This window comes from Lepus europaeus, chromosome X (genome assembly GCF_033115175.1).
Source record: "Lepus europaeus isolate LE1 chromosome X, mLepTim1.pri, whole genome shotgun sequence".
Lineage (NCBI taxonomy): Eukaryota > Metazoa > Chordata > Mammalia > Lagomorpha > Leporidae > Lepus > Lepus europaeus.
Genome location: NC_084850.1, coordinates 7,794,168 through 7,866,256, shown reverse-complemented (window position 1 = coordinate 7,866,256; position 72,089 = coordinate 7,794,168). Strand labels below are relative to the sequence as shown.

General features: G+C 38.4%; 1 pseudogene; it reads left to right on the top strand.

Moving 5' to 3' along the window:
• The first annotated feature begins 40,081 nt into the window (after positions 1 to 40,081).
• On the top strand, positions 40,082 to 49,145 carry LOC133753701 (mitochondrial outer membrane protein SLC25A46-like; annotated as a pseudogene).
• Positions 49,146 to 72,089: the final 22,944 nt, after the last annotated feature.

The window sequence follows — 72,089 nt, the reverse complement described above, 5'->3', positions numbered from 1 at the left end:
GCTTTGTTTTGTTGTTGCTATTGCTTTATTCTGTTCCCCCTTGGACATCCACGATGAGAATTAGATGACAAATGGATTGAAAGTGCAAGGTGTCCGGTTCATACCAAATCTTCCCAGCCAGATGAATCAATTTACAGGCTTTTATTGGGATTCCGTTCCCAGGCAAGGTTCCATGGTCCCAACAGGGCGGGAGGGCAGGGGGGAGTCAAGCGTCAGAGGTTGGGAGGGCTCCTTTTATAGATATAGGGCATGGGGGTTAAGGGTTGAGGCATGTCTGATCCTCATTAGTTGAGCTTTAGGCTACCATGGGTACCTTGGGTAGGACTTTTCATTCCCAGAAGTGCGGGTAGGGGCTCTCCATTCCCAGAAGTGTGGGTCTTCTCTCCTCTGGATCCCAAAACTACGAGAAAGTTCTTAATATGCTTCATAAATAAAAAAAAATTAATAACTTTTGTTTAACCTAACTTTTCTCAAGCCAATTTAACCACGCAGTCTTTTATATTAGTTTATTTAATTTCAAAACATGTATTAACATCATTTTGGGAAAACTAAGTTTCTTTTTTTTTCATTTATTAGACTTTTATTTAATGAATATAAATTTCCAAAGTACAGCTTATGGGTTACAATGGCTTCCCCCCTCCCAAAACTTCCCTCCCACCCACAACCCTCCCCTTTCCTGCTCCCTCTTCACTTCCATTCATATCAAGATTCATTTTCAATTCTCTTTATATACAGAAGATCAGTTCAGTATATATTAAGTAAAGATTTCAACAGTTTGCCCCGATATAGCAACACAAAGTGAAAAAAATACTGTTGGAGTACTAGTTATAGCATTAAATAAGAGTGCACAGCACATTAAAGACAGAGATACTACATAATATTTTTTTAAAAATTAATTAATTTTCTATGCCATTTCCAATTTAACACCAGGTTTTTTTTTTCATTTCCAATTATCTTTATATACAGAAGATCGATTCAATATATAATCAGTAAAGATCTCATCAGTTTGTACTCACGCAGAAACACAAAGTGTAAAAATACTGTTTCAGTACTAGTTATAGCATCACTGCACAACACATTAAGGACAGATCCCACATGGGATGTAAGTACACAGTGACTCCTGTTGCTGACTTAACAATTTGACACTCCTGTTCATGGCATCAGTAATCTCCCTAGGCTCTAGTCATGAGTTGCCAAGGCTATGGAAGCCTTTAGAGTTCGCTGACTTTGATCTTATTCCAATAGGGTCATAGTCAAAGTGGAAGTTCTCTCCTCCCTTCATAGAAAGCTACCTCCTTCTTTGATGGCCCTGTTCTTTCCACTGGGATCTCACTAGCAGAGATCTTTCATTTAGGTCTTCTTTTTTTTTTTCTTTTCCATGGTATCTTGGCTTTCCATGCTTACAATACTCTCATGGGCTCTTCAGCCAGATCTGAATGCCTTAAGTGCTGATTCTGAGGCCAGAGTGTTGTTTAGGACATCTGCCATTCTATGAGTCTGCTGTGTATCCCATTTCCCATGTTGGATCTTTCTCTCCCTTTTTGATTCTATCAGTTAGAATTAGCAGATACTTGTCTTTTTGTGTGATCCCTTTGACTCTTAGACCTATCAGAGCCATCAATTGTGAACTGAAATTGATCACTTGGACTAGTGAGATGGCATTGGTACATGCCACCTTGATGGGATTGTATTGGAATCCCCTGGTACATTTCTAAATCCACCATTTGGGGCAAGTCCGATTGAGCATGTCCCCAATTGTACATCTCCTCCCTCTCTTTTTCCATTCTTAAATTTAACAGGGATCACCTTTCAGTTAAAATTTAAACACCTAAGAATAATTGTGTGTTAATTACAGAGTTCAACATCTAGTACTAGAACAACAACAACAACAACAAATACTAAAAAGGATAAAGTATTATATTGTACATCTAGAGTCAGGACAAGAGCTGATCAGGTCATTGTTTCTTATAGTGTCCATTTCACTTCAACAGGTTTCCCCTTTGGTGCTCAGTTGTCGCCAATCAGGGAAAACAAATGATATTTGTCTCTTTGGGACTGGCTGAATTCACTCAGCATGATGTTTTCCAGATTCCTCCATCTTGTTGCAAATGACTGGGTTTCTTACTGCTGTATAGTATTCTATGGAGTACATGTCCCATAATTTCTTTATCCAGTCTACTGTTGATGGGCATTTGGGTTGGTTCCAGGTCTTAGCTATTATGAATTGAGCTGCAATAAACATTAATGTGCAGATGGCTTTTTTATTTGCCAAATTAATTTCCTTTGGGTAAATTCCAAGGAGTGGGATGGCTGGGTTGTATGGTAGGGTTATGTTCAGGTTTCTGAGGAATCTCCAGACTGACTTCCATAGTGGCTTAACCAGTTTGCATTCCCACCAACAGTGGGTTAGTGTCCCTTTTTCCCCACATCCTCTCCAGCATCTGTTGTTGGTAGATTTCTGAATGTGAGACATTCTCACAGGGGTGAGGTGAAACCTCATTGTGGTTTTGATTTGCATTTCTCTGATTGCTAGTGATCCAGAACATTTTTTCATGTGTCTGTTGGCCATTTGGATTTCCTCTTTCGAAAAATGTCTATTGAGGTCCTTGACCCATATCTTAAGTGGGTTGTTTGTTTTGTTGTTGTGGATTTTCTTGATTTCTTTGTAGATTCTGGTTATCAACCCTTTATCTGTAGTATTGTTTGAAAATATTTTTTCCCATTCTGTCGGTTGCCTCTTCACTTACCTGACTGTTTCTTTTGAAGTACAGAAACTTCTCAATTTGATGCAATCTCAAATGTTAATTTTGGTTTTGACTGCCTGTGCTCCTGCGGTCTTTTCCAAGAAGTCTTTGCCTGTACCTATATCTTGAAGGGTTTCTCCCATGCTCTCTAATAAATTGATGGTTTTGGGTCATAGATTTAAGTCTTTAATCCATGTTGAGTGAATTTTTGTGTAAGGTGAAAGGTATGGGTCTTGCTTCAAGCTTCTGCACGTGGAAATCCAATTTTCCCAGCACCATTTATTGAATAGGCTGTCCTTATTCCAGGGATTAGTTTTGGATCTTTGATCAAATATAAGGTGGCTGTAGATGTTTGGATTGATTTCTGGTGTTTCTATTCTGTTCCATTGGTCTATCCATCTGTTTCTGTACCAGTACCATGCTGTTTTATGAACTACTGCACTGTAGTATATCCTGAAATCTGGTATTGTGATGCCTCCGGCTTTGTTTTTGTTGTACAAGATTGCTTTGGCTATTCGAGGTCTTCTGTGTCTCCATATGAATTTCAGCATCATTTTTTCCAGATCTGAGAAGAATATCTTTGGTATCTTGATTGGTATTGCATTGAATATACAAATTGCTTTTGGGAGAATGGATATTTTGATGATATTGATTCTTCCAATCCATGAGCATGGAAGATTTCTCCAATTTTTGGTATCCTCTTCTATTTCTTTCTTTAAGGTTTTGTAGGTTTCATCGTTGAAATCTTTAACAACCTTGGTTAAGTTTATTCCAAGGTATTTGATTGTTTTTGTAGCTATTGTGAATGGGATTGATCTTAGAAGTTCTTCCTCAGCCGTGGCATTGCCTGTGTATACAAAGGCTGTTGATTTTTGTGCATTGATTGTATATCCTGCTACTTTGCCAAACTCTTCGATGAGTTCCAGTAGTCTCTTAGTAGAGTTCTTTGGGTCCCCTAAATAAAGAATCATATCATCTGCAAAGAGGGATAGTTTGAGTTCTTCCTTCCCAATTTGTATCCCTTTAATTTCTTTTTCTTGCCTAATAGCTCTGGCTAAAACTTCCAGAACTATATTGAGTAGCAGTGGTGAGAGTGGGCATCCCTGTCTGGTACCAGATCTCAGCGGAAATGCTTCCAACTTTTCCCCATTCAATAGGATGTTGGCCGTGGGTTTTTCATATATTGCTTTGATTGTATTGAGGAATGTTCCTTCCATACCCAGTTTGCTTAGATTTTTCATCATGAAAGTGTGTTGTATTTTATCAAATGCTTTCTCTGCATCTATTGAGAGAATCATGTGGTTTTTCTTCTGCAGTCTGTTAATGTAGTGTATTACGTTGATTGTTTTGCGAACGTTGAACCATCCCTGCATACCAGGGATAAATCCCACTTGGTCTGGGTGAATTATGTTTCTGATGTATTGTTGCAGTCTATTGGCCAGAATTTTATTGTGGATTTTTGCATCTATGTTCATCAGGGATATTGGTCTGTAATTCTCTTTCAATGTTGCATCTTTTTCCGGCTTAGGAATTAAGTGATGCTGGCTTCATAGAAAGAATTTGGGAGGATTCCCTCTTTTTCAATTGTTTTGAATAGTTTGAGAAGAATTGGAGTTAGTTCTTCTCTAAATGTCTGGTAGAACTCAGCAGTGGATCCATCTGATCCTGGGCTTTTCTTTGTTTGGGTGCCTTTATTAATGTTTCAATTTCTGTGTCAGTTATGGGTCTGTTTATGTTTTCTATGTCTTCCTGGCTGAATTTAGGTAGGTTGTATGTGTCCAAGAATCTGTGCATTTCTGATAGATTTCCCTGTTTGCTGGCATACAAGTCCTTGTAGTAATTTCTGATGATTCTTTTTTATTTCTGCGGCGTCTTTTGTTACGTTTCCCTTTTCATCTCTGATCCTATTGATTTGGGTCTTTTCTCTTCTTTTTTTAGTTAGTTGGGCCAATAGGGTGTCAATTTTGTTTATTTTTTCAAAGAACCAGCGCCTTTTTTGGCTGATTTTTTGTAATTTTTTTTTGGATTTAATCCTGTTGATTTCTTCTCTGATTTTAATTATTTCTCTTCTCCTACTGGGTTTGGGTTTGGTTTGCTGCAGATTTTCTAGATCCTTGAGATGACTTGAAAGCTCATCTATTTGGTGCCTCTCTAATTTCTTGATGTAGGCACCTATTGATATAAAGTTTCCTCTTAACACTGCTTTTGTTGTATACCGTAGGTTTTGGTATGATGTGCTTTTATCCTCATTTACTTCCATAAAATTTTTGATTTCTCTTTTAATTTCTTCTATGACCCATTGTTCATTCAGGAGCATGTTGTTCAATCTCCATGTGTTGCATATGCTCTAGGGGTTCCCGAGTTGCTAATTTCCAATTTCATTCCTTTGTGGTCTGAGAAGCTGCATGGTATGATTCTAATTCTTTTGAATTTGTTGATACTTGCTTTATGGCCTAGTATGTGGCCTAGAGAAGTTTCCATGTACTGCTGAGAAGAATGTAAATTATTTAGATGTAGGATGAAATGTTCTGTAGATATCTGTTAGATCCATTTGGGCTATAGTGTCATTTAAATCTACTGTCTCCTTGTTGATGGCTATATCTCGCCATTCTCTCCTAGCTTGTAGGGTTTCTGATGAGAAGTCAGCTGTGAGTCTAATTGGAGATCCTCTGAGAGTAATCTGGCATTTCTCTCTTGCACATTTTAGGATCTTTTCTTTATGTTTCACTGTGGTGAGTTTGATTATGACGTGTCGTGGTGAGGATCTCTTTTGGTCATGATTATTAGGGGTTCTATAAGCTTCCTGTACTAGGATGCCTCTGTCCTTCTCCAAACCTGGGAAATTTTCTGCTAGTATCTCACTAAGAAGGCCTTCTAATCCTTTCTCCCTCTCCATGCCTTCAGGAACTCCTAGAACCCGAATGTTGGGTTTTTTAATAGTATCCTGTAGATTCCTGACAGTATTTTTTAGATTTCTGATTTCTTCTTCTTTTCTTTGATTTGACTGTTTCCTTTCCTGTTCTCTGTCTTCTAATTCCGATATTCTCTCTTTTGCTTCACCCATTCTGTTTTTAAGGCTATCTAATGTGTTTGTCATTTGATCTATTGAGTTCTTCATTTCATTGTGGTTTTTTGTCACTATCACAGTTTCATGTTCTACTAGTTATTTCATTTCATTTTGATTCCTCCTTAATATTTCATTTTCATGAGAGAGATTTTTTATCCTGTCCATTAAGGATTTCTGTAGTTCAAGAATTTGTTTTTGAGAACTTCTTAATGTTCTTATCAATTTTTTGAGATCCGCTTCTTGCATTTCCTCTATCTCTTCATCTTCATAATCTTGCATTGGGGTGTCTTGTTCATTTGGGGGCATCATAGTGTCTTCCTTGCTCTTGTTACCTCGGTTTCTACGTTTGTTGCTTGGCATGTTGGAGATAATTTATGTGTTTTTTTTTTTTTTTTTGCTGTGTTGATTTTTTCTCATTATACTATGCCTCTAAGTGGGCTGTCTGCTTAGATGGATCCTTAGGGGCTGTGATGGGTGTGGCCAGAGAGCTCTGCTTGTTTCTTCAGGTTTAAGGCTGTGCAAAAAGTGACTCACCCTGATTGTTTTCTCCCTTGCTCCTTGCTGGATCTCTCTCTCTCTCTCTCTCTCTCTCTCTCTCTCTCTCTTCCTCTCTCTCTCTCTTTTTTTTTTTTTGACTCAGTTGGGAAATAATTCCGCACAGGTGAGTGGAATTGAGGGTAGTTGAAATCTGGCCTCTGTGAGTATTCGTTTGATCTACCCCTGGTACCACAGAAAGAGTTTATGCAGCCCTCAATGTGTTCCAAAATTTCACCATAGACCCAAAGTTACTGAGTTTGTGCACTGGTTGGTGGCGCTTTACATATGTAAAATGGCGCCTGCTCTTTGTTTTGCTCGGTGAGTGAAGAGAGAGGCCTCTGCTTCCCCCCCCCCCCTCAATGTCTCAGTTTTCTGACGCCTTTGTCTTACCTTCCATTCATTCCCGCGCTGGCGAGATTCTGCGGCTCGTCTCCCGCGGTTGGGTTTCCACGCGGTGGGCTCCCTGTAGGTCCTCTGTGTCACATCCACTAGATCCAGAAGCGTTTCCTCTGCAGTTTTTTTCTTGAATCTTTTCCTGAGGCTACAGTAATTCCACTTTTATGAAACTTTATTTTCCCAAACTGTCGGCGCACGTCCTCACTGTCCGCCATCTTGGCTCTGCCGAAAACTAAGTTTCTTGAAACAGATCCATCCCTAGCCCTCAGAAAAGTGCCTAAAATATTATGAATTATTACTGAGTATTTTATGATCAAATATATACATATACATGGAGTAAGTGCTTTATAGAATTGTGGTCATCCTTATATTATAAGGTTAAAATCTCCATGAGTATCCCTACATTTCTATACAAGTTATTGGCAAAATTATATGGAAGATGTCATTGCTATATTAAATCTCTTTCCCATGCTGGGTTATTCTGTCCATTCTCAATCTTCAAGACTACAAAAAGACTTGTGATTATTCTGGCTAGTCTCTGATATATCCTAAAAAATTACTCAAAATAGGTTGTAAACCAAGGAGCTTAAAAACATGTGAGGCACATTTTACCAATTGCTACACTTATTTTGACTAAAAGGAGTATACTAAATATGAGTCTGGTGAACATGTCAAATGTTTATCAAGAAAAATATGATCAAGTCGTTCATAAGAGCAAAAATTCCCCAAAGAGTAGATTCCTGTGAGATGGAGGAGTCGGAAAAGGGGGGATGGTCTATAGAACAGAAAAGAAAATGAGAGTGAACTGAAGAAATCCTAGTAGCAAAGATCAAACCATGTTTATGTCTGAATTCCCTTGCATTCATGAGGACACATGCATAATGAATCGTTTAAGTGCACCAGCGTGGGATATGGGATGAGTTTAAGATCTTGGACACAGTAACAGATCAGATTATAATCACATCTTTTGGAAAAGGTTTTCAACAACATGTAACACATGGTACCTCATTTCCAAAACATATATACGTGGCAGCATGAAATCAAAGTCATTTTAAAATACAACTCTATATTATTTTAAGGAAATCTTATAACAAGGAAGAGTCATGAGCTTTGAAAATTGCTTTTTAATTTTTTTTATTTTTTTGACAGGCAGAGTGGACAGTGAGAGAGAGAGAGAGAAAGGTCTTCCTTTTGCTGTTGGTTCACCCTCCAATGGCCGCTGCAGTTGGCGTGCTGCGGCTGGCGCACTGCGCTGATCCGATGGCAGGAGCCAGGTGCTTCTCCTGGTCTCCCATCGGGTGCAGGGCCCAAGCACTTGGGCCATCCTCCACTGCACTCCCTGGCCACAGCAGAGAGCTGGCCTGGAAGAGGGGCAACCGGGACAGAATCTGGTGCCCCGTCCGGGACTAGAACCCGGTGTGCCCGCGCCGCAAGGCAGAGGATTAGCCTAGTGAGCCGTGGCACCGGCGCGAAAATTACCTTTTTAAGATGGTAGCCCAACTACAATAAAAACAAACCTCTGATTAGGAATTAGGAACCAAAAGTCCCGCCTAACAAGTTTCTTTCCTGGCCACAGTAGAAGCTGAGAACATCAGCAATTAAGTCACTTATCAGTGACAGAAAGAAAGTTGCACCATTACAAAATATAACAAGGACAAAGTATATCACTTGGCTTCTGGTTTACAAAAGTACAAGAGAAAACAAATAAATAAAAACATCTAAATGCAATTAAGTCCAGTTCTGAGAAGAAAAAGCAGAGGTAGGTCCCTTCAAGTCACTGTGTAAATTAATAATGTTTGTTAGGCAAGGGAGAAAGAAGCTCTTCTTAATTTTTGCTGTACATCAAAGAGAAACAATTTTCTGGTGTGTGTTTGTCAGAGCCTCAAAACATGACCAGAAATGAGGAGCTTTTCCCTTATTATTTTCTTCACTAACTGGAAGTCAGTTGTACCTCAAGCTACTAGAGATGAGATGCCTTCAGACAATTTACATCTTATCTCCTTGAGAAAGTACTTCTAATGGTAATCAATGGATGTGTTCAATAGACCCTGTCCTTATTGCACTTTCCAACCATGACAGAGACAGCTTGTAATCATTTACTGAGCACCTACTGTATTACTTAAACTATTTGGGAGTAACTTAAGGTATTATTTAACAAAGAATCCATCACCTTTCTGGGATATCTACACAGGTTGGTTGTTTCCTTTCCAGAAAATTACTTAAGAAATTCCTTTGAGTAAGGCAGCTGATAATAATGCTCATTGGAACCTTTCTCTCAAATACCATCTAAGATAGTTAATCATTGATATACAGAATTCCCCTTTGGTATCATTATGTTGAGAGCAAGGCAGTGCAGGTATTATAAGATCTTTTGATTTGTCCACTTAGAGCTCAACTCTTATAATAATAACAACAAAGTTAATATGCATCCATTATACCTTAATTTCCTTGTTTGCTGAGGTAGTAAAAATGTGCTGAAAGTTAACTAATGTATTCTAGAAACATTCCTTTGACTAACAATGAAGTTTATAAGGAAACAAAAACTTCATTTTCATTAATGACAAAATTATTTTATATTGAATTCTCCCATTCAGCAAAGTAGCTCAATGACATTCCATTACCTCTTAAAGATAGCACAGCAAGCATTCAGTAGGACATATGCAAGACATTGTCATGCTAATACAAACCTCGGTTTGTTTCAGAAAAAGAGTATGGAAGACATTTTTAGAAACTCTAGGAGTTATATGGGTGAATCACTCATACATAATGTTGACCAAAATAAAATCAAGCTGCAGAAGCACACAATCAATTGAATATGTTTTACATGAAGCTTTAAAACATAGCAAACAATGTGATATATTGTTGATATAGATATAGATATAGATATATAGACAGTAAAGTTGGAAGTGTGATAAAGAAGTGATCTAACCAAAATCAGTACAGTAGTCATTTTTTACAGGGTGAAGGGAAATTAACTGATTTCTTTTTCCCGTACTGCTTTTAGATACACAGGTATTTGTTATATGCATAACTATGTTTCATTAAACTATTATATTTTTCCAAATATACACAAAAGTAGTGATTCTAGTAAAATGAACTCCTTTATACTCAACATTTATGAAAATGTTGCTGTGTTTGGTTCATCTATCTTTTTTATTATTTTTAATGCTAAAGCAAAATCCAAACAATGTGACATTCATTTATAAAGGCTACATACATATTGGAAAATATGTGTTGGATTTTTATAAAACATAACAATACCATCATAACTATTAATAAAATAATAGTAATTCCTTGATATATGTACAAAAGTCTGTAAAAACTCTCCCTAATTTTCTAGAAAGTCTTTTTTTTTTAAAGTTGCTTTGTTCAAATCAGTATCTAAAGTCCAGACATGATATTTAGCTGTTAAATCTCAAGTCTCTTTTAATCTAGTGTTCCTTCATCCCTCTTTTCTTTTTATGCTGTTGACTTGTTGGAGTAACTGGGTCAGTTCCTGTATGCAGTTTATTCTTCATTCTTTTCTGTATGTCTCAGATATTGCACACTTTCTAAAATATTAAAGACACTATTATGTTGAAAAGGTTAAGGTATGGCATTCACACAGCTGTTGGCCTTTTGAAGCATGGTGAGATGATAGAAATGGAGAAAAGTCAATTGTCTGGCACTTTGCACTGTGTCTGTTTTGGAAATTGTGCTTGGAGTTGTGACCAAGGAAAGCACTTTGTGGTATGTGGCAATATGTTTCAATATATGAAAGGTACATTACCTAGAAGCACAAGAAATGATATTTTGTCAATATTCTTTTTCTTTTTACCTTCTTTCTAGTGATAATCTTTTGATATTGGCAGCAGATTAACATGTATCTTATATAAATTTGGCAAATATAACTTAACTAATATATGCAATTATTATATACTGAACTCTAGTAGGATAATTATTTATTAGTAATAGTAGCTGAAATTTGTATGAAAAATTAACAATATCCATCATAATTTAATCTAATTCTTAAAATAACTCTGAGGCAGCATTGCAATCCCCATTATAAACAATGCTTAGATAGATTAACCAATCTACTTAGAGTCTCATATTTATTAAACTGTTTAAAAGGGATTGTAGCTGAGATTCATTTAGTTTGAACTTGGTCTTTCTTATTAAAAAGCAGGAACTATGGTGCTATACTGGCTCTAATATCAGTGTGATACTTGACTTGTTTCCAGTTATTAACTGTTTTGAATAAATCTAACATGAACATTTGTATTTAAGGCTGTTTATGGACATAAATTTCATATCTCTTAGATAAATAGCAGTGGAATTGCTGGTTCATTAGCATGTATGTGCAGCCTGCTTTAAAAATGGCAGATTTTTTTAGAGTGGTTAGACTATTTTACACTCCCACCAGTAAAATATAATTTCTTCACTGTATCTTCATCAGTATCCAGTGCAGAAAATGTTTTCAATTTTAGTTGCATTTTCTTACTGACAAATGATGTTAATCATATTTTATATGCTTGCTGGATATTCATATATATTATTTTATAAAGTATATATTTGTTTTATTTTTCTTAATTTGTTCATTTGAGAGGCATAGAGACAAACAGAAAAAGAGGAAGTCTCCACTCTCTGGCTCACTTCCCAATACCCAACACAATTGGAGCTGGGCCAGGCTGAAACCAAGCACCCACTGCTCTATGTGGATCTCCCATGTGGGTGTCAGGGACCCAAGTATTACAGCCATCACTACCACCTCTTTGGATCTGCAGTAAGAGGAAGCTGGAGTAAGGAGCAGAGCAGATATTCAAACCCAAGCACTGTGACATAGGACACAGGCTTTCCAACTCAGTGAATGTTTTGCAAATGCTTTGCCATGACAAATGGGAGGTAAGATATGAAAGATATTTTTATTCATGCAGTTATTATGTGGGATTTGTGTGTATATATGTATGCATGTGTGTATTGTATGTACATATACACACATACAATAGAGAGAGAGAGAAAGAAATATCTATTATTTAAAAGAGTACAGTTGAAAAAGTTGCTGAAAGGCCAATCCTGTAGAATTTGTACCAGGTAACAAAAGGCCCATGGAAAATCCATTGAAATGTTGAACATTTAAGATTAGTTACTCTTTGACAGTGAAACAAATCATTATGCCTCTGGCCAATCTGTATTTCTATGTGTGACACTGAGTTAAGTTTTTCTGTGCTTTGTCCTTCAGAAAGAAATCATCTTACCTTGCTTATGAATTCTTGAATAAACACTAAAATGAAAGAAAATCCTATTATGTTAGCCTAATATATTCTTTTACATATTTTGATTACATTTCTTTGTGGATAGATCACTAGTATTTCTCAGAGTTTTGGTTTAAGTATCCAGTTATGTGTCTATTTTCTCTCCGACCTGCTCCCTCCAGTGACAAATAAGCCAAGAAAAGTGCAATTTGTATTTTTTATGGTTCAAGCCCTGTCAGGATTTGCCACAGTATCCTATTAGATACTAGTGGTGCAGTGACAGGAAAGACAAAGAGGTTCTGCTCTGCGCTTTGAATGCTGAGCTTTTTTTATTAAGAATGTGACAGTTCGATGGACTTCTGAAACCTGAAAAGCTGCTTCTAAATTCCCTGGCTGACCCATCCACACTGATATGCGCTATGTGTGTAATGTTTTGGGCTCTGAGCCAAAAGACTTAGAACTGTACCACAGAGTAAAGTTAAATTTCCATAACCCATCACCATTTGACATGTATTCATGTAAACTTTTAAGTGAGGCTTCTATGACCATATGGATCCTGTCATTCTTTTGAACTTATTCCTGAATAGTGGGGTTTTACACAGCAGATGGAGCTCGTGACCATAGCTGTTGATGTGAAGACCAAGGCTAAAAAAGTGACTCTTATTTGAATTTGGTCATTGACAAGACAGAGTGCTTGCAGGGACCATCATAGCGTACCAGGCCTGTGTACTGTTAGGTGGGGAACTAGAAAGGTAACTGGGGACATTCACTATGAAGACTTCTGGATTGCATGGTAACAGTCTTTACAAACTTTATGTACTTCTACAAGAAAGAATTATTTGGAAATAAAGGTATTAAATTTCAGGTAAAGTTAGGAAAGTTTTTTTAAAAGAATTAGAGTTGTGGAAAGAGTTATCTCATGAATAGTGAATTAAAATATTAGAATGTTGGGATTCAATGTCAGGTGCAGACTTGGTATTATATCTCAGTCCTATCACTTACTAACTTAGTGACTTTAGACACATTCCTTAGAATTTCTGGGTGTCATATTCCTTGTCTTTAAAATGGTCTAACTCCTACAATGATACTGTGACAACTATAGGATATGGTACCTGTGAGCATTTAGCACAGTGCTCAGCCGATGGGACATTCTTTCCTCTCTGTCACTGAAGGATTACCAGCTGAGTTGAATGACCATGTGAGTGACTGAGGCACCATGGCTTTCCCAGACCCCATAGGAGATAGAACTCAAAGACCTCTGATGTCTCTTCCAACTCTACAATTGTAACTATTGTATTTAAATTTGTAATTGATTACTTTTGCTTGAAATAAGACATTGTAAGATAATACAGTATATATTTCTTTGCAGAAGTACTCAACTAATCAAATATTTAATAATTATTGAATGGGTAAAAATGATCAAGAAAATCATAAAAATCTGTCCCCAAATTCCAATAATGAACAATAGTCAAATTTCAACACATTTCTTATGTATATCTGTATATCTGTTTTAAAAACTGATGCTTATTAGAGGAGCTAAGAAAGGTGCTGTCTAAGCTACAATTAAGTTTTCTGATTGAGAGGCAAATAGAACCTGATAGAAGGGGCTTGATAATAATCTGTTGGGCTTTAGGCCTTGTAAGTTAAGAGGCCCAGACCTATCTATCTCTTCACATGGGGTACATTCTAAGGGAGGTGTGAACCTACTAGGGGAAGGCACTCTGTTGACTTTCATTACTTAGCTGGCCTGTAACCCATGTTCTAGACCCTGTCTAGCACACTTGGACTTCATTCCTTTGTAATCATAACCTCTAGTGTACCACCAATGGCTCTACTCCCAACCTGTGTGTACTGATGGTCCTCTTCCCCACTTAATGCTGTATAATTGTTCAGACCTGGTGAATGCCACTCTTAGGATCCTTGGTTACTATCCTCACCCTGTCTTTTATGACCTGGTCTAAATATGATCAGAGTCAGCAAACTTGGAAGGCTTCCATAGCCTTGGCAACTCATGACGAGAGCCTAGGGTGGTTACTGGCGCCATAAACTAGAGTGTCAATTTGTTGGGTCAACAACAGGAGTCACTGTGCACTTGCTCCTCATGTGGGATCTCTGTCCTTAATGTGCTGTCCATTGTGATTTAATGCTATAACTAGTACTCAAATAGTATTTCACTTTGTGTTTCTATGTGGGTGCAAACTGTTGAAATCTTTACTTAATATATACTAAATTGATCATCTGTATATAAAGAGAATTGAAATTGAATCTTGATGTGAATGGAAGGGGAAAGGGAGCAGGATATGGGAGGGTTGCGGGTGGGGGGGAAGTTATGGGAGGGGGAAGCCATTGTAATCCATAAGCTGTACATTGGAAATTTATATTCATTAAATAAAAGTTAAAAAAAAAACTAATGCTTGACTTAAAAGTTTGGGATGAATATCATATTCCCTATGTATTCCGTATTGCAGCCAATTTCCAGCTTCATGAAGTCATAAAGTATGAGGCATACAGTAAGAGGTCAAACCATTTGTTCATTGGATTCTTCTGATAGCAGAAAAGGATTTAGCCTGTGAAGAAAACACAAGTTACTCTCCTAAGGTTAGGAACTGACTTTGAGTTTCCTTATTCAGCTATTTTGCATCTTACATCAATGAATTCATCTAAACCTTTGCTCAACCTCTTTTTACATTTGTAGCCTCTAAAACATTTTCATGATTGATGCTTCCAGTACAAAATAGCACTTTCTTTTTTGCCTAAAATATGTCCTGCTTTCAGAATATTCTGGTCCTAGTATTAGATCAATATGTCGATTTTAGTGCAAAAGACTTTTCTACTTTTTTTTCTATCTAAATCAGTGACTGCTTTATAGATTTCTGTCTGAGTTTTAAGAGTGAAGATTCCAAACCACTTCTATTCAGGCTGTGATTTCTATATCTTCATGCAATATATCTATGGGCTTTCCATGATTAAATACATTTTTCTTATTTTAGCCTCTCTGTGTTGCCTGGCACTCGTCAGTATTTTTGTAGATTGATTCTTTGCCTTGCCTATTCCAATGTACTGAACATTTCTACTGGAATGTCGTATGGGAACCTCTAATATCAAATTCAGCCTGTCCAAATTAAAATCACTGCAATCTCCCCAAACTGGACCACTCCTCCTGTATTCTCTTTCCATTCATCCTCATGACAATAATGTCGGAGTCATCTTAGACTACTTTATACATTTACCCACATAGTTATCACTTCTGATATCTTCATTTCTTTCTATGTGTTTACGTTACCATCCACTGCCTTTTCATATTTTACTTATTTTTCAAGTGGATGGAAGATGTCTTTCTCTATCTCTCCCTCTCTGTCATGATGCCTTTGAAATAAAGCAAACAAATCTTTAAAAAAAACTTTCTAACTCTCATTAATTACAATGATCTTGTGCCAACTATCACTGAATATCACTGGTAAGGATATTGGATTAAGATAAGCTTTGATTAAGTGGTATTCATTTATAGAACAGGTGTTACATCCCTAAAGTGAATTGCTGCTTCTTAATGGTGTGCATGTGTATTGGGGAGGAATGGAATGGACTTTGTTGATCCCAAACATAATGTTTAAAAATGTCTTTTTGAAGGAATATGTTGTTGGTTCTGACTCAAGTGTCAGTAAATATAGCTAGTGACAGAGTTTTGAAATTCTTCTTGAGTTAATTTTGGTAGTTTTTAATTCCTTGGGAAGAGATACATTTATTCTGATTTTATTAAATGTGTTGACAACATGCCATTCATTCACATCATTCTTTTCCTCCATCTTGTTTTGGAGTCTATTCTGTTATTGGTTTTGTTTTCTGTGGTTTTTTAAAAGAATATGTTTGGAAAGCCAAGCAACAGAAAGAAAGAGAAAGAGACAGAAAGAGAAAGAGAGAGCTTGAGAATATCTTTCATCTGATAGCTCACTCCTCAGACACAAAAGCCAACCTGAACCATGTTAAAACCAGAAGTCAAAAAAAAAAAAAACAAAAAAAACAAAAAAAAAAACCCAGAAGTCAAGAACTCCATCATAGTCTCCCAAATGGGTGACAGATGCCCAAACACTTGGCCATCTTTGTTGCCTTTCCAGGAGCTTTAGCAGGAAGCTGGATCTGAAGCAGAACATCTGAGACTTGAATAGGCAATCAAATATGAGATTCTGGCATCAAAAGTGGCAGCTTAATCTGATGTGCTACAATATTGGCCCTTATTCTCTTGTTCTTTAGCTGAATATTTAGCTCTATTTAAAAATTATTTAGAGGCCAGAATTGTGGCACAATGGGTTAAACCACTACTTGTAATGCCAGCATCCTATATGGGTACCTGTTGAAGTCTTAGCTTCTTCACCTCTGATCCAGCTTCCTGCCAGTGCACCTGGGAAAGTAGCAGAAAATGATCCAAGTGCTTGGGCCCCTGCCACAGACATGGGAGACCCAGATGGAGTTCTAGGCTCCTGGCTTTGGCCTGTCCCAACCCCAGACATTGCAGCCATTTGGGAAATGAACCAACAGATAGAATCCTCACTCTCTCTCTCTCTCTCTCTCTCTCTCTCCCCCCTGAATTTCAAATAAATAAATAATATTTAAAATTGATCTACAAGTTAATTTATTTAAGGCTATGTGTTTCCACCCAAGCTCCATTTAGTTACATCCCACACGTTTTGCTCTGTTTTACTGTTTCCCCTCAATTTAACACTGGACACATACCTGTTTTTCTCTGTATCCTTTATTCTCATTATGTTTTTCTCTCAATCTGTGCCCTTTTCCTTACGTCTTGGTGCCCTGTGTGAGGAGACACTAATCTGCCCTGTGTTTTTCAGTGTCAAATACAAGAGTTTTTCTTGAATTTATATGATAATTTTTAAATTCAAATTAGTTAGAGAATTGGTTCTATATGATAAAAATTTCAAATTTAAAGTTTGATAAGTCTTCCTTTTTGACCTAGAAATGCATAGTTAAAATTTCTATGTTTTTCATTTTACTTTGAAAATAATTTCTGAGGCCAGCACTGTGGTGCAGGGGGTTAAAGCCCTCACTTGAAGTGCGGCATACCATATGGGCACTGGTTCTAGTCCCGGCTGCTCCTCTTCCAATCCAGCTCTCTCCTATGGCCTGGGAAAGCAGTAGAAGATGGACCAAATGCTTAGGACCCTGCACCCACATGGGAGACCTGGAAGAAGCTGCTGGCTCCAGGCTTCGGATCGGCACAGCTCCAGCTGTTGCAGCCATCTGGGGAATGAACCAGTGGATGGAAGACCTCTCTGTCTGTCTGTACCTCTCTCTGTAATTCTTTCAAATAAATGAAAGAAATCTTTAAAAAATAATGAAAAAAATCCTTTGTTTTAAAAAAAGAAAATAATCTCTGTTTTGTATTTGATAAAGTCTACATTAAATATATATAATAACTTTTATAATATAATTATATTTATCAGCAGGATACTCATGAGTTCATTTAAAAATTTATTTGTATTTAGGTTTATTCTGTTCATATCTGACCTTTATATTTTTTTCTGCCTTGCTTGGGAATGAAAACATCTTCATATTTCCTTCATATTCACCCTTGGTGGTGAAAACTTATAGATTTTTTTTTCTTTTTTGGCCACCTTGAAGATGTTAGCATAAATACTTAAAATTATAATTTTTAACCCCACTGCAAGTTTCTCCCCAAAGGCTGCCTTTAGCAAAACGAAAGTACCTGTCCCACTCCTTGAGCTTCCAATTTTATTATGAGAATAGCAAGGAAGTGGGGATTCCACCTTTCTGAGCTCCCAGTTTAGTGTGAAAACAAGTTACCTGTACTACCCTTCTGATGGCTCCTTTGTCTTATCTAGAGAAAGTCAGACAGGGCAAATAACTTTATAAAACAGGTCTTTTGATGGGTTTGAAGTAGGCAGGCATACAGGTTGAAATCAATTAGCTTTGTGAGCTGAAAGACCACACCTTCGCCACACCCCTGTGTGACCTCCTTCCCTACCTGATACCTACACCATGCCCCTGTGTGACCTCATCCCCCTACTTGGCCACGCCTGGGTGCCCACCAGCCAATCACACCAGCCAATCAGGTTAATCAACCACTCCCCTTTGAGAGTGGATTAAAAGCCCACCCTTTTCTTCTTCCCTGGCCTCTTGCCAGGAGGGGGCTGGCTGTAGCCCTGAGCCTCCAGGGTGCCTGGCCACCCACCCTGGGCTTCCTGGCCTAGATGCTCCTCCACGTGGTGCTTGGTATGAACCCAGATTTACCTCTCTCTCTTAGATAAAGCTCTCACTCTCCTATGCATCTTTCTCACTAAATAAAAACCTAAAATGCTGCCTCATTTATTTATGCCAGTATTTAGAATTCTTCTCTAAATATTAGGCAAGAACCCTCTTGGGCTTATTAATATTGGGGATTTATTAATAAGCATATGGTGATATCATATGGCACCTCAAATTCTGGTAGCATATGTGGCACCCCAGATGGGACTTCTGGGGAACTTTAAGGAGCCACATTTTCGTATATATTTTAGGGGGTCATTTCCGATATCGGGTTTTGTGCACTCTTTGTAACTGATTGTCACTTTTTCTCCAAAAATTGTATTTAAAAACCCCCACTACCATCAGCCCCTTGGGTTTTGCCTCTCAGAGTCCCTTGTCATGGCCACTTTGGCAGGTCTCTGACTTAAATAAATCTTGTTTTTTGCTTTAAAAAAGTCATTATCATGAATATTGTACTGAAAAAAAAAGCAACATCTTTGTTTTTGTTATGTAAACTTTTAAGTTCATAATGTCAAAGGGTAATTTAAAATTTGTTTTACACGTATTTTATTTTTTAAATTGAAAGGCAGAATTACAGGGAGAGAGGGAGAGACAGAGAGGGACATTTTCCATCTAGTGGCTCACTCCCCAAAATGGCTGCAACTGCAAGGGCTGGGTCAGACTGAAACTAGGAGCCTGGAAATCTATATGGGTCTCTCCCAGAGGCGGCTGGTGCCCAAGCACTTGGGCCATCTTCTGCTGCTTTCACAGACACATTAGCAGGGAGCTGGATTAGAAGTAGAGTAGCCAGGACTTGAACGGGCACTCAGGAGGGACACTGGCATCTCGGGCTCTGGTTTAACCTGCTGTGCCACAATGCTGGCCCCCATGATATTGTGCTTTTTAAATGATCAGGCTAATTTATTTCATTTCTTTTCTTCCTTCTAATTTTTTCTTTTGGAATTCTTTACCACTTCTTTCATTTTCACATATCTGAAAGTGTCCACTTCATTTTCATCCTTGAATAGCCCACTGAGTTTAAAATTTTTCTTATTTTTTCCTCAGTAGCAAAAAAAAATAATCATTATCTTCTGTATTGTATGGCTATTTGTAGGCTATAAATTGTCATTCATTTGTGAGAAATATTTCTTTCCATCCTATTGAAATTTTAACACTTTTTTTTGTTGGTTCATATTGTCTTGTTTTCTGTTTTCATGGCAATTATTCCTTCCTTTACCTATTTGAACATTATAAATATATTTCTTTTGAAGTAATTTTGAGATCTTCTATTTGGGGCCTTTTGTCTGCAGGCAGTGAATTTACTTTACTATTAAGTGCATTTACTCTGTTATTTAGAGTGTTCTTTGTGACTCTTGAAATTTTAATTTGTGGTTGTCTCTGTCTGGACCCTGACAAACTCAGTTGAATTTCATGTTTTGCATTGGGATATGGATTCTTCCTTCCCAAAGACATAATAAAGAATTGACAGATGCTCTCACTGAAGCTCTGAGTCATGTTGCCCCTTTCTTAGGTTCTGAGGATTTATTTTATTTTTCAATCAAATATATATAAGCTCTTTGTAAAGTCAAAGGCTTAGGCAATATTTACCATAGTGTTCAGTCATCTTTCTCCTTTCACATTAAGCTCATTCTACCAGACACCCTGATTTCACTTAGTAAAGCTGGCTGAAATCCTGAGCAGCATATTCAATGTCAGTTCCTTGATCTGCTTGAGAACTTGTCATTCATCAGGGTCAGGATTTTGGCATTGTTCTGAATGTTTCTGGTCCATAAATATTTTATTTTACTTTTGAATGTGTTCCTTTAAAATTCAATGAATCTTAAAATCTAGCATGAGCTTAGACTGGAAACAATATAAGGACTGTACTGTAGATACCACTTCTTTCATACTTACTGCCACATCATGTCTTAACAGTGCTGTTATATCAGCTCCAGAACTCGACTCTCTATTGGTAAATTTCTCCTGTTACTATCTAATGTCCCATAGCTACATGGAATATTTATTTTAGGACACAACATTTCATTTCCATAAATATGCTTATAAGAAAAACTCCAAATGCCTTAGCATGAACTACAAGGTCCTTCACTTTCTTGACTCAGTCTTTCAGGTTCTTCCCTGTCTTGCTTGTGGTTTCACTTCTAGTGAAAGCTTCCCTTACCTCCCTAATAGTTCTGCAACTCTTACATGACCCCTTATTTCTGTGATGTTATGTTTATCTAAAGTGCTTGGCCCTCACTTTCATGCGGAAAAATATCTTATCCTGGCTTAAATATCATTTATTTTGGCATAATCTTTAACTTTCTCAAGCAAAATTAGATGTTTTATTTTCTATACTTACAAATTTAAAGTGATATTTTCACAAACCATTTTAATTATTTATACACATATTTGTCTTCTATAATATATTCGCAAAGAATCATTTTAACATGATATAATTTTAACAAAAAATTAATTCATCATAAATTTTATAAGTGATATCAGTTATTATATCATAGTGCTTACCTGGAAACTATTATAAATCAAAACATTATGAAAATATCACTCTTTATTTTTGGAATGATATAGTAATTGAAGTTGCATACATGATCAAGTACATGTCACCCAGTAGTCACATCAATGAGTATCATTATCTCTTGAATATACCTGTATATTTCAAAACCTTCATGTCCATTTAAAACAGTAAAATAACACTCTATTTTTATGAAACGGACATTATATTGTTAAACTTGATTATATGAGGAGTTACAGCATGGCATAAATGTGTATTAACACATAAAATTATTACTCTGCTTCAGCAATTTATTTGAACAACAACTATAGGTAAGCAATGACAGAAGTAACCTAAGCATTTAATTAAGAATTACATTACTTTCTGCATTAGAATTTTAAAAAGTATGATTTACCATATTTAACTCTCTTAAACAAATCCATTGGGTTTTAGGGAAGTCTCCTTTCTTTGTGGTTAATTTTACCAGAAGTACAAAGGAATGTAGTCATTTCAGTCTGGGGAATGGAATGCTCCAAGTGTTGTTTAATAAAGATGTATTCTCAATGATGAAAATAATTAAGCAATTAATTCATTTCTTCAGCAAATATGTATTGAATGTGTACCACATGCTAAGATGTACATTAATTATAGTGATAAAACAGTAAACCAAAATGCTAAAAATAAATCCCTGACATCACATTGCTGACATTCTAGTATAGGAGACAATAAATAAGTGAGAATGGATAAATAAATAAAGTCAGAAGGTAATGAATATTATAGAGAAAAGGACAGCAAAGAGGGCTAGTCAATTTACAGAGAACTAGAAGAGGGACTAAAATTTTAAGTAGAAAGATAAGGGCTAACCAAATTGAAAAGGTCACATTAAAGCAAAGACAGAAGTCTTTGAGGGAGCCAATCAAATGGATTTCTGGTGTTGGAACACTGAAAAGAGATAAAAGCAACACAAAAGACCTGCTCTATTTGGATTTTTCTGTTAAGAATTACTATGACCTAACCTATCGGAGTTCACTAACTTTCATTACTATCTTCCCTACTAGAATGAAAATTCCAAAAACACATGAAATTGGATCTGTTATTTCTGTTCTTTCTTTACTGTATCCTAGCAGCTGGAACTATTCCTGCGCATGGTAGTCATGTAGGAGACACATAATAAATGTTTGTTGAATAAAGGAATAAAAAAATTAACAAAACATTTTCTTGTCATTTTGCAGAAAGAGTAATAAGTATTAGTATCATTAAAATATTTGATATGTTCTATTATTTATAGCAACTTGAATTGTTTTCCTTATTTTCTTTGATCTGTCATCGTCTTCACCTCACCCCGGTGAGATGGCTCACATTCAGAATTCTACCAATAACAGATGCTGGCAAGGATGTGGGGAAAAAGGAACACTAACTCACTGTTGGTGGGAATGCAAACTGGTAAATCCACTTTGGGAGTCAGTTTGGAAATTCCTCAGAAACTTGAATATAACCTTACCATACAACCCAGTCATCCCATTCCTTGGAATTTACCCAAAGGAAATTAAATTGCCAAACAAAAAAGCGGTCTGCACCTTAATGTATATTGCAGCTCAATTCACAATAGCTAAGTCCTGGGATCAACCCAAATGCCCATCAACAGTAGACTGGATAAAGAAATTATGGGATATGTACTCTATAGAATACTATACAGTAGTAAAAAAAAAAAAAAGAAATCTCGTCATTTGCAACAAGATGGAGGAATCTGGAACACATCATGCTGAGTGAATTCAGCCAGTCCCAAAGGGACAAATATCATATGTTCTCCCTGATCAGTGACAACTGAGCACCAAAAAGGAAGCCTGTTGAAGTGAAATGGACACTATAAGAAACAGTGACTTGATCAGCACTTGTCCTGAGTGTTGATGTACAATTTAATACTTTATCTTTTAGTATTTTTATTTTTTTTGTTCTACTCAATACTATTGGTTGAACTCTGTAATTAACACGCAATTATCCTTAGGTGTTTAAATTTAACTGAAAAGTGATCCCTGTTAAATCTAAGAGTGGGAATAAGAGAGAGAGGAGATGTACAATTTGGGACATGCTCAATTGGACTTACCCCAAATGGTAGAGTTAGAAATGTGCCAGGGTATTCCAATTCAATCCCATCAAGGTTGCATGTACCAATGCCATCTCACTAGCCCAAGTGATCAATTTCAGTTCACAATTGGTCATACTGATAGGTCTAAGAGTCAAAGGGATCACATAAACGAGACTAGTATCTGCTAATACTAACTGATAGAATCAAAAAGGGAGAGAACAATCCAACATGGAAAGTGAGATACACAGCAGACTCATAGAATGGCAAATGTCCTAAACAGCACTCTGGCCTCAGAATCATCCCTTAAGGCATTTGGATCTGGCTGAAGAGCCCATGAGAGTATTGCAGGCATGGAAAGCCAAGACACTTTGGCAAAAAAAAAAAAATCTCTACAAGTGAGACCCAGTAGAAAGAATGGGCCATCAAAGAAGGAGGTACCTTTCTCTGAAGGGAGGAGAGAACTTCCACTTTGACTATGACCTTGTCTAGTTAAGATCGCAGTTGGTGAACTCAAAAGGCTTCCATAGCCTTGGCAACTCATGACTTGAGCCTAGGGAGATTTCTGATGCCATAAACAAGAGTGACAAATTGTTAAGTCAATAACAGGAGTCACTGTGTACTTACTCCTCACGTAGGATCTCTGTCCTTAATGTCTTGTTCAATGTGAATTAATACTATAACTAGTACTCAAACAGTATTTTACACTTTATGTTCTGTGTGGGTGCAAACTGCTGAAATCTTTACTTAATATATACTAAATTGATCTTCTGTATATAAAGAGAATTGAAAATGAATCTTGATTTGAGTGGAATGGGAGAGGAAGCGGGAGATGGGAGGGTTGAGGGTGGGAGGGAAGCTATGGGGGGGAGAAGCCATTGTAATCCACAAACTGTACTTTGGAAATTTATATTTACTAAATAAAAGTTTTAAAAAAATAAGGAAATCAGGAAAAATGAAGGCAAAGTCAAATGTGGCTCTCTTAAAAACCTATGTAAGGATTATCTAAAATTAAAAATTTCCAGTGGAATTTTAGACAGCAAAGAATGAGCAAAGGCTTGTGGAGGGTGATGGTATAAATCATGTGTAATAAGTAAGGCTAGAGCACTGAAACATTGACTTTTCCCTTGTTTATATTTGCTAGGTGTCTTATACTTGCATTGACACTGGTACCTGAAAAATAGCTGATTATAGTGAGATCCTGAGTCCAAACACTTTCCTAGATCACCATTCGGAAACAGCTTTTTAGAAGCTATAAGTTAGAAGTTAGCCCGAGTGGGAATAAATATATCAAATATATATATATATATATATATATATATATATATATATATATATATGGAAAGAACGCTGACACTTCCTTTGTGATGGATTTGCAATCGGTAAAAAAAAATCAAAGCATGGGCAAAAGAAAACATTAAAAGGTTAAAAAGACAGGTAGTATGAGTGGAATACTACTTCAATGGCTTAGAAAGCAATTGCTGTGTTCAATTATTCAGCTTTTTTCCGGTAGTTTCTTATATTCTATTTTTAAGTGAGTTTATATTTTGGGTTTATTAAACATCTGAGGTCATTTTAACATTTTGTCCTAGCACAGATTGAAACGTATTTAGAGATGAACTTACCACTTCAGTTTGAAACTGATCAGCATTATAAAAGAAGTCTAATCCTTATCTCTCATATGTTTACTCTTAGTAAAAATGTTCTTGAATAAAATCTATTGAATGTTTCCAGAAAATTCATTAGCTACTTGTAAGCTTTTTAAGAAAGATATGCTGACTTTTATAGCTAATGCAATATTGAATAACAAATTTTGGACCTTCTTTTTACAATTTTTTTCATTTATTAAATTTTATTTAATGAATATAAATTTCCAAAGTACAGCTTATGGGTTACAATGGCTTCCCCCCTCCCATAACTTCCCTCCCGCCCGCAACCCTCCCCTCTCCCGCTCCCTCTCCCCTCCCATTCACATCAAGATTCATTTTTTTTAACTTTTATTTAATGAATATAAATTTCCAGTGTACAGCTTATGGATTACAATGGCTTCCCCCTCCCATAACTTCCCTCCCACCCACAACCCTCCCCTCTCCCGCTTTCTCTCCCCTTCCATTTGCATCAAGATTCATTTTCAATTCTCTTTATATACAGATGATGAATTTAGTATAAAGATTTCAACAGTTTGCACCCACATAGAAACACAAAGTGAAACATACTGTTTGAGTACTAGTTATAGCATTAACTCACAATGTATAGCACATTAAGGACAGAGATCCCACATGAGGAGCAAGTGCACAGTGGCTCCTGTTGTTGAACCAACAAATTGATACTCTAGTTTATGGCGCCAGTAACCACCCTAGGCTGTTGTCATGAGTTGCCAAGGCTATGGAAGCCTTCCAAGTTTGCTGACTCTGATCATATTTAGACCAGGTCATAAAAGACAGAGTGAGGATAGTAACCAATGATCCTAAGAGTGGCATTCACCAGGTCTGAACAATTATACAGCATTAAGTGGGGAAGAGGACCATCAGTACACACAGGTTGGGAGTAGAGCCATTGGTGGTAGAGTAGAGGTTATGATTACGAAGGAATGAGGCCCAAGTACGCTAGACAGGTCTAGAACAAAGGACAGAGTCATTATTAGAGGAGCTAAGAAAGGTGCTGTCTAAGCTACAATTAAGTTTTCTGATTGAGAGGCAAATAGAACCTGACAGAAGGGGCTTGATGATAATCTGTTGGGCTTTAGGCCTTGTAAGTTAAGAGGCCCAGACCTATCTATCTCTTCACATGGGGTACATCCTAAGGGAGGTGTGAACCTCCTAGGGGAAGGTACCCTGTTGACTTTCATTACTTGGCTGGCCTGGGAGGAGAGCTGGCCAGGTAAAGGCAGGGGGCATCTCTAACAAGAAATTTACAGTTCTGCCTGCAATGTTGCTGACCCTACTTGACCATCCCCTCAGCTGCAGTGGTCACTTTGGAAGTTGGGCTGAGTGAAGGGCTTTTCAGCTTAGAGCCAATAAGATCTGTGGCTCTGACCTGGGCATCCTTCGACTCCAGGGCAGGTCCATTTCCAGTGATCCAACTCTTGGCAGAGCTGCCAGGGCAAGATTCATTTTCAATTCTCTTTATATACAGAAGATCAGTTTAGTATATATTAGGTAAAGATTTCAACAGTTTGCCCCCATATAGCAACACAAAGTGAAAAAACTACCGTTGGAGTACTAGTTATAGCATTAAATAACAGTGTACAGCACATTAAAGACTGAGATCCTACATAATATTTTTTAAAATTAATTAATTTTCTATGCCATTTCCAATTTAACACCAGGTTTTTTTTTCATTTCCAATTATCTTTATTTACAGAAGATCGATTTAGTATATAATTAGTAAAGATCTCATCAGTTTGTACCCACACAGAAACACTAAGTGTAAAAATACTGTTTCAGTACTAGTTATAGCATCACTTCACATTAGACAACACATTAAGGACAGATCCCACATGGGGTGTAAGTACACAGTGACTCCTGTTGCTGACTTAACAATTGGACACTCCTGTTCATGGCGTCAGTAATCTCCCTAGGCTCTAGTCATGAGTTGTCAGGGCTATGGAAGCCTTTAGAGTTTGCTGACTTTGATCTTATTCCGACAGGGTCATAGTCAAAGTGGAAGTTCTCTCCTCCCTTCAGAGAAAGGTACCTCCTTCTTTGATGGCCCCATTCTTTCCACTGGGATCTCACTAGCAGAGATCTTTCATTTAGGTCTTTTTTTTTCCATGGTATCTTGGCTTTCCATGCCTGCAATACTCTCATGGGCTCTTCAGCCAGATCCGAATGTCTTAAGGGCTGAATCTGAGGCCAGAGTGTTGTTTAGGACATCTGCCATTCTATGAGTCTGCTGTGTATCCCATTTCCCATGTTGGATCCTTCTCTCCCTTTTTGATTCTATCAGTTAGTATTAGCAGACACTTGTCTTATTTGTGTGATCCCTTTGACTCTTAGACCTATCAGAGCCATTTACAATTTTTTAAAGATTTATTTATTTATTTGAAATACAGAGTTACAGAGCGAGGTACAATGAGAGAGAGAGAGAGAGAGAGAGAGAGAGAGAGAGAGAGAGAGAAAGTTTTCCATCCACTGCTTTACTCCGCAAATTACCACAATGGCCAGGGCTGCGTTCATCTGAAGCCAGGAGCCAGGTGCTTCCTCCAGGTCTCCCACATGGGTGCAGGGGCCCAAGGATTTGGGCTATCTTCCATTGTTTTCAGGCCATAACAGAGAGCTCGATCAGAAGTGGAGCAGCCAGGACTTGAACTGGCACCCATATGGGATGCCAGCACTGCAGGCTAGAGTTTTATCCCGCTACACCACAGCACTGGCCCCTTAATATTTTTATTACTATAAAGAGAACAGATTTCATGTCTTTTATGGGTATAGTTTAAGAGAATGCTCTATTGATACAGGTGTAAATGATTTCTTAAGAATTTTGGACCAAGGTCAGAATTCTCCAAGCACTGGGTTAGAAACAGGACAATGCCAGTTCCTGGAATAATACCAAAGGCATGAGTATCAAAGAAAAATCCAACCTTAATGTATAAAGCACAATTGGAAATGAGGAAAGGGTTGGTAAGAGTGCTGATTTGGTAACAGTATAGTCATCCACTAATTGTCTTTGGGGAAGTCAAGTCCAATATTTACTTATCAGGGAAGAAGATTTAGAGAGGAAAATGAGAAATTAGTCATCATGACTGAGCATCTAGTTCCTATGTCTGACAATTCCTGAGTTTCTTTTAGTGTATTTTTCAGGAGTTTTCCAAAGAAAAGGACCCAATTGGAGATTATATCTGTATCTCTCTATATATTTATCTACATACACCTATCTATCTATATATCTACACACACACACACACACACACACAGAGAGAGAGAGGTCTTCCATCTGCTGGTTCAGCCCCAATTGGCTGCAACAGCCGGAGCTTCTTTTGGGTCTCCCATATGGGTGCAGGGGCCCAAGGACTTAGGGCCAACTTCTACTGCTTTCCCAGGCCATAGCCGAAAGCTGGACTGGAAGTGGAGCAGCTATGACTCAAACAGGTGTCCATTTGGGATGCTGGCTCCGCAGGCAGCAACTTTACTTGCTACACCGTAGCACTGACCCCTCAGAGGAGTCGCCAAGCTTAATGAGTGAGAGACCAATTGTTTTATTTAAAGGAATTTGTTCTCATAATTGTAGAGACTTGAGAAGTCCAAAATCTGCAAAGTGTCCACTGGAAGAATTTTTGCTTCGTCTAGGGAGGTTAATCTTTTTCTGTTAAGGCTTCCAATAATGGGATGAGGCTCATGAGACATATTATGAAGGGACATCTATTATATTCAAAGAGAACTACCTTAAGCATTAATCCCATTCCAAAGCACCTTCACAGAAATTACCAGAATAACATATGTGTGTATATACATGTGGGCTGTTACTGTGGATTTGGAAAATTGATGAAAGAGACTAGGATTAGAGAGACCCATCCTGAAGAAACATGAGAGCCTCAAGTATGTTATTGATAATGGGAATAGATGCTTTTATTGGATGGCTCTTAGGAGACAGTTCATTGTTGATGCTATTATCTATTCTCCCTTTCTTCTTTAGTAAGAAACCTTTTGATTTTCAGATGGACTAATGGTGACCAGAGTAACACCATAGTCTCAGTCATTCTTGCTCTGTGATGACTAGGTTCTTGCCAGTGAAATTGAACTGAGAGTTCTATGCAGCAGTTTCTAGACAAATACATTAATTTGCTCCTATAGTGCCTGTATATTTCCTTTTCCTTCTACTTTGAATGCAGGCCTAATGGTTTAATACGAGGCAGTCGTCTTGGATCTCAGATACCCTACATTTACATAATTTGGTGGACCTTCCATAATAACTGTAGCCTGAAATCTCAAGACTTTTTATAGCAAGAAATCACTTTCTACTTTTTAAAATATTTTTGTTATTATATAAAATTCGATTTTAATGGAAACATGATGTAACAAGTTTGGGGAGCTAGGTGTTAAACTGTGCTTATAATACTGGATCTAATATATATGCCAATCTAATATTACTCAGGATACTATTTTAGTGACTATCAAGCTAGTATGAGGATGCTAATTATACCAAAAATAGTGAAATAGTTTCAAAAATCAGTGACAACTTTGGGCTTCCAATGACAGATACCAATTACTACATTGTCCAAATGCTTAGTTTTGTAACTCCCTGTCTAGCTAGTACTACTTTTTGATAAATTTATCTCCACAATTTGCAGTTTACAATTATAGTGTTTAATCAGTTGTCTAAAACCTCAACTTTATAACTTCCTAGATCAAGGTAGTTCTATTTGTTGATAAAGTTTACCTCTGTGATTTGTAGTATATTATAAAAAAGAACTTGAATTTATAAATATGCCATTGTAGTCTATCGATGGTATGTTAACATGTCTTAGATATTTCATATTCTTTCATTTTAACATCTTAAGCTTAACAAAATGTGTCTCATACCAGGCAATGTGGTGGGATTGGGAGTTATCAAAATGTTGCCTCCAATGCAATAAGTTCCTCATCACTAGTCAAAAGGGTAAGACAATCATAAATCCACTTAACAGCATGTTAGCATAGAGGCAGTGTTTATGGAGTGCTATGGGAGCTCAGGTTGTATAAGTGTCTGTCTCTGGCTGGATGAGGCAGGGGAGATTTCCTAAGAGAAAGGTAATGTTTTTCCTGGACTTATTGGCTGAGTTTATTGGACTAGAAAGATTTTTTTTTAAAAATTGTGATCCAGACAGAAGAAAGAATGACCAAATATACAAGGACACAGACTTAATTGAGAAATTTATCTGGGGAACAGTCTGGAGATTTCTCATTGTGTGAACTGGGATTTTCTTTTACCATCATCATCATCAAAATTATAATGATGTAAATCCTTTACCTTGGCCTGTGCATGTGCCCAATCTGTTCACTGTCTAGCTATTCAACTTTATCCTAGACTTGTTTTCTCTTTCTCATGCTGCTATATCCGTATTGGCCTTCTGGTAGCTAGAATCGCCAAACCATTTTCTTTCTTAAATTTTTATAATTGTTATTTTTCCAGATATACTCCTTTCACAAAAAACTCACATGACTGTCTTGGATCAGCTTAAATGTTATCTTCAACAGAAATTCTCTAATTGACATACCCAGAACCCTGTTCCTTTTTCTCACAGTATCAGAGTGATTTCTGATTGTTTTTCCTATTACTCACTATTTAGCAGTTTGTACAATCTATAATTACCTTAAACACTCACTTGCTTATTCTTAGTCTTTGCACTTGAACATCAGCTCGTTGAGGGCATTTTGTTCTTTGGACACCTATCATGCATAAAGCAGAACATAAATGATCATTCAATTACTACAACTCCCATCTGAAGATAAGTGACTGAGACCTAGAGAAGTTAAGTGGACCTCATTCACCCAACTAATGTCCTTGGAAAAGCAATGTTATTAGATCTGACTCCAAAATTCATGTGGGTATCAATTAGGTGTGTATATTTTCTGATAAAACTCATACAGATATCTCCAAAGTCAATGGATCTTAATGCCATTAACTTACTTATTAGATGTTGATTCCTTTTTTTTTAAGAATTTATTGTCCATCTGCTGGGTCACTCTGCATATGGTCACAATGACCTGGCCTGAGCCAGGCTGAAGTCAGGAGTGTGGCACTCCATCCAGGTCTTTCACATATGTGGCATAGTCCCAAGAACTTAGGCCATCTTCCACTGCTTTCCCAGATGCATTAACATAAACTGGATTGAAGATGGAGCATCCGGGACTCCAAACAGTGCTCATAAAGGAACTGGTGTCACAGGCAGTGGCTTCACCTACTGTACCACAACACCGGAATGAGACGTTGATTCTTAAGACCTAACCACACAGGGTCATCAGAAGAAAGTGCAAAAAGTAGTGTAGAAAGCAGTAAGCTATCTTTTCCATAAGGTATTAGCTAATGGTCATGACTATCCTCATTTATTTATATATTTATTTGTTTTTACATTACTAGACATACATGTTTTAATTTCCTGAAGCCTATTTAATACTAGTGAAAAACCTATGAGGTATGAGCTAGGAACCAGTTTTAATGAAGGTTTTTTTTTTTTCTTTTTTAATTTGACAGGTAGAGTTATAGACAGAGAGAGAGACAGAGAGAAAGTTCTTCTTCCCGTTGGTTCACTCCCCAAATGGCCGCTACTACCAGCGCTGTGCTGATCCGAGGCCAGGAGCCAGGTGCTTCTTCCTGGTCTCCCACACGGGTGCAGGTGCCCAATCACCTGGGCCATCCTCCACTGCCCTCCCGGGCCACAGCAGAGAGCTGGCCTGGAAGAGGAGCAGCCGGGACTAGAACCTGGTGCCTATATGGGATGTTGGTGCTGCAGGCAGAGGATTAACCAAGTGAGCCATGGTGCTGGCCCAATGAAGGTTTAATTTTACTTACTAGAGCCTTGTTTGGGGGATTTTAGACCTGCATTACCGCAGGCAATGAGTGGATGGTGGTTATGCATTCAAACATTTGATGGATGGGAAAATAGGTACCAGTAATGAAACAATATACCATCTGTGAGAAATACAGTGTTTCTTGCTAAAAATAGTGATTGTAAAGCTTTCCCACAAGCTAAAGCAGAAGAACCATAGCAAGGACACCCAGCATGCCTTCTAGCAACTTACCATAGATGTGATAGGCCTTCAGAACATGCAGTATTTATTTTTCTGTTTCTGGCCTATTTGGCCTATTTCACTCCATCTATTTTTCTGCAAATGACAGTATTACATTTTTTTGATGGTTGAATACTATTCAGTTGTGTATCAATACTGCAGTTTTTTTTTTTTTTGATTTTTTCACTTCCAAAAGCTTAAATTCTTTTTTTTTTTAACTTTTATTTAATGAATATAAATTTCCAGTGTACAGCTTATGGATTACAGTGGCTTTCCCCTCCCATAACTTCCCTCCCACCCGCAACCCTCCCCTCTCCCGCTCCCTCTCCCCTTCCATTTGCATCAAGATTCATTTTCAATTCTCTTTATATACAGAAGATCAATTTAGTATAAAGGTTTCAACAGTTTGCACCCACATAGACACACAAAGTGAAACATACTGTTTGAGTACTAGTTATAGCATCAAATCAAAATGTACAGCACATTAAGGACAGAGATCCCACATGAGGAGCAAGTGCACAGTGGCTCCTGTTGTTGACCCAACAAATTGACACTCTAGTTTATGGCGCAAGTAACCACCCTAGGCTGTCGTCATGAGTTGCCAAGGCTATGGAAGCCTTCCAAGTTTGCCGACTCTGATCATATTTAGACAAGGTCATAAAAGACAGAGTGAGAATAGTAACCAATGATCCTAAGAGTGGCATTAACCAGGTTTGAACAATTATACAGCATTAAGTGGGGAAGAGGACCATCAGTACACACATGTTGGGAGTAGAGCCATTGGTGGTAGAGTAGAGGTTATGATTACAAAGGAATGAGGCCCAAGTACGCTAGACAGGGTCTAGAAATACTGCAGTTTTTAATCTATTCACCTGATTATAAGCACCTTGGCTGATTCTCTATATTGGCTATTGTGAATAGTGTTGGAATAAATATGGTGGAGCATATTTAAGTTTTCCTATCTTTTGGAAATATATCCAGTAGTGGGATTATAGGATTATATGGAATATCTGTTTTCTCATTTTTTTAAAGGAATCTCCATACTGTTTTCCATAGTGGCTAATTTACATTCCCAGAAAATATACATGAAGTTTCCCCTTTGTCCAAGTCCTTGCCAGCATTTTCTTTTAGCTTCTGTCTTTTTGATAAAAGCCATTCAAAGTAGCCTAAAACAGTATCCATGTCTCCCTCGTGGGTAGCAGGGGCCCAAGTACTTGGGCCATTTTCCACTACTTTCCCATTAGCAGGGAGCTAGATCTGAAGAGGAGCAGCTGGGACCCAAGCCGGCAAGCATATGCGATGCTGGCACCCAGGCAGGGGCTTAACCCACTGCACTACAATGCCAGCCACATACTCAATGAGAATTCTTAAAATGTTAGTCTTTAGGTTAAAATTTATGATGAAATATAGAACAATATTTTAAGTATGTAATTGTAATGTGTATTGGAATGCAATTCCAGTTGTCTGCTTCCTCATCTAAAAGCATGAATAAATCCCCATTGGGTGACTTTCCTCTTGCTACTCCAACCATTGCATACAAATTTTCAAAGGGATAAGGATGAGAAAGGGATAATACAGATATATAAATTATTAGAAATAGCCAGGTTTTAAATGGGTAAGAAATTAATTTCAATTTATATTTCCTAACTTATAGCTATCCTGTTGCAAACTTCTTAACCCAATTTTTCTTTACTGTTACATATATTTCTGTAATTTGTAAGCATTTCCTAACCTCAAATGGTGTTACTAAATAAAAATAGCTCCTAAAATATCAGAGAATCAAACTATAACAAAACTTACTCAACTTGAATCAAGAGAAAAGCACCCTAATAAAATGAGTTATACAAAGTATTAGAATATAACCATTTTATGTGTGTAAAGATTTACTCATTTATTTGAAAGGAAGTTAGCAAGAGAAAGAGAGTGAGACACAGAGTGATTGAGAGAGACAGAGATAGAGGGATCATGGTTCACTACCCAAATGGCTGCAAGCAGGGCTGGCCAGGCCAAAGTCAGGAGCCAGGAGTTTCATCTGGGTATCCCACATGGGTGACAGGACAGGGTCCCCAGGAGCATTAGCAGAGAGCTATATTGGAAGTGGAGCAGCCGGAACTTGAACTGGCACTCATATGGGGTGCTGGCTTTGCAGGCAGCGGCTTAATCTACTACTCCATGATACTGGCCCCCATCATTTGATTTTAAAGCACAATGCATAAAATGCAATTTCTACTTGAGTTTATGTAAGGTTTTTTTTTTAATATTTATTTATTTGAAAGGCAGAGTTACAGAGAGGCAGAGTCAGAGAGAGAGAGAGAGAAAGGTCTTTTATCCACTGGTTCACTCCTCAAATAGTCATCTGCTGGTCCACCCCTCAAATAGCTGCAATAACCAGATTTGGGCCAATCCGAAACCAGCAGCCAGGAACTTCTTCTGGGTCTCCCATGTGAGTGTAGGGGCCCAAGGATTTGGGCCATCCTCTGCTGCTTTCCCAGGCCATAGCAGAGAGCTGGATCAGAAGTTGAACAACTGGGACTTGAACAGGTACCCATATGGGATGCTGGCGCCACAGGTGGAGGCCTAGCCTACTATGCCACAGTGCCTCCCCTATTTAAGGATTCTTTAATTACAGTTATTTACCTTATATCAAATTACTAGTGAGGTACCTCAAATCCCATATTAACGTTGGAGATGGGTCATATAGAACAATAGAAATCAAATAAGGAGAATTTTGTATAATAACAAGACAGCTAAGAGCAAGTATAATCTTACTACAGGTATTTGCCATCTTGTTTGTTCTTGTTAGATTTTTATCAGCAAAATATTTGTGAATTGAGAAAATTGATCTAAATTTTATCTATCATGAAAATTTTAAGATTTAATAATCACAAAATAGTGGTTAATTTTTAGAGGAAGTTCTAAATAAAATGGTTAATTCCTTCTAGATATTTGTCTATAAGGATTACTGATATTATCTTTGCTAAATAAATGAGACTTCCAGAACTGATGACTACAGATAACCAAGTGCTGCCTTAAATTCTACCATTGCAGCCCCCTAAGCATGCCTATTCTGCTCTGTAAACCACTATGTTCACCTTGCGTTTTCATGTTAATGTATCCTTCAAGTAAATATATACAAATGAGAAATAAGGGGGCCAGCACTGTGGTGTAGCATGTAAAGCCGCCGCCTCCAGTGCTGGCGTCCCATATGGGTGCTGGTTTGAGTCAAGGTTGCTCCTCTTCCAATCCAACTCTCTGCTATGGCCTGGAAAAGCAGTAGAAGATGGCCCAAGTCCTTGAGCCCCTGCACCCACATAGGAGACTTGGAAGAAGCTCCTGGCTCCTGGTTTCAGACTGGCACAGCTCCGGCCATTACAGTCATCTGGGGAGTGGGCCAGCAGATGGAAGACCTCTCTCTCTCTCTGTCTCTGCCTCACCTTCTCTCTCTGTATAACTCTGACTTTCAAATAAATAAATAAATAAATCTTTAAAAAACAAACAAAGAACAAATGGGAAATAAAGCACATTCTGTTTTACATTTACCCAGTTTCTTATGGAAATTTTTCTGGAACCTGACTATGTTAGCAACAATGATCTTGGACTTCTTGTCTTCCATAAATATGATAAATAATCTATTAGTTGGAAGCATGTATTTGCAAAAATTAATGAAAAAAACTAGTTTATTTTTGCTATAGTATCCCAAAAAGTTTAAGAAAAAAATTGGGAAAAAGGAGTAGGTACGCTGTTATAATAAATTATAAAATGAGAAAGTAGTGTTGGAATTGCAGGACAGAGGGTGGAAGTGTTTTTGAAGTGCAGGCTATAAAAAGCCTACATTGGGTCTGGTGTTTTTTGTAGTGGGTTGGGCTACCACCTATCATAGAGGCACCCCATATGAGCACTGGTCCAGTCTGGCTGCTCCACTTCTGGTCCAGTTTCCTGCTAATGGGCCTGGGAAGGCAACAGAAGGTGGCCCAAGTAGTAGTAGTTGGGCCCCTGCCACCCACTTGGGAGACCCGAATGGAGTTTCAGGACTCCTGGCTTCGGCCTGGCCCAGCCCTGACTGTTAAAGCCATTTGGGGAGTGAACCAAAAGATGGAAGATCAATCTCTCTGTCTTTCCCTCTCAAATAAATAAATAAATAAATATTTAAAATAAGTAAATAAATCTTTAAAAATGTACCAGCTAGTCCTTAGAATGACTACCTTTTTTTATACCCCTGTGGAACTGTGGTCTTCCTATTTTTTACTTGTTTAATATACAGTTAGTGATGAATTAAGCTTGTGATTATACGGGGGATTGAAAGCATGTATTTGCAAAAATTAATGAAAAAAAAAAGAAAGGAAGGACAGAAGGGTATTGATGGAGTGAGAGGGGAAGGGAGAGAAATATGGTTATCATATTAGAACTGTACCTCTGAAGTACATGAAATCTGTTGTTATATTAATAAAAATAGAAGTTAAAAAATAAAGATACATTAAAAACTCTCTTTGGAGAGGGGCACTTGGAGGTCCACATCCCATATTGGAGTACTGGGTTTGAATCCCACCTCCACTTCTAATCCTGTTGATACAACTCTAGGAGGCAGGAAATGATAGTACCTGCCACCCACATGAGACGCCTAAGAAGGAGTTCCTGGCTCCTGGCTTCTGCCTAGCCTAACCCTGGGGATGGCATGAATTTGGGGAATGAACCAGTAGATGGGAGATCTCTCCATGTCTTTTTGAGAAAGGGGTATTATTACTATACTATAGCGTTGTAGCTATTAAAATTTTGAGCTTCTAATGAAAACTTTCCTACAAGAAAATCCCAATGAAGTTGTTTTTTTTGTTGAATTGTATTAAATAGCTAAAATGAAAAAAAAAAAAAAAAGACCTACCAATCTAACACAAAACTTTCTATGGAAAACAGAGGAAGAGAAATCACTCCATAAAAACCTGAGGTTGGATATTTTATTAAGCAAAGAAATTTGTTTAGCTTACATTCTGGAGTTTCAGGAGCATTGCACGAACCTCTGCTCATGTCTTATGAGGGTATAAAGGTAGATGGAATCACAATGGCAAGAGCATGTGTGAAAGTGATCACGTGGTAAGAGGGAGCTAGAGGCTAGGGAGGTGAGCCTTGCTCTGTGGTAGTAACATATTCTCATGAGAATTAATTCACTCCAGGAAATCAGTAGTGTTCTCTTCCAAGAGCAGCACCCCCATTTATTTAATTACCTTGCAATAGGTACCACCATCTGCTAATACTACCACATTGGAGAGCAACCTTCCAACACATGAACCTGTGAAACTTTGGAGGACAAACCACATCCAAATTTTTAGTTATGAGGCCAGCATAATCTCATTGTCGAAATCAGATAGAAGACATTTAAAAAAGGAATATTACAGACAAATATCCCTGATTGATAAAGGCACAATTTTAAATAAATTAGAAAATAAAATTCAACAATATATTTAAAAGATGAACAACAAACTGAAGAAATCAAGTAGTGTAAGGTTAGTTTAATATTTAAAATCAATCATTGTAATTAACTATACCAACAGGATAAATAATAAATATGCTCATTGGAATTCATGGCTACATTTGACAAAATTCAATGTTAATTGATGAAAAAACTTTTGGCAACCTACACATAATGAGGGACCCACTTATTTTAATAAAAGGAATACATGCAGCCCTACAACTAATATTAGTTTACTTATATTATTGTTTTAACACTTATTGAACATTCTGCTGGCCAAACTCTGGTGATGTAAGTAGCAATTGCAATATATTGATCATATTACTTACAGTATAAGCTTAAACTTCTTCACTCTCCCAATTCCATCTTTGGTTTTTCTCTGTACAGGAACAATCTTCAGCTTACCAACATGATACAAAATCCACTTTCTTGAACAAAAGATTTTGGAGACCATGTGTCCCTCCAACTGTCCTTTTATTTGTTCTCTCCTTTTAGATAAAAAAGCTTTCAATTCGTTGGTTATGTTTGCTGTGTCCATTTCTCTCATTTCACTCTCCTCGGACTACTCCTACTCAGGCTACTTCTAGGAGGATCCCAGTGCATACTTCTAATAATAAAGGCCAGCTCTCCAAATCCATCTTTCAAGTACAGGCACTCCTTCCTTGAAAGTTGTTGCTCAGTTGACCTTCAGGAGCCTACATTCTGACTTGCCTTTTATTTCAACAGTTGCTCCATAGTTTCTAGAATGGAATCTAAACCTTCTTGCCAGTTGGTCACATTTATTATTTATTAATATGGAATTTTTCCAGCACCATAGAAGGTACCTCATACCACTTCACAATCTAATCATTTACGAGCCTCCGAGTATCTGGTATGATTTCTACTTGCATAGATTAGTTTTGAGCATTCTAAAAATTCATCTAGAAGAAGTGATACACATGAGCTTTTTTGTGCTTGTCTTAACTCTATCAACACCACATTTTTTATATTCCTCCATGTTTTCTTTCTTTTTTTAAAGATTTATTTATTTATTTATTTGAAAGTCAGAGTTTCACAGAGAGAAGAGTGGCAGAGAGAAAGAGAGAGAGAGGTTTTCCATCCGATGGTTCACTCCCCAATTGGCCTTAGCGGCAGGAGCTTGTGCCAATCCAAAGCCAGGAGCCAGGAGCTTCTTCCAGTCTTCCACATGGGTGCAATGGCCCAAAGACTTGGGCCATCTTCTACTGCTTTCCCAGGCCGTAGCAGAGAGCTGGATCGGAAGTGGAGCTGCTGGGACTCTAACTGGCGCCCCTATGGGATGCCAGCACTTCAGGCCAGGGTGTTAACCTGCTGCACCACAGTGCTGGCCCCTTCCTCCATGTTTTCCTATGTTTCAGTAGTTATTCTTTTCTACCGCTGAACAGAATTCCATTGTAACAATGCATCCTGGTTTGTTTGTCCATTGTCATGATAATGGACACTTGAATCTTCCTAACATAAGTTTTAGTGAACAAAACTGCTATTAATACTTATACACAAGTTGTATGTGGACATATGTTTCATATGTTTTCTTTTTAATTTTTTTTATTTATAAAAAATGAACTTCATGTGTTTCATACATACAGTTTTAAGAGCATAAGGATACTTCCCACCCATAACTCCTGATAAATACTTAGACTGGGAATTGAAATACTTAGATGTCACATGTATGTTCAAACTCCTGCCTATTTTCCAAGCACTGAACCATTTTTCATTGCCATCAGAAAAGCACAAGACTTCCAATTGCTCTACATTCTCTCCAGAACTTGGTATTGTCAGTTTTGTTCTTAATCTTTGCAAATCTACTAGGTGTGTAGGGGCATCTCATTGAAGATTTATTTGCATTTTATTAATGGCAAAATAAGGCTGAGCATATTTTTATGTTTTTATTTGCAGGCCTGTGTAACCTGAGATGCTCATTTTCTTAACCAAAATTCATTAATGCCTAATATATGAGTAAGCTCATTCCACTCTCTCACCTGTTCCTGCTTTTATATCTTAGAGCTTCAACAGATTGCAGTCCTGTACCTTCCACCATTTCCTATCCCCACTTATTCAGAGTGCACATTTAGAATAACACTTTTTGAGCAATTTGATAGTGCCTCAAACAAGGGACTATGGTAGTAGTTGGAGGAAAAGGAAGTGGAGTTCAGAAGGATTGGTAGAGATCTGAGTGTTTCCAAACTGCGGAAAAGATGCCAGGACTGGGGGCAGGGAGAGTGATTAAAGACACAGGAAAGAAATTAGGTGATGGAGTAAATTACTTCTTTGTACAAAAATTGTAATACTGTGGTTCTGATAATAACTAGATATTTCTTGTTACAGCAGTGACAATATAAAGTCAGCTGTAGGTCTATTAACATAGTATTTAAGATTTAAAAGTTTATAAGAAAAACACTACAAAGCTAAAATATTTAAAGATGTCTTGTTTGAAATGATGCCAATATTAACTTAATAGGAATTTCAAATATAGAAAAAGTAAAAGATTTAAAGGATTTAAAAAAAACAAAATCTAATATTGTGCTTACCATAAAACATTACCTTGACAAATACACTCTCAAAACTGAGCAATTTAAGTAGTAATTTGGAAACAATTGCAAAGGTTTTCCATTAAAACAGTTTCATTTTCTTTGTTTCATTAAAATTCCAAGTAAACGCATAACCACACATAGAATATTATTTATCACATGACATGTCTTACAGTATAATGAAACCTTAGATGAGACTTGGACACACAAAGAGAATTTAATTCCATTATTAAGGATCCTTTCATTTCTTTCTCTAAAGTGAGATCTCAAGTCCTATTCATTTTGTGGATAATATTTAACTGACTGCCACAAAGCTATCTACTCAGTATATTAATAGATGTGGTAGTTTTGCTTTGGCCTTCCAAATAAGTCAACCTTTTAACCTCCTTTATCTTTTTTCTCAATGAACCAAATCCTATAGCCATTCATGTCTTCTACAATGTCAGGAGCAATTATCAGAAACCATTACCTTCTTCTATCTTTTGCTCCCTCCTCCTCATTTTTAACCCGACAATAGTTCATAGTTGTGCTGTCTTGCAACACCATGGTCCTGTTACTCTCAGGGAATGGATCTTCCAGGGAAAGTAAAAGAATAAAAGGTATCTTCAGGTTCCCTCTCAGGACAAATGCACATTTAAAGAAATACAGTATTTTGCATGTAATTTCAAAAAACAAAAATTAATATGCAGTAGATTTGTGTATCTTCCAAGGATTACTTAAAAATTCTAGTTATAGAATGTTCTTCTGATTTTGTCCCCCTGTTTATGTCGAGAGTCTAAAATAAGAGAACAGGAGAGAAACTGGTAGGTGCTTGTCAAAAATACATTCAAGTATTCCCTATAATCAACGGATATGAGATCCTAGTCAGAAAAAGGCTAAGAGATGTCCAGCAAAAGGAAGGAGTATGGTTGATATCAAGATATATCATGAGATAATAACAAATAGGCACTGGGGATAAAAGGTAAATCTTTAAAGCTTCCTTTAGCATTCAGCTATCCCAGACTGACCCACAAAAGAAGAAAATTATCACTCAGACTTGCTCAAATAATAATAAAATTGATTATCTTACTTCATAGAAGATAGTATAGAAGTGGGGTAAGTTCCAGTAACAGTACAATTTGAAACTCAGTTACTGGCGCCATAAACTAGAGTGTCAATTTGTTGGGTTAACTACAGGAGTCACTGTGCACTTGCTCCTCATGTGGGATCTCTGTCCTCAATGTGCTATACTTTGTGATTTAATGGTGTAATTAGTACTCAAACAGTATGTTTCACTTTGTGTTTCTATGTGGGTGCAAACTGTTGAAATCTTTACTTAATATATACTAAATTAATCTTCTGTATATAAAGAGAATTGAAAATGAATCTTGATGTGAATAGAAGGGGAGAGGGAGCAGGAGAGGGGAGGGTTGCAGGTGGGAGGGAAGTTATGGGAGGGGGAAGCCACTGTAATCCATAAGCTGTACATTGGAAATTTATATTCATTAAATAAAAGTTAAAAAAAAAAAGAAACTCAGTTGAGGTCATTAAGGACCTGGGTTCTATTTTCTCTTTAATTTTTACTCCAGATTTTCTTAAATTTGGTTACTTTAAGGTACAAAATATAACTGATGAGGACAGTGAGGGTACAAGTTCTGTAATTCACATCCAGAGGAGACTGAGAATTTTCTCCTTCACTTGTGTACACTATAAGTCCTTTTCTTCAGTCTGTCAAGGCAATTAATGTAACATGCCCATTCTGGGCCAATACTGGCTGACAAGGGAATATTATCTGCTGTTAGCCTTAGTATAATCAGGATGCCTGTAGGATAAATGGAAAGTTGTAAAAAAGAGAAAAAAAAACAATCATAGTATACCATCTGATTTTTCGGGGAGTAAGTTTTATGGAATAATGATAAATAATAAGCAGATATCATTTGGGTCTCTGATTTGGGTGTCCAATAAATACTTCTTTTTTCCCATCTAGAACTTCAGCAAATTTAGAAATAAAGAGCAACAGCTTAAAAGCCAGAATGCCATTATTATTGTTTTTAATAGTAGAAGACATAGTTTAGTGCAAGAGAAAAATTGATTTCCAACTGAACCCTAGACAGCATTAAATCTTCCATAGCAACATGGGATGAGGGAGAACTCCTTCCATAGCAAATCAAAGCAAACCTGGAAGGAGCACTGGGAACCAGTGCTTCCAGCTGACAGCTCCTTCTGAAAAGCAGGAAAAGCAGATCTGCATGGAGCATGCTCCTTTATTAACTTCTAAAATTTTATCTTTCAGGTAAGTCACTCGCTTCTTGTGGAATAGAGCAAAGTAGCATGGAAAAAAGGCCAAAAGTAATGCTAAGAAGGCTGCATCCACTTAGAGACAACAGGAGTGTGGAATCAGCAATCTGCAAAAATAATTTAATTAGAAATTTGGATTTAACTAGGAATATTGCAGAGTATGAGTGATAAATGAGGATTAGTAGTACTAAGGGAGCTGAATTTTGTCTCTCATGCTAACTACAAAGTAGAACTATACAAACACCTTGTTTAGGACAATAGAGAGGTTAAGACCAAATCAAATATCAAAATGAATGAAAAATTCTTGGCTCTGATATGTAGGATTCTGGAATGGGAATGGAGGGATAGAGAACGAACATTTTGCTATGCACATTCCAGTAATGCGTGCTTCTTTCTATTTTTAAACACTTTTTACTTCAGAATACTTTTTTTTTTTTTAAGACAGGCAAAGCTAGACAGTGAGAGACAGAGAGAAAGGTCTTCCTTCTGTTGGTTCACCCCCAAATGGCCACCATGGCTGGCGCTGTGTCGATCCAAAGCCAGGAACCAGGTGCTTCCTCCTGGTCTCCCATATGGGTGCAGAGCCCTAGGACCTGGGCCATCCTCCACTGATAGCAGAGAGCTAGACTGGAAGAGGAGCAACCGGGACAGAATCTGGCGCCCTAACTGGAACTAGAACCTGGGGTGCCAGTGCTGCAGGTGGAGGATTAGCCAAGTGAGCTGCAGCGCTGGCTACTTCAGAATACTTTTCAAATACTTCAGAATACTTTTGCAAAACAAAACTTGTGAAGTAGTACAGAGTTACCATGTAGCTCACGCCCAGTTTCACTTATTGTTAAACTCTTGTATTAGTATATTTGTCATGCTTACTGAACTATACCCAGATTCCTCTAATTTTGAAAACTCAAACTCCTTCCATCACTTTTCACCCCTCTTGGATTCTAGTAATCAACGTTCTGTGTTGGATTTTTTGTGTTTTTGTGTGTTTTGTTTTACTTTTGGCCCTCACACATAAGGAAGAACATTCAGTATTTTGTCTTTGTGTGTCTTATTTCTTTTAACTTGATGTCCTCTAGTTCCATCTTTTTTTTTCTGCAACGACAGATTTTAAATCTTTATGGCTGAATATTATTTTATTATGTACATATGCCACATTTTCTTTATTCATCTTATATTTTTTAACTTTTATTTAATGAATATAAATTTCCAGTGTACAGCTTATGGATTACAATGGCTTCCCCCTCCCATAACTTCCCTCCCACCCGCAACCCTCCCCTCTCCCGCTCCCTCTCCCCTTCCATTTGCATCAAGATTCATTTTCAATTCTCTTTATATACAGAAGATCAATTTAGTATAAAGATTTCAACAGTTTGCACCCACATAGAAACACAAAGTGAAACATACTGTTGGAGTACTAGTTATAGCATTAAATCAAAATGTACAGCACACTAAGGACAGAGATCCCACATGAGGAGCAAGTACACAGTGGCTCCTGTTGTTGACCCAACAAATTGACACTCTAGTTTATGGCGCCAGTAACCATACTAGGCTGTCATCATGAGTTGCCTAGGCTATGGAAGCCTTCCAAGTTTGCCGACTCTGATCATATTTAGACAAGGTCATAAAAGACAGAGTGAGGATAGTAACCAATGATCCTAAGAGTGGCATTTACCAGGTTTGAACAATTATACAGCATTAAGTGGGGAAGAGGACCATCAGTACACACAGGTTGGGAGTAGAGCCATTGGTGGTAGAGTAGAGGTTATGATTACAGAGGAATGAGGCCAAGTGTGCTACACAGGGTCTAGAACAAAGGACAGAGTCATTATTAGAGGAGCTAAGAAAGGTGCTGTCTAAGCTACAATTAAGTTTTCTGATTGAGAGGCAAATAGAACCTGACAAAAGGGGCTTGATAATCTGTTGGGCTTTAGGCCTTGTAAGTTAAGAGGCCCAGACCTATCTATCTCTTCACATGGGGTATATACTAAGGGAGGTGTGAACCTCCTAGGGGAAGGCACTCTGTTGACTTTCATTACTTGGCTGGCCTGGGAGGAGAGCTGGCCAGGTAAAGGCAGGGGGCATCTCTAACAAGAAATTTACAGTTCTGCCTGCAATGTTGCTGACCCTACTTGACCATCCCCTCAGCTGCAGTGGTCACTTTGGAAGTTGGGCTGAGTGAAGGGCTTTTCAGCTTAGAGCCAATAAGATCTGTGGCTCTGACCTGGGCATCCTTCGACTCCAGGGCAGGTCCATTTCCAGTGATCCAACTCTTGGCAGAGCTGCCAGGGCTCTTCACAAGCTGACTTCTGCTGAAGCCTAGGCTTACCACATTGAAAGCCACTGCAGTGGACTGGCCTGTTGGGTCTCCTTGAGGGCAGATCACTGTACAGATCAGCCATTAATAGGCCTGCCACCCATTGCTTCTGATGCCTAGCTTTCTTTTCCTCCTGGTTTGTGTTAAAGCAGACCAGAGGATGCAAGTCAAGGGAGTGCCAATCCCATCTCTAATCTTCGGTGGCCTGAACTACAAGTCTATAGTCACAGGCATGTTCTGTAGTAGTTTTTCTAAGGTAGACAATGCCCATGAGGAAAATTATATTCTCACTTGAAAACTTTCTTTCCCTTTGGTCTGAAAGGGCGGTTTTTTCTGCTTACTGTATACTTCACTGATGGCGAAGTGCATCTAGCTATGAGATTATTATTTAAGTTCTTATTTTGGCTATGCTATTACAGAAAAATGTTAGCCATCTCTTTTATAAGGTCTAAAGATTAAATTGTGTGTCCTACAGATTCCTTCATAATAGAATTAGTTTCCTACCTTGGAGAGAATAGAGAAATGAAAGAACAAGTTGGGCTTAGAATAGAGAAATGAGGGACCAAGTCCTAGATCGCTTGCTGACAATAGCAATATCACATGAATACTTAGCAAACCGTTTCAACCATTAGACAAGAACTTAAGAAAACATTTACCAGAAGGTCCAATGCCTTCTATAAATTTTGGCAATTGGCAATCTACAAAAAGAGTTAAAGATTTTAAAAGCTATTATTAAAATTGCTATATTGGTCTATTATGCTATGTTATATGTGTGTACATATTGTATGTCCACATGGGGAAATTTTATTGAGTTTTATTTTAAATGGCTTATAGATAAGATTGTCCATAAATTTAAGCTGCGAAAATCTATCAAAGATACATTTTAATTTGTGTGACCTGAATCTGTGTATCATATGTTTTAAACTTGTTGGTAGAAAGAAACTAAAAACATTTTATATGGTTGTGCTTAAGTTTACTGGTTAAACAAACTACACCATGTTAGATATTTAAGAGGTGTTTTCAAATACATGATTCTTAAAATTTCTAGAAGGCATTGGACCTTCTGGTAAATGTTTTCCTTATTCATCTTATGATGGGCACCTTAGTTGATTCTAAATGTATTTCTATTTGATAATATAAATCATATCTGTATTTTTTTTTTGACAGGGAGATTGGATAGTGAGAGAGAGACAGAGAGAAAGGTCTTCCTTTTTCCCATTGGTTTACCCTCCAGTGGCCGCTGAGGCCTGCGCATCGTGCTGATCCGAAGCCAGGAGCCAGGTGCTTCTCCTGGTCTCCCATGCGGTACAGGGCCCAAGCACTTGGGCCATCCTCCACTGCCTTCCCGGGCCATAGCAGAGAGCTGGCCTGGAAGAGGGGTAACCGGGATAGAATCCGGCGCCCCAACTAGCACTAGAACCCGGTGTGCCGGCGCCGCAAGGCGGAGGATTAGCCTGTTAAGCCACGGCGCCAGCCTTATCTGTATATTATTTTGACATGAATTCAAATTATTCTTTCAAAAAAGAAGTCAGGAATAGTATCCTACTATATGAAAGTACTGCCCATGTATAGCCCTACTTTAAAACTTAAGGGGCAAAATTCAAGTATTTTTCTGAAAATTTAATAAAATAATCTCTTCTGGAAAATCAAAATTTCAAGCTTATTTCAAACTTTTGATCACTTAACCAGATTTATAACTTGCTATATTTGAATTTCAATTAACACATACTCTTATTTCTTCCTAAATGTTTGCTTACACCCATATCCCCTATGATCAATATATTTGATTTTTCAATTATCTGTTATGGAAATTAGCAAATATATAAAAAATAATGAAACTAGCTTAATGTAATTTTCCAAGCTGCTCTTGAAACTTAATATCAATTTTGTTTCATGTGGGCCCTCTCACTGGCTTATTTTGAAAAAATTTAAATTTATCTTGTCCATTGTCTTCAGACAGAGTAGCTGATTCCTTTAAATGATTATGCCTACATAATCCATTGCATGTGTTATAGTCCATCTTACGTAGAATTCCATTTTATGAAATAGCATCAAACAAAATTGTGTTCATAGAATGATTTCACACGCTGACAAACACAAATTGGTATTTTATCGATCTGTCATTATTAATGATGAGGACATTAATTATATATTTTCTGATATCTATGGAAATATAATTCAAGGGATTTTTGGTGTAATTTTTTTTTTTACAATTTGTTGGTTGTGAATACTCATGTAACTGATTCTGAATACTAGTCAGCTGAGGTGAGGATAGTAGTTTATGAATATTACCTGACTACCTCCTGAGGAGAGGTGCACAGAGGGTTTTCAGGAGAGAGAAGTGATTCCAGGCACCAGAGAAAGAGAGAGAGAGGCACCTGCATGTCTAAAGCTAGAGTACAAGGACCAGTTCTTATCGATGGCTTTCACTGCAGAGACCCTAATTGCAGAGACATGATTTGTTGATTTCTTTATCATATTTATTTTGAAGGCTGACATAGTCTACAATTGATTCAGCTGTTACAACTAGTGTTGATTTTAAATGCAGGAACATCTCACTTATTTTGATCTTACTGATTTCTGTATTTACAAAGCTAAAACCATGAGGCTTTAGTCTTTAACCATAATTGGCAATGCCTGACTATTAATAAATGTCAGGAGAGAGTCCTCAAAGAACCCAGTACTGTTCAGTCTTGTTATTTGTGGCAACTTCTGCATGCTGGAATGAATCCTTTCCTGCATTGTCATTCTGCATTACTGGGGTGAGGGAAAAGAAGGAGAGAGGGAGAGGGAATACAGAAGATACATGTACACCATCAGATTTGGTAATAGAGGCATTATCCTAATTGAAAAAAAAATGAAGTGTAAGGCTTAAAAATACCAGAATTCCATGGTATATTTCCTAAAAAAATAAAAAATACAAATACTCCATATATATTGCATTTGTATTGCTACGAGGCAAGTAAAATAAATTTTCTGCCTTCGTAGAGCTTAGAATCAATCAAGAAAAAGCAATAAGAAAAAGTGTTCCTTAAACTTTACCAATATTTTAAGTGAAATAAAATTATTTCCATCTCAATTTTATGAATGAAATACAAATCGGAAGAACAGAGAAGTTAAATGTTTTACTCAAGGCCAAATCCCACTGCAATAGGATGTACTTAATCGTAATAACTGCACAATTCTCACACAGTCATCACCTAACACCCTGATTTATTTAGGCTCTTGCTTAATATGGGAATAGGTGAGTCATTGTTTGCCATCTAGATGTTTGGGATGTCATTGATATTATACAAATAACTCTAAAGTCTTGAACATATAATTGCATAAGGAGATAGTGACTGCTAAGGGTCGTGGAGTGGAAACCGGATTGTACCTACTTAAGGCCTCAGGAACAGCTCAATTGAAAAGAGGGTATTTGAGTTGGGTTCAGGCAGGACATGGAGACCATTTTTTAAAACAATATTTCATGAACCACTCTAAGCAAAAGAAAATAATGTATGGATTTTAATGAATTATAGTCTCACTTTTGAAATACAGTATTCCTTGGAAAATATTTTGCAAAAATAACTCCTAATGTATTCCAGCATTCAAGAAAGAGCTCTTGGTCAATTTCTGGTGACTTAATCATCACAGTGCTCTTAAGTTCTACCCTACCACCTTTCAAAGATGTGCATTCTTAGTAAAATTTATTTTCTCTAATGCTGACCTCGGATTTCCCCCAGAAATTGGTTCTTCTGTGGAATAGAAATTGGCCTATAACATTGCTAAGGGTAAGTATACCCCAGGAGACACTTTCTTTTTTACCAATAACTTTAGCCACTACCATTTTTTTTTTTTTGGACAGGCAGAGTGGACAGTGAGAGAGAGAGACAGTGAGAAAGGTCTTCCTTTTTGCCGTTGACCCTCCAATGGCTGCTGCGGCCAGCGCATCGCGCTGATCCAAAGCCAGGAGCCAGGTGCTTCTCCTGGTCTCCCATGGGGTGCAGGGCCCAAGCACTTGGGCCATCCTCCACTGCACTCCCGGGCCACAGCAGAGAGCTGGACTGGAAGAGGGGCAACCAGGACAGAATCCGATGCCCCGACCAGGACTAGAACCCGGTGTGCTGGCGCCGCAAGGCGGAGGATTAGCCTATTGAGCCACAGCACCGGCCAGCCACTACCATTTTAAAAAATAATCTTGTATCAATGACCTGTAAAAGAATTTTCAGCACCGTGGGGAAGGCCAAGGAAAGAAGCGGAAGGAGTCGTTTGCTATGAGGAACTCCCAAGCCTATCACTCTTCCAATTCCTTCTTTAATACATTCCAAAATGCCAGTATTATTTCACTCTGTACTGTTTCAATTAGATTTGCTGAATAAAAAGGCATTGCTATTACATAAGTTAGGGATTTCAATAGAAGGTATTCTCCTATTTGTTTAGGATTCCATTTGTCTTGGTCTTCCCCATGGTGCTGCATGCATGGCGTTCTTCATTACATCATCAGCTCAATTGTTCAGAAGTTTGTTCTCCTGATTCTAAAGAGAAAGACTTATAATAGCCACTTAGTTGAGAACACTAGCCCCGTGCAGAGTATGTTGGATGCTTATTTTCCAGAACTTATTGCTAACTTTGTTGCCAGTCTTTGCTCTGACGTTATACTTTACCCACTGGAAACAGTTTTGCATCACCTTCACTTTCAAGGAACACGCAGAATAATTGACAATACAGACCTGGGCAAGAAGTACTTCCAATTAATACGCAGTATGAGGGAATGAGAGACTGCATCAATACGATAAGGCAGGAGGAAGGAGTGCTTGGTTTTTATAAAGGGTTTGGTGCTGTTATAATACAGTATACACTGCATGCAGCTGTCTTACAGATTACCAAAATTATTTACTCTACACTTCTTCAGAATAGTGTTTGAGATTATGTTTCCTCACTGGCTAGTCCAGAAGGTGTACCTGGACAATTTGCTATGAAATGATGAGAGCTAAAATGAAAGACTAGGGGGAAAATGGAGTGGGAAGTGAACCGGGCAGACAAAGCCCATTCAGATTATGTTGACTCTTCTCTTCTTCTTCTTTTTTTTTTTTTTTAAAGGGATATGTTTTTTTTTTTTTTTTCCCCTTTTGGCTCAAACCTATTGAAGATTTGGAAGCTAAATAAAAATAACACATGTGTAATTTAAATTTTAGCTATTGTAGCACTCATGCTGAAATAATTATACAGGGCAGAAGCAAAAATATATCATCAATGTAAAAAAAATTCAGAGTGTAATCTTTCTGACCTTCATATTTGCTACATGTTTATTTTACCTTCTAGATTGATACTGATATCTCTTTAATACAGCCTGAAATATCAGTTTTTACCTTTAAGAAAATCAATCATGTCATCACTGAAAAAGAGTATTAGATGTTGCAATCTCTAAGCAGGAGGCAAAGGTTTTAAATTGCATTTATAAATATTTTTATGGCCATTATACGTGTATTGTATAAAGCCATTTATGCACTAACATATAACTTGGAATTTCCTTCATTCTTACAAATTCTGTATTCTTAGGTCAGCTTATTGCATAAAATGAAATTATATGCTTTCTGCATGAACATCAGAATAAAACATCAAAAACCAAGGTGCCCCCAGAATTTAAGTCAAAAAATAGCACACCTGTCCATCTCCAAACTCAGTGTTTCCATGCCAGCACCTTAAAATTTGACATAAATTTATACAGATTGGTTTGCTTAGCTATTTAAGTGAATTGTCAAGCGATTTTTAGAGCCAGTCATAAGAGGAAATATAATCATGACAACTGTTACTGTTTTCACATTTACAAATTGTGTACTTGGAACCTTACTTGCCTTTCATTTCTGAATGACTTGTCTTAGAAGAACAAAATTAAAATTCACCTGCAAATTGTGCCTTTTCTACTGTAGAGTCATTATTAAATAATGGCTTCACTTTTTACTTTCTTTCAGGTTTTGCTTAAAGTTTTTTCACCTCTAGATTCTCATAAAAGGAAAAAGGAAGTTATCCTTAACATCTTTTAAATTTGGTTGTATGAATACTAAAGAAAAAATGCAAACCTTAAGGGAAATTTGTCCTTGTGTTGTCTGGATGAGGAGCAAAAAGTATATTTTAACAAATAAGGAAAAACAATTTTTTTAATCAGTGTAGTTTAAAAAATTCTTTCAATTCAATTTTAATTTGAAGAGTTAGACTCTTTTTTATAGTAAAATAATATGTGTTTGACCTATCATTAAACATTTTAAAATGTCATTTCTTTATTTGAATATCACAGTTTTAGCTCTCTGAAGCACTGAGACTTTGCACTAATGTTATCCAACCTAGAATGTATACAAACCAAAATTTAGTTTACTTGTTAAATGTCACATACATGGTTACTTTTTGAGATTAATCATGTTGGAACAAAAAAATACTCAAAAAGTATGAAACATAAAATAGCAATTCTCTCTACTGTCTTGAGTTTGTGCATATGAATTTTAGTTACTGAAACTACATAAGGTTTCCATTTTTTAATTTTAGCCCCACTAAAGAGGGAAAATAAAATCAAACATTGATCACGTTTAATATTTTATAGTTAACTTCTTTTAGATTATGGTTTTTAAATTGATTTCTTCTCAACTGCTAAATGATTTTATGTGTATGTAATATATTCATCTTTCTGGAAAATTTTCACTTTTATAATAATCAAGGTGGTTTCAGAGAAGAGTAAGCCAGAAAATTTCAAGGTTTAGGAAATTTCTAGAATAGAATCTGAATGGAATCAACTGTTTACTAATGAAAATCTGTGGATTCTTTATCTGGCTAAAAATTTCATATTTCAAGAATATTAGAAGTTAGTTAGCATGGACATACAGTTAGATAAATTTGTTTCAATATGGAATCATTCCAATAGGCTGAACCATGTACTATTCAGGTTTGTCTTATTTTCTGTCTTTTTGGATAAAGCAAAAATTAACATTAAAACTAATTGAAAAGTGGTAAGTAAAATATTGATTAGTCAAGCATTCAAGTTTTAGCTAGTCAGATTATTTCAATGATTTTACAAGAGTAAGTAAAATAACCATCATCTCCCTTTTAAAGTTGCTATTTTTTTTTACATATGTGGGCGCCAATATCTAATATCTATTGGCTACATTTCTTAAGGTAACAATAGTTCAATATAGTATTTTTGAATTCAGTATGAATAATAGTGTTAAGGATAAGATCCTGTTAAGTTCCACAGGCCCAATAAATTTCTTAAATAAACCAGAGTTAGGCCATGGAGCTTTTGATATGCTTGCCTTACATGATAGGGCTTCTTAATTTGGGTCAAATAGACTAAGAGTAATTGAACTAAAAACTGATAAATATTAACCTATTATGTTAAATAAATTAGTTGTTTTACTAAATATGTGTATATAAACTATGCTGAGTTGCCTTTCTCAATTTTGTTTCATAGACCCTTAAAAGAAATCCCTAGGTTATTAAAGTTATTTATTCAAATTCCAAACTCTTGGCACTAGATGTTATAAGTATGAAATAGTAAAATAGCTAACCTAGAAATTGTTATGGGTCAGGGCATGTACACCTTAGCTGGTTTACTTAGAAACAAAACTGGAGAGATGAGGGGACTTTCTCACTTTAACAGATTTCCCTGCCTACTCACAACTCTTCACCACTGACTTTGTCATAGTTGCAAAAATCATTCGCTTAACTGATTGGATACAAATGCTTCAATATTCATATGTAAGTAGTCATATGTCTGTTGACAAAATTTCGGAGGAAAAATGCTAGTTGTTCTGTCAACCGAGATAGAGAAAGTTTGCCCTCTGGTTGCTCCCCGATAGAACAGAAAAGACGACTCTGCCAGCTCTTCAAAACATATCCAGGTTTGAATTCTTTTCAAATCTTTAGGCAAGTGAAATCCCTCAGTAGCAATTCACATTGCACTAGCATTTGAGTGGTGATTAACGTTGGCATTTCTGCCTTCTCTTTCTTCCCTTTAAAGTAGTTGTACTTAATCTCTCCCCTTCTCATAAACTGAATGTGTAATGTCCTAATTTTGAGTCATTGAGTAGCACTGAAATGGTACCAACTTGTGTTTTGATAATGAATCTTAGATATTATTACCTCAGCTAGAAGAGGTGTTTTGTGTTTGTGTCTTTTTTTAAGTTGTTTCTGCCTTACTGGCATTTTAAATGCTTGGGATACATTGTGTACTATTAAAAGTTCTATAAATGTTGAAATAAAACAAAAGAATTTTCAGTGTGTTCATTATAAACACACAGTTGTTAACTTTGATCTAATTTGTTTACACTCAAAATCATTCTGTAATCATATGATGGTGGAGAAGCCAGAGTCAGTAAAGCAGCTGAATATTGCCTTGCCTGCACTGAAACCATACTGTTGTTTTGCAGACAAAGTATAGCCTACAGATAGAGTTATGTTTCCCAAAATCAAAGGAGTGGTCGAATGAGGACTAGAGTCTTTATCCACTGATTTTAAATCAAGTATTTTTCACATCCTTTCTAACTATACAGAAAACACAAAGCATGTAGTAGTAAGTCACAAAATTTGATAATTTTGTCATATCTTAATTTCATTTTAAATACATTTTCTTTGAACAGGGAAGAACGTTTTTGCTGTTCCTTTTTTGATAAACTATTTGCATTGCAGTGGCATTTTGAAATACACATACAATTAGGAGTAATAATTTATATTAAAATTACCTTTACTTGGCCGGTGCCATGGCTCAACAGGCTAATCCTCCGCCTAGCGGCGCCGGGACACCAGGTTCTAGTCCCGGTCGGGGTGCTGGATTCTGTCCCGGTTGCCCCTCTTCCAGGCCAGATCTCTGCTGTGGCCAGGGAGTGCAGTGGAGGATGGCCCAAGTGCTTGGGCCCTGCACCCCATGGGAGACCAGGATAAACACCTGGCTGCTGCCTTCGGATTAGCGCAGTCTCTCTCTCTCTCACTGTCCACTGTGCCTGTCAAAAATTAAAAACAAACAAGCAAACAAAAAAATTACCTTTACTAAGATACACATAATAGATATATCTATTTCAAGTGAGCAGTGGCCTCATTTTAACAAATGTACACAGTCCTTCTACTACAGCATTCAATTAAAAACAAATATTTTCATCACCTCAAGGCATTCTCTGTGATGTTCTACAATTAATCCCTCTCTTGCCAGCCAGCAATTCACCACCATTGCTCTTATTTCTGTTGCTAAGTTTTGCCTTTTCTCAAATTTCAGATAAATAGATAATACTTAGTCCCTTGCTTGGAATTTTTACTCAGCATATTGCATTTGGGATTTATCCATGTAGTATGTCTTCATAATAATTTCTTTTTTTTTGGCAGACTAATATTCCATTATGAGGAGATTTTATATATATATATATATATATATATATACACGGTTGTTTATCCAATCATCATTGATGGACATTTGATTCACTTTTCACTTTGAGGCTGTTATGAAGAAACATCTTATGAACAAGTCTTTGTGTGAATGTAGCAGTTATTGTTCTCTTTTTTATTGATAAATGATTTTACATATTTGTGGGATACATTGTGATGCTTTAGGGCATTTATACTTTGTGTATTGATCAACTCAAGCTACTTTACATTGTCATTTATCATTTTTGTGATGAGAACATTTAAAATTCTATATTCTAGCTATTTTGAATTACATAATATTGTTAACTATTTCTTCTTCCTCTCTGACTGTAACTTTTTTAATCAGTCTCTGCTGATTTAATGCAACTCTATCAAAATACCAGTGTCATGCTTTACTGAAATAGAAAACACAATCTTAAAATTTGTGTGGAACCACTAAAGACCCTGAATAGCCCAAGCAATCTTGAGCAAAAAGAGCAAAGCAGGAAGCATCATACTACCTGACTTCAAAATATATTACAAAGTTATAGTAGTCAAAATAGCATGGTACTGTCATAAAAAGTTACATAGATCAGTGGACAGAATAGAGAAATAAATACATGTAATTACAAGTCAAATTATTTTTAACAAAAGCCCCCAAAACACATAAGTAGTCCAGGGCATTCTCCTAATAAATGTTTCTGGGCAAACTGGCCATCCACATGTAAGAGCATAGTACTAAAACTGTCTTTCATCTTGTAAAAAGTTTTCTTAAGTGAGATGCTTTTATTATAATTACTTTTAACTTAATTAGAAATGCCAAATAGTTCCACATTCCCATTATAAAGTTCTCATTTTCTTACAGTTTTTCCAGACATGAGAGGTCCAGAAGTTCCTATGAGACCTTGTAGAGAGAGTAGAATATGTTTCAGAATTAAGTCAGTATGGTTTCTTGGTGTCAAGATAGCCAAAGCTCTAACGTGGATGTTCCAAAGCTGAAGTCCAGATGAAGGATATTGATGAGCATCCAATTATTAGCCATACAAATGAGAACCACCTTGGGAAGCCTAGTCAGCAAAGAGAATTGGCTGAGAGCCTTCCCTTGCTTCCATGATGTTATATGAAAGTTCCCCATTTCTGGATGTCATCCATGGAAATGAGAACAGGAACTGAAATAAACCTAGATAGTTCAGCCATTTAGCCACAAAGACTCTTAGCTTACCTGAAATTATCTTTAAACCTTGGAAAATGTTATTTTTGATTGGCATGTTTAATATATGCTCCCTCCTATTGCTGCTAGTGAGAGATCTTAATGGTTCAGAGCAAATTTCATATATGAGTGGCCATGTATAAATTTTTACCACATTCCAAAAAGTATTTCCAAATTGCTTTCCAAAATGTTATGTCAATTTTCATTCCTCTCCAAATGTGTGAGGGTGCATGTTCCTTCATCCATAGAGGAGGGTTGGTGAAAATACGGAAGGCTTGGAGGCTGCTAACTTCCCAAATAGATATAAAAAGTGAAAAGTGAATTACATTATCTCATGCCACAGTCTTGTTTATAGCTAACTTTTCAGAGGAGTACTTCAAAGTTATTTTTTAAGAGTAATGCTCTTCAAACTTTGTAGGTCACTTTAAATTTAAGAGTTGACTAAAACAACTGAAAATAGTAACCTGATTTTTTTCTCTCTCACCATATTATACATACCTTTAGCAAATGATATCATATATAGTTTTTTTTAAAAAAAGATTTATTTATTTTGTTTAAGAATTATTTTATTTGAAAGAGTTACATAGAGAGAGGAGAGGCAGAGAGAGACAGAGAAAGACGTCTTCCATCTGATGGTTCACTCCCCAATTGGCTGCAATGGCCGGAGCTGTGCTGATCTGAAGCCAGAAGCCAGGAGCTTCTTCCGGTCTCCCACGCGGGTGCAGGGGCCCAAGGACATGGGCCGTCCTCTACTGCTTTCTCAGGCCATAGCACAGAGCTGGATCAGAGGAAGAGCAGCCAGGACTCGAATCGGCAACCATATGGGCTGCTGGCACTGCAGGCGGTGGCCTTACCCACTACACCACAGCACTCGCCCCTATAGATAGTTTTGAAATGTTTAATTTTGGGTAGAAAGATACTTCTGTATTTGCTGTTTTTCTCCATGAAGTAGAATTTTAATTAATTAAAACTGACTACTAGAATGGTAATATGGATATTAAAATAATCCAATGTGTTTAAATTATTTTCTTTTTAAGTATAGTGAAGTAAGTTAATCACAGATAGACAAGTACCACATGATCTCACTCATGCAGAATGTGAAAAAGTGGATTTCCTAGAAGTTGAGTACAGAATGGGAACAGAAGTATTGAGGGAGGAATGGGGAAAGGGTATTAATGTGTACTAAGTTATAGTTAGAAAGGAATAAGAAATTTTGATTGTGTATTACACAATAGGGTAAACATAAATGATGATAATGTACTGTATATTTCTCTTAAAAAACTAGAAGAAACGTTAATGTTTTCCCTAAATAAATGTTAAACATGTGAGGAGATATGATAACCCTTGGACATAAAGTATGCATTTGGACATTAGGCACTATATAGATGTATAGAATCATCACATGGTTCCACACTCATAACTACACTTTTATGAATTAAACATTTAAAAAACCTAAATATAATTAAATATATTATAAACTTTAATTCATCTTTGTCTATAACATGGTATGTCTTTTTATTTTTATATTATGAAGGGTGATAATTCAACCTTCACACTGGACATAGGCTTAAGATCAAGGCCAGTTGAAGTTCTATAGGAAGAAAGGAGATTTTGATAAGATGTTAATTCTGTAAATGTTTGAGCACCACAGCAAGCTCTTATTCTTTATTCTTTTCAGCTGTGATTATCTGCTCAAGCAAGTGTTTGCCATTCCCTCCGTCTTATTCAATTGTGACAGTCTATTTTATACGAGTTGACAATTTTAATATTTTAGGCAAAACGTTGATTGCAATTTCCAGTTAAAACTGTCAGATCTGTTGACATTGTTACATGAATTATTTCAATCAGTGAGAAAGTAAAGAAAAAGTGTGGGTATAAAATTTGAGCATCTTTACAGACTTCCGTTATTATATTGAAAATGTGCAGCATATTGCCAACTCAATTAGGCCTTCCTTTTTCTTAGACACAAAAGAAGGCACAGTGAATTTTTTGAAACATTTAACTTGAATTTTCAATGTCATAGAGATTGTGTTGCTGTAGCTTTCTTTGTGACAATTGAAATTTTCTCATGTAATGTTGCTTTTCTTACAGTCACAAAGGGCATGTTTTAAATGTCCTTGTATTATTAGAAAAATGTGCTATTAAAAATAAATTTCAAGCACAATGTCAGGATAGATGTAAACCTATTTGAAAAACTAAGTGGTGTCTGATTAACTAAGATATCATATTCTATGCTAGGCTTAAAATACCCAGTACAGAGTTTACTTTTGTTTGTGTATATGTGTAGCTGATCATAAGGAGCTGTATGACAAAAGGAACCATCAATGGACATGGGATCAAACATTTATAACCAAGTGTCAACTGTAACATTTCTGTGTGACTCTGGTCATTTTAATCCCTCTGTTCTTCACTTTTGTCTGGTGCAAAGCAATATTGACTCCACCCCGTAGATTTAACAGCATGTTGTATAAGACCACATATATACTTATTTATTGTATTGTCATATGAGTATGATCTAAGGAGCGATAAAATAACATCAAAAATTGATCTAAAGGAAATTACTCATTTCAACCTCAATAAGAAAATAATTGGCATTATCCATTCATTTCTCTTGCTTTATCTTAACTACAGAATTAAGTGGCATAAATTTCTAAAAGAGGAGCCGGTGCCGTGGCTCACTTGGTTAATCCTCTTTCTGCTGCACTGGCATTCCATATGGGTGCCGGGTTCTAGTCCTGGTTGCTCCTCTTCCAGTCCAGCTATCTGCTGTGGCCCGGGAAGGCAGTGGAGGATGGCCCAGGTGCTTGGGCCCCTGCACCCACATGGGAGACCAGGAGGAAGCAAGTGGCTTCGGATGGGCACAACGCACGGGTGGGAGCGGCCATTTGGCGGGGTGAACCAACGGAAGGAAGACCTTTCTGTCTCTCTCTCTCACTGTCAAACTCTGCTTGTCAAATAAAAATAAATAAATTTCTAAAAGAAAAGCATAAACTAAAACTTTCAGTTCAATGATCCCTAGGCATCATCCTCACCTTAGATGGTTCTGCAATATTTTAACAAGGTATTTCTCAGAACAGCACACAACAATTTATGCTTTTTATTTTTCACCAAATTTGAGCAACATATGGTTCCGAGTGAAAGAAAATGTTTTCAATTATTGACTCATTTTTATTTTAATCAGTAGTTAAATATGTTCTATGAAAAAACTAGGAATAAAGTCATCTTCATAGCTGTTAATAAACCTGTAAACCTAAAACAATTATGAATTAAATAAAAACATGCTCAGTTAATAAAATTCAAATTTACAGTATTACTGTCATATGAAGGATGATATTTTTGAACAAATAAATCATTCTTCACAACATGAACTTGGTATGATTATGCTATTGTGCAGGTCTTTTGAGTGTTCAACATGAGGTATAGTACTGTTATCCATTCAAAATACTGTGAAATTTTCTTTTTTTAATGTGACACAATAATTTGGTGTTCACTTTGTTCAAATGTATTATTTGCTTACTTAATTTAGCTCCCATTTTTCATTTGCTAACTATTAAATATCATACATTTAATAAAATCACATGACAGGGCTTTGCTCCAGAATATCTAAATGATCCAGCATGTGAGTACATTATTTTTATGCATCATCACTAAAATAGAAGAAAAATATACTAAATGTCTTATACAAAACTTGTAGGTCTATAAGAATATATTGCTGGACTGCAAGGAGTTCATAGACTCCTGGTTGAAAAACCTTTGACATATAATAATGGTTTGATTGGGTAAACTTGGGAAATACAGATTACATATTTTTGGAGGTACTTCAAAACATTAGGCATTGTTAAGATTTTTCTGAATATGTTATTTGGTTTATGAGAAACATTTGATCATTTGATTCCTTTTCTCCTCTTGTCTCATGGTTTGTAGACCCTCCTTAGAGAAGGCCTTTTCCCATGCAACAATCATGATATCCCACAACAGTTTGCCCTTGTACTGTAACACATTCCAGAGGTGTAAGTTAGTCAGATTTTCTAGTTTTAATAGAAGCATTTTTTTCTCTTATAAGGAAGCTATCCCCCAAAATATGTAAAGGTGTGTCATAAGAAGGAGTGAAAGAGAGTAAACTATGCTTAGAAGCATCCCCCTTTTTGATGGCTCAGGAATAATAGAAACTTTGCATGCCTGACACCCTCTTCACTCAAAATGAATTTTCCTTTTGAACAGGTGGTTCAGTCTATCCTGAAAATAGATTCTTTGAGCTTACCACACCAGTCCTCCAGGTACGACAAAGTGTATTTGATTCCAAGAAAATTTTAAAACACTGCTGATCAAGCTGGACTCCCATTCTACACATATTTAAGAGACACTTATTTTAAATATTGCTGCATTTTTGGGAAGTTAATGTTGTGTTATATACTATCATAGGCAACTTGTTCTTTAGGAAAATTCAGGGTCTCTCCTGGGAACCTGTCTAGATAGAAAAATGCAAGATGGGGATAATTCTAAGAATTTCTGATCAAATAAATATTCCAGGAGCATCTAGAAGCTAGTTTTCTGTGCACAAAAGTCTGTGACTTTGGGGTTTGCATGTGGAGTATTAGACACATCTTATGTAATCATTGTTCCCTTGAATTCATCCTCATGTGCTACTGTTACTCCTCCTCTAGAGCAGCTACTAGTTTCTAAACCTTAAACAAAATTAGGTAAACTTGCTTACTATTTTTGCAATATGCTCCATGATGTTGTGATTCTACATTTTTACTTATTCTTCTCTACTTGGTGCATTTTCATATCACGTCTCCTTTAAGTGTTATGACATGCCTTATCATCTCCCACATACTGGAATATTTCCTAACATCCCTAATACATGTGTATAATAATTATGAAACTATCACACTTGCTATTTTCCCCTACTCCCTTTCTTCATTTCTGTCAACTATTTGAGGAAACATGAATATTCATCTACCGATTCTGTGTTCCAATTAATAAACTGGTTGCTCAAATTAAGCAACAACTTTTTGAGATTAGCCTAAAAAATGCTTTTGTGTTAAAATTTCATTAAAATATGACCTTTTCTTTGAAAACTTAAACTGAGATAAATATGAAATTTAGACTTGTTCCATAAGATATTTGGAAATGTGTTGCAGTGTTCCACAAAGGAAGAACAATTGTGACTCTCAAACCAAATTTGTCAAGGTTGAGAAAGGGTCTTCCTGTCTATGTACAATATAAAACCCATTCCTTCCATTAAAAGTAATAGCTCAGAAGTTTTTTTTTTTCCTTCCATTTGTTGGTCATCAAAAGGAAATAGTTTTGCTTGTGCCTAATAACACTGCAATTTTATAGATCTGTGGAAAATCGAAGTTTACACAGTAGGATGCAAAATTGTCAGAATCAAGCTGGTAGACGGTAAAGATCAAAAGCCAGAAAAATCAAGTGGGATATACAACAGTTATCTGATAATGCTCAAATGATGTAGCTGTCTGTGTTACCTGTTTCTTTTCAAAAATATACAATGAATACACAGTTTGACATTTATTATAGACTTCAACATATTATTCTTTTATTATTTTTTATTCTATTTGTGGGTTGGAATTGAGGGAGAGTAAATGTATTGGAAAAGCACATTTTTATCAACAGTATATATTAGTACATACACTTCTGTTCCAAAACCAGATATTTGAGATAAAATATTCTTAGCATCTTTCTTTATTAAGTTTCATTTGTTTATTTGAAAATTAGAGTGACACAGAAAGAGGGAGACACAGAGGGATCACTTTCCCATCCTCTGGTTTACTCCCTAAATGACAACAGCCAGGACTGGGCTAGGCCAAAACCAGAAGCTGAGTCAGGAACTCCATCTGGGTCTGCCACATTGATGTTAAAGACCCAAGTACTTGAGTCATCATCTGCTGACTTCCAGGTTACACATTAGCCATAAGTGGAGGTGGAAGTCGAACCCAGGTACTCTAATATGGGTTGCAGGCATCCCAAGCAACAACCTAACCCACTGTGCCACAGTGCCTGTCTGAACAGTATCTTTCTTAAAAGGTTATCTAAGTATAGAAATTATGGATGCTACTATCTTTAGGCTTGCTAGAACTCTACTAAAGCCAGAATTCAAATAAAGAAGCTGTATTCAAAATTCATTTTTTTGAGAACAGAGTCTCAGAAAAGTGGATGTACTATAATTTCATTGTAAAAGAATCAATATGTTTCCTTCTAGTCAAGGAAAATGGTTTGACTAATGGAAACATTAATAAATGCATTACATGTGCCTATGGCTAAGTTTTTAAAAATTGTCTATAATTCTTCAATCACTACATTAGACTTTGATGTACACTAAGCCATCAATGTTTGGGTTTCAGGGGAACAATAGACACATGAAAAATACTCTGTAAATGGTTACTAGTATTAGTTTAATTATACTCTATGCCTTAGATACAAAATTCTGCAAACAAAACTGATTTATTTATTTTGAATGCCTGATAAGAAATATGAGCTTATCTATACCATCAAGATATTTTTATGTTGTAAATAGTAAAAGCTTGTTGGCATTCCCTTGAGCTAAACAGGAAAACTAAATATGAGGATATTGGGTGAATTATGTATATAAGCTATAGGAGTACAGCTAAGATTCAAGAACATGAAATAGAAGTTGAAATGCCCACTAGACTTCCCAAATTGTCTTTGTGCTCTTATCTTTATGCATGTACTTTTTTTTTATTTGACAGATAGAGTTAGACAGTGACAGAGAGAGACAGAGAGAAAGGTCTTCCTTCCGTTGGTTCACTCCCCAGATGGCTGCCACGGCCAGTGCTGTGCCGATCTGAAGCCAGGAGCCTCTTCCTGGACTCCCATGCGGGTACAGGGCCCAAGCACTTGGGCCATTCTCCACTGCCTTCCCGGGCCACAGCAGAGAGCTGGACTGGAAGAGGAGCAACCGGGACAGAACCCGGTGCCCAAATGGGATGCCGGTGCCACAGGCAGAGGATTAACCAAGTGAGCCACGGCTCTGGCCCCTTTATGTTCTTACATGTGTTTTTATGCCAGCTGTGGACTGGTCATTTCTACTTTCTAAGACCCTGGACATAAATAAATTATGGTCACAGGCTACCACCAAACATCCAAATGATTAATTCATCTACCTAAAATAGATTAATTTTAGATTAAATTCTAAAACCAGAAGAATCTGTTTAGTTAACTACTTATACTTGGCCTAAATGTTTGTGCCTGGTGGTACAGCCCGGGCTGTGTAGATCTACTTGTAGCTCACGCCTGAGTAAGAAAAAAAAGGAAAGACTTCAAACAAAGGGCAATTGAGAATTGTATTTACATCTAATAAGCATGAAGGAGAATAAGCCAGTTTGATGCTCACTCTGCTTGCTGAGAGGAGTGGAATGAGCACTTTGCTGGAGCTTATGATGATGGCATCATCCCAGAGGAAACAACCAAGCAGGCCACGAGGAAGCTAATGGTTGTGAATTTTAATTCTGTTTCTCAAAATGTGTACATTTTAATAGAACTTCTAGCTAATATGTATGAATAGAAAAAACAAAATCCATGTTTTAAGACTGTACAGAATATCAATAATAATCATAATGCTAGTTAAAGACAGGTTTTGCCATTTAATAAGTACCATTATTGGCCTGTTATGTCAAACTAGGACCTTTTCCCAGAGAGAGATTGCAGAATAAGGTATGGTAACAACAGAGCCTTGGTTCCGTGGTTTGCTCTATGGTATTCTGAGAGAATAGTGGGAATGCCACAAGATTCTATCTTGGTTTACTTTCAGCAGAGCGTTACACATTACTTTTCACTTATATCCAGTTGATTATATTTCCTGATTACTCTAATAAGAAATAATTATAAAGTGGACAAATGACAGAAAGTTGCCAATGGAAATACACCATAGATTACAGATAGTAGTGATATTGAAGGACAAATGAAAACAAAATACCAAAATACCTCTTATCAGAACCTGACTTATATTAATGTCCAAAGTAAAGGTGACATATTAACATTTTAATAACAAGTAAAATGTTAAGGCCCTTTGACAGAAACTTACATATTGAGAGAACATTTAAAAGATGCATGTTTGTAATGCTCTCATCATCATTTATCTTTCTTTTTGCAGAACAATATTAATATCTTTCTTGTAACACTCTTATTTAAATAAAAAAGGAACAGTTTTATAAGCCAAGAAAACAGCTTCATTGGGTTTTGAATATGTTTTTTAAATATCAAAAATGTCATAACGTCTAATTAGCATCATTTTAATTTTAGAAAATATGCAGCATGTGCTAATTGTCAGCACCAGTAACACAATTTGCATAATTGCCATTGGGGATTTAAAAAGTATATACTGGGATGTGCTACTTCCATATGTATTCAGGTAACCGTAGGAGTCACTGTTTACAGATGTATCAACATTTAAAACAAACCTTTAGAACTCAACTTTATATTAATCTTTTGAATTGCCAAATAACAGATCATTAAATAATGATCCAAAAACCAATAATGAAGTCTATTGAATTGCATTTTCTCAATACTTTTTTCTAAGGACAAGCAGTTGTGAAGTACTTAGGATTTTTTTTAAATGGTCTATTTCCTCTTTAGCTCACAAGTCGATTTCTGCATATTTAATAAGATGAAAACTTATTTGTAACTCATATATTTATTTTACCATGAAGGACAAATAGGTGTCAGTATTGGAAGTTTCTGTTCAATTGTTTTCAATGTTAGGTGTTTAGAGGCAAAACAAAAGAAATAAGATTGAGTCAGACTGATATAAAAGATAGAGTTCAAATTTGCTGGTAAAGAGCTTGATCCCTCTATTCTAGTACTACTGCAGAGCTACTTAGTTATCTCCCCCTCTTCCAGCCCTCAAAGCAATCTCTGTCCCTTGCTTAATCTCATGCTCCTGTGCCAACACAATTTTCATCGCCTCCACATTTCTGCATAATACAATTTCACCTGTTATTACTGTTCCCTGATCCATGAATGCTCATTTCCTCTATTATATCAAAACCTTACTCAGGCCTTAAAAGCTAGCTCATTACACCTCATCATGTCTTGCTTCTTTAGGCTTCCACAGAACTCTTTTTAACCTCTGTTATAGTTTTGGTCTTAGCTATCTCTGTAAGAGCCTCCATAAATGACTCTCTCCTCTTATGTGTCCCTCAAGGGCAAGGATCACATCTTATTCATCTGTTTTCCCAATGCCTAACATAGGGACTCACATAGCATAAACAACAATAAATGGGTTGGAGTGTATTTCCTCACAGGAAAGGGGAAATTAAACAAATGACTACACTGTGATTAGAACAGCAGACTAGTTTGAGATGCCACAAATGCTTACCTCCAGTCACCACTGTAATAATGTTTGGCTTACATACTATTTTTCATTTTAATCTTTAGATCCTACACTTATAAGTAAACTTTTACAGGGATGCTGGGAATTAATACAACTGCAGTTGGAAATATTCCAAGGATTTTATTGTAATAAGAGGCAGCACAAGAAACTGACCAGATGTTAGATACTATGAACAAATATCTTGGGCATCTCAGTTTTGGAGAAATATGAACAAGGGAGTAATTTTTCAAAATTGCTTGTGGGATTCATATGCACGAAGCCCATTATTATCCCACGTGTACCTGAAATAATAGGGGTAGGGACATTTCTACTTCTGCATTCCCAATACACATCTAAATAAGAATGAGACCACAGGGACACATGAGAAGTATTTAATAGCTCTGTGGTTGTTTGCAATTCTTTCCTCAATAAATGTCATTGCCAGCATGGAAAAGCCTGCAACATATATGCAATGAGGATGTAGCATCAACAATGGCATTCAAATATGAAACTGAATGATTATTGTATTTATATATATTGAATTTAATGTGAAATTTAAGAAAGTATGATGTAAATCTAACATGCAATTTTATTATTTTTTGAATTTTTGAAAGTAAGAGATACAGAGAAGGAGATGCAGGACTTGGCCTGGACAAAGTGAGGACCCAGGAGCTTCATCTGGGTCTCCAATTTAGGTTCAGGGGGCCAAGTAGTTGGGCCATCTTCTGCTCCTTTCTCAGGTGCATTAGCAGGGAGCTGGATGGGAAGTGGAGCAGCTGGGACTTGAATGGGCGCACATATGGGATGCCAGGGCTGCAGGCATCAGTTTTACCCAGTATGCCACAGCACCAGCCCCCAATATGCAATTTTAAAAAAGGAAATTAGGAGACATTTGGTTACTGACATTTTTACCCTGTTATAAAACTATTGGATTTATAAGGATTCACACAGACATGGTTTAGAATGCTTTTGCAGTCACTGTCATTTTTTGTTTTTATTTTATTTTAGCTTTTTTTGTATCTTGAATTTATTTTTTTAAATGTTATTTAAATTATACAGATTTAGGAACATAGTGATAATTCCCTCCTACCCTGCCTCCTGACCATGCTCCAACTTTTCTTCCTTCTCCCTCTCCCAGTTTACTTAATGATCATAAAATTAACCCTACACTAAGTAAAAGAGTTAAACAAATAGTATGAAGAAAAAAAAACCAAAACACTGTTCCTCAACAGGAGACACAAGGGCTGTAAACAATCCTTGAATATCAAAATGTCCATTTTACTCTAATATTTTACATTTTGGGTAGTGTATTAGTCACTTCAGAACAGGGAAAACATATGGTTTTTGTCTTTTTATGACTGGCTTATTTCACTAAGTAGTATGGTTTCCAATCACCCATAACATGTCCTTTTGGCTTCTTAAGTGGGGTAGCAATAACTTCAAAACATGATTGTGCTAATTCAGATATCTCAAGTGTTTCTTAGCTCATAGAAGATGTCTCAAATAGAGATGCAGTACTAATGATAGTTTAGCTTATAAATTACAAAGGTGAATTTTCTTGTAAAAAAGTGATATTGGGATCTGGTGTTTTAGTGCACTGTGTCAGGCCACCGCCTATGCCCATATGGGCGCCAGTTAAAGTACTGGCTGCTCTACTTTCAAACCAGCTCCCTGGAAAATCAGTGGAAGGTGGCCCAAGTCCTTGGGCCCCTGCACCCATGCTGGAGGCCTGGAAAAAGCTCCTGGCTCCTGGCTTTAGCCTGGTCCTGTCCCAGCCATTGCAGCCATTTGGGGAGTGAAACAACAGGTGGAAAACCTCTTTCTCTGTCTCTCCATTTATAACTCAAATGAAAATTACTTTTCAAAAAGTTATTTTAAGGGGCTACTTCTATGGTACAGTTTAAGCCACTTATTGTGATACTGACATCATATATTGGAGTGCCAGTAAGTCCTAGCTGCTGTTTCCAATTCTGCTCCTAGCTAATGCTCCTGGGAAGGTAGTGGAGGACGGCTCAAGTACTTGGGTCCCTGCCACCCATGTGGGAGACCCACATGAAGTTCCTGGCTCCAGGTTTCAGCCTGGCCCACACTTGGTTGTTTTAGTCATTTGGTTTGGTTATTTGGGGAGTAAACCAGCAGATGAAAGAATAATATTTTCTCTCTTCTCTCATTCTGCCTTCAAATAAAGATATAAAGTGATTTTAAGCATTCAAAATTATTTATTAAATCTATTTCTAGTTGGATCAATATGGCTAAGTAACATATGGTAGATTATACTTCTGCTCTGTCATACTTCACTATATGCATTCCCTTAGATATGTATGAAATATTGCAATGCCCTTTTATGCTGAGTAGGGCGCCATTCCCATTGCAGGATTCTGAGCTTGGCAGTTGACTTTCCTAAGCCACCAGAATTAAGTGGAACTGATTGTATGCCAGTTAAGAAGCCAGGGTTTGTGCGTATTTCTCTGAACTCTGCAAGCAGAAAGAGAAATTCCAGCCCAGGCTCATCTCTTGCTCTCAGGAATATGTTGAGATATGCTAGGAGCAGACTTATTTTAGCTGAGCTTAGCCTAGATCAAGTGATTCTTTACCAAATCACAAACTGGTGAGAGATAATAAATGAGTTACATGGATACTGAGTTTGGGGGGGTTATAGCCACAAAACTTAGAAAGAAGAACCTATTTGGTATTTCAAAAGTAATATGATATTGCAAAGCACTAATACATCAGAGCACCTAAAATTCTCACAATTGTAGCTAATATGTTATGTATTTTTTAGCACATGTCTTCCTATACTATAACACTGTCAATTCTTAAGATGAATTATTACTTTATCTACAAACATTCTAATAACATTTATCAGGAATAAGAGTCAGGAAAATGGAAAGTTAAGAACTCTGAATGAACAGGCTGAGTATACTCATATTATTTGGAAGAAATCAAAAGAGGGAAAATAGCTTCCAAAACAAAATTTTACATTCATCCAAGTCATTGTTACTTCAGAATTGAGAAAAACACATTTATATTGACATATTTGCTCTGACCTTGGGAGTAATTTAATTGTAGAAAAAAATGAAAAAAAAAGAAACATGAATACCTGTAATAAATGTAATGCCAATAACAGCATAATGCAGATCTCTTTGATAACACTAAGATGCAGATCTTTCAATATAGTTATATTTATATAGTTTAAATGTTGGAGAAAAATATTTTCCTATAAACTATTCCATATTATGGGCATTTTATAAAGACATGAAGTAGCCTAGTGAATATATTTGAAAGACTATTTTCTGAGGATTCTCTTATTCTTATGATTTATTTGTGAGTTGTTTTTCATATATATTCTTGCTCTATGATTAATTTTAAGTGTTTTTAAATGTTTCTCAAGGCATTCTAGCTTCTGTCAGATGAAGTAACCCCTTCAGTTTCAATAGTCATTTTCATTCCCTGTCGACTGTGTTCCACAGCAGTTTCCTGGTTAAGAACACTTGTATTATCTCATGCATGACTCAAGCCTCTTAGAAGGCAGTGGTCATTTTTATCAACAGTGTAGATGAAGAAGGAAGAGTAGAGACGTTAAATAAGTTGGTGGAAGCTATGGCTCAAAGCTAGGGTGTCAGGGGTACGTGCGACGATAAGGGACGCACAGCTAATAGTGAGCCTAGGAGCTGGTGGCATACAGAATGTCGGTGCCTCCACAGAGTGGCGATTTATTGTGGGGCATGCTTCCCCGAGTTGCACGGGCATTTCCTCGACTGTGCAACCACATCCTCTACTGTGCAGGGCACTGAGATGTCCTCCGTGTGCAGGGGAATGAGATGTCCCCCCGGTGTCCAGGCCCAGACCCCCGCTGGAATGGAGGAGCAGCTGGGCTGTCTGGACCCCTCCCCAACACGGGCTGTCAGCCCTCAGCTCTGCAAGGCAAGGTGATCCCAGGGGCACAGAGGCCCAAAGCACAGACTGCAGCACATCGCAGGCTTAGCAAAGTCCCAGCTGAAACCCTCTCGGGACCCAAAGGAGTCTCAAGGCCAGCCCAGCAGTGCAGTGTGAGGAGATAAATCCTCACCATGGAGGGAGCAGGAGCAAAGGACCCCTGGCCAAAGGGAGGGACCACAGTTGCCTCCCGGGGCCCTCAGGAACTCGGGATGTTTGCTGACGAAGTGTGGTGTGCTGCTGGCTGACTGCCTGAACAAGGGGGCACTGGCCTGTTTCAGTACCAGAGGGCTCCCTGGCTCTTTGAAGTGCAGAATCATGCCTCTGCCTGCCTCCAGTCCCCACCATCGGAGGAGAGGAACCAAGCCAGTGCAGCTCATTGATGAGCTCACACCCCCTCCCCCCACCATGGGGAGAGGGCCCAAGCCAGCACAGTTCATATGATGAGCTCACACACACCCCTCCCCCCTCCCCACCATGGCAGGAGAGGGCCCAAGACAGCACAACTCATGTGATGACTTCACAGCCCCCCACCATGGCAGGAGAGGGCCCAGGCCAGCACAGCTCATTGATGAGCTCACCCCCCCCCCCCATGGCAGGAGAGGGCCCAAGCCAGCACAACTCATGTGATGACTTCACAGCCCCCCACCATTGGAGGAGAGGACCCAAGCCAGCACAGTTCATATGATGAGCTCACACACACCCCTTCCCCCTCCCCACCATGGCAGGAGAGGGCCCAAGACAGCACAGCTCATTGATGAGCTTACACCCCCCGCCCCCACCATGGCAGGAGAGGGCCCAGGCCAGCACAGCTCATTGATGAGCTCACCCCGCCTCCCATGGCAGGAGAGGGCCCAAGCCAGCACAACTCATGTGATGACTTCACAGCCCCCCACCATGGCAAGAGAGGGCCCAAGCCAGCACAGCTCATATGATGAGCTCACTCCACCCCTCCCCCCACCATGGCAGGAGAGGGCCCAAGCCAACACAGTTTGTATAGGGCCCAGGCCAACAAAACTCATGTGATGATCTCACACCCCCTCCACCTCCCCCATCATGGAAGGAGAGGACCCAAGCCAGTACAGTTCATATAATGAGCTCACACCCCTCCCCACCACCATGGCAGGAGAGGACCCAAGGCAGCATAGCTCATGTGATGACTACACACCCCTCCCCAAGGGCGTGACCCAAGGCAACACAGCTCAAATGATGACCACACACCCATCCCCACCATTGGAGGAGAGGGCCCAGGCCAGCATAGTTCATTTGGTGACCTCACATCCCTCCCCCTACCATGGCAGGAGAGGGCCCAAGCCAGCACAACTCATGTGATGACTTCACAGCCCCCCACCATTGGAGGAGAGGACCCAAGCCAGCACAGCTGATATGATGAGCTCACCCCACCCCCCCGACCATGGCAGGAGAGGACCCAAGCCAGCACAGCTCATTGATGACTTCACAGCCCCCCACCATGGCAGGAGAGGGCCCAGGCCAGCACAGCTGATATGATGAGCTCACCCCACCCCCCGACCATGGCAGGAGAGGGCCCAAGCCAGCACAGCTCATATGATGAGCTCACAAGTCCTTCGCCCGCAGGTATTCTCTTTTTGTCCCGATGTGCAGTTGGCACGGCTGTGAGCTCAGGTGCTGTGGGCTGGCTGACTGGAGTCCCGCACCAGCTAGGTGCTGCTCTGAGATAGACGGAGGGCACAACAGACATGCGTGTTTGAGCAAGAGGCCGAGGAACGACAGGACACGGAGCAGGAAGCGAGCACAGCAAGCTGATGCCACGTTAGTCATGGCAGCCAGGAGAGCACAAGGCACGGGGTACCCCAGTCGCCTCCATCGGCACCCCAGCCCCACAGCTGCCACCCCAGCCCTGCTCTCCCCGCCCCCTTGCAGCAGCACTCGGAGACACAGGGTGGGGGGCTCCAAAGCCTTCTTCTCTTCCACTCGCGTCCCAGGCTCATCTGACCTCCACAACTCAACCAGACGCCGGGGGCAGGGACCATGAATGACCACCAGCACCATGCAGAGTCCCTGGGAGCCCCCTGGGAGCACCTGAGATTGCTTTGGGAACCTGCGGGGGAAGGAATGGGGATCAGAGGAGAATGGCCCCGCTGAGCCCGACCCCAACCAAGCCCTTGCTGTAGAAGTGTGTTTCTCTTCACACTCCCCTCCGTGGTGCCCCGGGCCCTGGCTCACCGCTGCCCGGCTCTGCTGCCTCCGTGGTGCCCCGGGCCCCGGCTCACCGCTGCCTCCGTGGTGCCCCGGGCCCCGGCTCACCGCTGCCTCCGTGGTGCCCCGGGCCCCGGCTCACCGCTGCCCGGCTCTGCTGCCTCCGTGGTGCCCCGGGCCCCGGCTCACCGCTGCCCGGCTCCGCTGCCTCCGTGGTGCCCCGGGCCCTGGCTCACCGCTGCCCGGCTCTGCTGCCTCCATGGTGCCTCGGGCCCTGGCTCACCGCTGCCTCCGTGGTGCCCCGGGCCCCGGCTCACTGCTGCCCGGCTCTGCTGCCTCCGTGGTGCCCTGGGCCCCAGCTCACCGCTGCCCGGCTCTGCTGCCTCCGTGGTGCCCCGGGCCCCGGCTCACCGCTGCCAGGCTCTGCTGCCTCCGTGGTGCCCTGGGCAAGGCAGGGCGGGGGGAGGGGCAAGGTCCGTCTTTGAGCTGCTCTGAGATGTGCACCGCCCTCTGCCCCCAAACACCCTGCTCTGCAAGACAAGGCACGTGTATCCCGGAAGGAGGGACACAGGCAGATGACCGAGGCCTTGTGCCTGGCATGGCTTGTGAGGGAGAAAACCCGGACCTCTTGTCAGGAGGAACCTGGAACCGAAGACAGACAGGTGGTGGTTCTGGCCTCCCGGGGAGCAGCGCGGGTCTGCAGGCCAGGATCCCTTTCGTGCAGGCCAAGGTCCCCTTCCGCCTGCACTCCCAGGTGGGAAGGGAGCCCAGGCTTAGCTCTGTCTCTGCCTTGTCCTCCTTCAGTGTCTGCTCTTTGGGCACTGGCCTCTTCCTCGCCTGCCTGCCTGCCTGCGTGCCTGCGGGTGCCTTGAATGCAGGGCTGTGCTGGTTTTCAGCGTCGGGGGGCATCCGGGTGATGATTCCTAAATATTGGAGCCCTGAGTCAAATCCCTGTGAACAACACAGGCCCCGCTAGGGATGCAGGTGTACCTGTGGTCTCACTGAGGGCCGGGCTGTGATGGTCCTTAGAAATGCGACAGAGGCCCTGGGGGGCGGTTTGCAGCCTGTGATCTGTGCCAGCTCCTAAGAAAGACCTGCCACAGGCACATCAGAGATGCGAATGCAGTCGTCGGGCATTACGGGGACTGGACAATACTTGGACAATACTTGCACTATCCCCAAAGGCCCAAAGTGAGGGACATCAAAGGTGCCCGGGGGTAGACCCCGCAATAGACTGAGAATTCCCGAGGAACAGGGGAGGTGCACAAAGGAAGCACTCGCGGGAGGGGCTCGCACCACGAGTCACAATGGCAAAGGGTGCTACCTGTGCCGGGATGTTGTGTGCACAGAGGCACCGGGGCTGGGGAAAGGAATGGCTCTCAGCCACCGGGACAAGTGTGCACCTCTGTCCCTAGGGCCCAAGGATCAGCGGCAGCCTCTCTTGCCTCCAGCGCCATCTTCGTGCTCTGCTCACTGCTCCTCGGGTCTGAGATGGGGATGCTGGCGGGAGACGCGGCCCGTATGGGACAGAGAACTCGAGGACCTAAGCCCGGAACCGACAAAATTCACTGAGGGCATGCCCGAGGAGCCCGGCCAGATGTCCACACACATGCTGGGGGTTTACAGCCTTTCCCGCTCAGAGCAGCTCACGTGTTCTGCAGGCTGATTTCCTGCGTGTGGCTTTGGAGACACCGGCTTCTCCACCGGGGAGGCCAGGCCTCCTGTAAGTCTCCCAGGCCACCAGATGGCTCCACACGCACCATTTAGGGAAGCTGAGGATGACAAGGGCCCACCTCTCCTGACCTGGGACCCGACAAGTTGTCTGTGGGACAGGAAAGGCTCCACCTCTGCTGGTCCTCTGCTCCTGCTCGCAGTCCTCGGGAGGCAGCAAGCCCAGGGGCTAAGGGGACACAGACAGCTGG